Below are 72,089 nucleotides of genomic sequence, written 5' to 3' on the forward strand. Positions count from 1 at the left end.
GGATATAGTTGCTAAGTCAAAGAAAAGAACTCATGTGACGCTAGGTGCAAGACCCTTTCGCTTTCCCTGAGAGGTATAGCCTGAGGGTTGGACTTGCACTTTAACTCAACTGTGCTAACTCCACACATGAAGGATACAGATGCTAAGCCAAGGAAGAGTTACCCAGTCCTAACCTTACCTGCCTAGGAAGTACTCTCAGAGTATAGCGCAACACTTGCAAACAGAGTGGTGGAATATCCACTCCCATTCACCACACATAAATGATACTAGTGCGCCCGCGTGCGTCACTGGGAGCCTTTTATATATTAGGCTCCAACCCAAACACTCACGCGAGACGTCATTCGCAGGCCAATTTGTAGCTGCCACCTCACCAGAGCAGCAAACGTCCGACCACCAATGAGCAGACGCCACATTACGGACATGCTCAGTTGGGTGAACTCTGGACTTAGACTTTCAAGCGTCAGGCTGCAGCTGCATCTCGTTGGTTACCATAGACTTGGCTGGAGAGCCAGCAGCAACCAAATGAATAGCAAAAGCATGAGCAAGATGCTGGGACCGACGTCTGTGCTGAGCAGCACTCGCAGCGGATGGGCCAGAATGGGAGACAACAGGACCAGGCAATGCTTGACTCTATCCTGCGCCGCGGGAGAATTCCAATGCCTGACACGTAGTCAGCTGCTGACCAATGGAGCAAGCTTGTGGAAAGAAAAGTAGTGTTGAGCGATACCGTTCGATACCCAAAAATATCGTATCGGATGCAGCAGCAGGCATTTTCCAGGGGCACCACGAGGAGGAACGGACTCACCCCCATTTATTGCTTAGTCTTCTTCTGCTTATAATTTTGATTTCTTCTATGCTGATTTTTTGTCTTATGCTTAATGTTCTTCTGCTTTCTGTTCTTCTGCTTTTGCTTCTTCTGCTTCTTGTTCTTCTGTCTTTTGTTCTGTATCTTGGTGGTTGTCTTCATGTTCTTTGTCCTCCTTATCTTATTATTTAGGGTCATATTTCTGGTCTTCTTTGGTGTGGTCTTCAGGGTCGTCATCATCAGGGTCATCGTCATGGAGATCAATAAGGATTACCAAAAACAATTTCAAAAAGCTTGATCTTGGAAATGTAGCAGAAGGTACAAGAAGGCTGAGAAACTGGCGAGAACCAGCAGACAGTGCTTGCACCCGGATGGGTAGCAGAAGGAACAAGAGCCAATGGCACTACCGAGGACCAACTGACGGTGCTGGACAACGGTTACTAAGCAGAAGGTACCTGTGCTAAAAAGCACTACCAAGGACCAGCTGACGGTGCTGGACCTCGGATACCGAGATGGAGGCACCTAGGCCAAAGGCTGTGGCGAGAACCAGCAGACAGTGCTGGCACCCGGATGGGTAGCAGAAGGAACAAGAGCCAATGGCACTACCGAGGACCAACTGACGGTGCTGGACCACGGTTACTAAGCAGAAGGTACCTGTGCTAAAAAGCACTACCAAGGACCAGCTGACGGTGCTGGACCTCGGATACCGAGATGGAGGCACCTAGGCCAAAGGCTGTGGCGAGAACCAGCAGGCAGTGCTGGCACCCAGATGGGTAGCAGAAGGAACAAGAGCCAATGGCACTACCGAGGACCAACTGACGGTGCTGGACCACGGTTACTAAGCAGAAGGTACCTGTGCTAAAAAGCACTACCAAGGACCAGCTGATGGTGCAGGACCTCGGATACCGAGATGGAGGCACCTAGGCCAAAGGCTCTGGCGAGAACCAGCAGACAGTGCTGGAACCCGGGTGGGTAGCAGAAGGTACCCAATGAAAGCAAAGTAGCCAGGCCGCAAGCCGGCCGCAGTTACCGAAACCCACAGTCCTACAGGGGGTCCATGTCCCATTGGCACTACGGATCCAGCCTTCAGTGCCAGTTCCCGCAGCCCACATAGGAGTCACCTAATCTGCAGGCACCGTAGAGTCGGCTAACCCGGCCGCAAGACGACAGGACAACGGATTGGTGGCATAGTGACCTTGACACTACCCGGAAACAGCAGGCGTGCTGGAACCAGGCTGCGCAACAGGGAGTCCCCGTGCCAAAGACACTGCCGAGAACCAGCTGACGGTGCTGGAACCCAGATGTGTATCAAAAGCTACAAGAGCCAATGGCACTACCGAGGAACAGCTGACGGTGCTGGACCATGGTTACTAGGCAGGAGGTACCTGTGCTAGAAAGCACTACCAAGGACCAGCTGACGGTGCTGGACCTCGGATACCGAGATGGAGGCACCTAGGCCAAAGGCTCTGGCGAGAACCAGCAGACAGTGCTGGAACCCGGGTGGGTAGCAGAAGGTACCCATTGAAAGCAAAGTAGCCAGGCCGCAAGCCGGCCGCAGTTACCGAAACCCACAGTCCTACAGGGGGTCCATGTCCCATTGGCACTACGGATTCAGCCTTCAGTGCCAGTTCCCGCAGCCCACATAGGAGTCACCTAAACTGCAGGCACCGTAGAGTCGGCTAACCCGGCCGCAAGACGACAGGACAACGGATTGGTGGCATAGTGACCTTGACACTACCCGGAAACAGCAGGCGTGCTGGAACCAGGCTGGGCAACAGGAAGTCCCCGTGCCAAAGACACTGCCGAGAACCAGCTGACGGTGCTGGAATCCAGATGGGTATCAAAAGCTACAAGAGCCAATGGCACTACCGAGGACCAACTGACGGTGCTGGACCACGGTTACTAAGCAGAAGGTACCTGTGCTAAAAAGCACTACCAAGGACCAGCTGACGGTGCTGGACCTCGGATACCGAGATGGAGGCACCTAGGCCAAAGGCTGTGGCGAGAACCAGCAGACAGTGCTGGCACCCGGATGGGTAGCAGAAGGAACAAGAGCCAATGGCACTACCGAGGACCAACTGACGGTGCTGGACCACGGTTACTAAGCAGAAGGTACCTGTGCTAAAAAGCACTACCAAGGACCAGCTGACGGTGCTGGACCTCGGATACCGAGATGGAGGCACCTAGGCCAAAGGCTGTGGCGAGAACCAGCAGGCAGTGCTGGCACCCAGATGGGTAGCAGAAGGAACAAGAGCCAATGGCACTACCGAGGACCAACTGACGGTGCTGGACCACGGTTACTAAGCAGAAGGTACCTGTGCTAAAAAGCACTACCAAGGACCAGCTGACGGTGCTGGACCTCGGATACCGAGATGGAGGCACCTAGGCCAAAGGCTGTGGCGAGAACCAGCAGACAGTGCTGGCACCCGGATGGGTAGCAGAAGGAACAAGAGCCAATGGCACTACCGAGGACCAACTGACGGTGCTGGACCACGGTTACTAAGCAGAAGGTACCTGTGCTAAAAAGCACTACCAAGGACCAGCTGACGGTGCTGGACCTCGGATACCGAGATGGAGGCACCTAGGCCAAAGGCTGTGGCGAGAACCAGCAGGCAGTGCTGGCACCCAGATGGGTAGCAGAAGGAACAAGAGCCAATGGCACTACCGAGGACCAACTGACGGTGCTGGACCACGGTTACTAAGCAGAAGGTACCTGTGCTAAAAAGCACTACCAAGGACCAGCTGACGGTGCTGGACCTCGGATACCGAGATGGAGGCACCTAGGCCAAAGGCTCTGGCGAGAACCAGCAGACAGTGCTGGAACCCGGGTGGGTAGCAGAAGGTACCCAATGAAAGCAAAGTAGCCAGGCCGCAAGCCGGCCGCAGTTACCGAAACCCACAGTCCTACAGGGGGTCCATGTCCCATTGGCACTACGGATCCAGCCTTCAGTGCCAGTTCCCGCAGCCCACATAGGAGTCACCTAAACTGCAGGCACCGTAGAGTCGGCTAACCCGGCCGCAAGACGACAGGACAACGGATTGGTGGCATAGTGACCTTGACACTACCCGGAAACAGCAGGCGTGCTGGAACCAGGCTGCGCAACAGGGAGTCCCCGTGCCAAAGACACTGCCGAGAACCAGCTGACGGTGCTGGAACCCAGATGTGTATCAAAAGCTACAAGAGCCAATGGCACTACCGAGGAACAGCTGACGGTGCTGGACCATGGTTACTAGGCAGGAGGTACCTGTGCTAGAAAGCACTACCAAGGACCAGCTGACGGTGCTGGACCTCGGATACCGAGATGGAGGCACCTAGGCCAAAGGCTCTGGCGAGAACCAGCAGACAGTGCTGGAACCCGGGTGGGTAGCAGAAGGTACCCATTGAAAGCAAAGTAGCCAGGCCGCAAGCCGGCCGCAGTTACCGAAACCCACAGTCCTACAGGGGGTCCATGTCCCATTGGCACTACGGATTCAGCCTTCAGTGCCAGTTCCCGCAGCCCACATAGGAGTCACCTAAACTGCAGGCACCGTAGAGTCGGCTAACCCGGCCGCAAGACGACAGGACAACGGATTGGTGGCATAGTGACCTTGACACTACCCGGAAACAGCAGGCGTGCTGGAACCAGGCTGGGCAACAGGAAGTCCCCGTGCCAAAGACACTGCCGAGAACCAGCTGACGGTGCTGGAATCCAGATGGGTATCAAAAGCTACAAGAGCCAATGGCACTACCGAGGACCAACTGACGGTGCTGGACCACGGTTACTAAGCAGAAGGTACCTGTGCTAAAAAGCACTACCAAGGACCATCTGACGGTGCTGGACCTCGGATACCGAGATGGAGGCACCTAGGCCAAAGGCTCTGGCGAGAACCAGCAGACAGTGCTGGAACCCGGGTGGGTAGCAGAAGGTACCCATTGAAAGCAACGTAGCCAGGCCGCAAGCCGGCCGCAGTTACCGAAACCCACAGTCCTACAGGGGGTCCATGTCCCATTGGCACTACGGATCCAGCCTTCAGTGCCAGTTCCCACAGCCCACATAGGAGTCACCTAAACTGCAGGCACCGTAGAGTCGGCTAACCCGGCCGCAAGACGACAGGACAACGGATTGGTGGCATAGTGACCTTGACACTACCCGGAAACAGCAGGCGTGCTGGAACCAGGCTGGGCAACAGGGAGTCCCCGTGCCAAAGACACTGCCGAGAACCAGCTGACAGTGCTGGAATCCAGATGGGTATCAAAAGCTACAAGAGCCAATGGCACTACCGAGGACCAACTGACGGTGCTGGACCACGGTTACTAAGCAGAAGGTACCTGTGCTAAAAAGCACTACCAAGGACCAGCTGACGGTGCTGGACCTCGGATACCGAGATGGAGGCACCTAGGCCAAAGGCTCTGGCGAGAACCAGCAGACAGTGCTGGAACCCGGGTAGGTAGCAGAAGGTACCCATTGAAAGCAAAGTAGCCAGGCCGCAAGCCGGCCGCAGTAACCGAAACCCACAGTCCTACAGGGGGTCCATGTCCCATTGGCACTACGGATCCAGCCTTCAGTGCCAGTTCCCGCAGCCCACATAGGAGTCACCTAAACTGCAGGCACCGTAGAGTCGGCTAACCCAGCCGCAAGACGACAGGACAATGGATTGGTGGCATAGTGACCTTGACACTACCCGGAAACAGCAGGCGTGCTGGAACCAGGCTGGGCAACAGGGAGTCCCCATGCCAAAGACACTGCCGAGAACCAGCTGACGGTGCTGGAATCCAGATGGGTATCAAAAGCTACAAGAGCCAATGGTACTACCGAGGACCAACTGACAGTGCTGGACCACGGTTACTAAGCAGAAGGTAACTGTGCTAAAAAGCACTACCAAGGACCAGCTGACAGTGCTGGACCTCGGATACCGAGATGGAGGCACCTAGGCCAAAGGCTCTGGTGAGAACCAGCAGACAGTGCTGGAACCCGGGTGGGTAGCAGAAGGTACCCATTGAAAGCAAAGTAGCCAGGCCGCAAGCCGGTCGCAGCTACCGAAACCCACAGTCCTACAGGGGGTCCATGTCCCATTGGCACTATGGATCCAGCCTTCAGTGCCAGTTCCCGCAGCCCACATAGGAGTCACCTAAACTGCAGGCACCGTAGAGTAGGCTAACCCGGCCGCAAGACGACAGGACAACGGATTGGTGGCATAGTGACCTTGACACTACCCGGAAACAGCAGGCGTGCTGGAACCAGGCTGGGCAACAGGGAGTCCCCGTGCCAAAGACACTGCCGAGCACCAACTGGCGTTGTTGGAGCCCAGGGACAATCATGGTGTAGGCCGAGGCCTACTTGGTGGTAGTTTTAGATTGTTTGTAGGCTACAACAGACTGTCAATGTGCTCCAATTAGGCATCTGTCTCCACTCTGTTTCCAGGATTTCACGTGACTACCAACACCGCCAGTTTATGCGTACAGTAGCCGTCTGCCCAATCCACACGTGTTGCTGTGTTACTGGGATTCTGTAATGTCAGCAGATCCCCTGATGTTTGTCTGCCAATGTCTCCTGCTCTGTCCACATTCCCACCACTTGCAGTGGGAAGGTGGACAGCGCAGGAGACAGTGCCGGACACACATTGGGGGATCTGCTGACGTAACAGAACCCCAGTAACACAGGAACACGTGTGGAATGCGTGGACGGCAACTGTGAGCAGGAACTGGCGGTGTTGGAGGTCAGGGGAAATACTAGAGACAGAGTGGAGACAGAGGCCAAATCAGAGAATGATTAAATCTGAAGTAGTTACAATTTGGAGGCAGCAGCAGTTTGCCCTCCACACAGCAGGGGATCAGCTGACGTTACTGAACCCCACTTTCACATGAACGAGTGTGTTTTTCTGTGTGGACAGCACTTCCGAGCACCAACTAGCGTTGTTGGAACCCAGGGACAATCATGGTGCAGGCCGAGGCCTACTAGGAGCCAGGTGTAAAGCTGAGGTATTTTGACTTTGGAGGGAGCAGGACACTTTGCCCTCCACACAGCAGGGGATCAGCTGACGTTACCGAACCCCACTTTCACATGAACGAGTGTGTTTTTCTGTGTGGACAGCACTTCCGAGCAACAACTGACGATGTTGGAGCCCAGGGATAGTCATTTTGTAGGCTGAGGCCTACTTGGAGGCAGTTTAAGATAAGACGTTGTTTGAATTTGGAGGCAGCAGCAGTTTGCCCTCCACACAGCAGGGGATCAGCTGACATTACTGACCCCCACTTTCACATGAACAAGTGTGTTTTTCTGTGTGGACAGCACTTCCGAGCACCAACTAGCGTTGTTGGAGCCCAGGGAGAACCAGGGTGCAGGCCGAGGCCTACTTGGTGGCAGTTTTAGATTGTTTGTAGGCTACAACAGACTGTCAACGTGCTCCAATTAGGCATCTGTCTCCACTCTGTTTCCAGGATTTCACGTGACTACCAACACCACCAGTTTATGCGTACAGTAGCCGTCTGCCCAATTCACACGTGTTCCTGTGTTACTGGGATTCGGTAATGTCAGCAGATCCCCTGATGTGTGTCTGCCACTGTCTCCTGCTCTGTCCACATTCCCACCGCTTGCAGTGGGAAGGTGGACAGCGCAGGAGACAGTGGCGGACACACATTGGGGGATCTGCTGACGTAACAGAACCCCAGTAACACAGGAACACGTGTGGAATGTGTGGACGGCAACTGTGAGCAGGAACTGGCGGTGTTGGAGGTCAGGGGAAATACTAGAGACAGAGTGGAGACAGAGGCCAAATCAGAGAATGTTTAAATCTGAAGTAGCTAAAATTTGGAGGCAGCAGCAGTTTGCCCTCCACACAGCAGGGGATCAGCTGACGTTACCGAACGCCACTTTCACATGAACGAGTGTGTTTTTCTGTGTGGACAGCACTTCCGAGCAACAACTGGCGTTGTCGGAGCCCAGGGAAAATGAGGTAGTAGGCCGAGGCCTACTTGGAGCCAGGTGTAAATCTGAGGTTGTTTGACTGTGGAGGGAGCAGGACACTTTGCCATACACACAGCAGGGGATCAGCTGACGTTACCGAACCCCACTTACACATGAGCAAGTGTTTTGTCTGTGCGGACAGCACTTCTGAGCACCAACTGGCGGTGTCGGAGCCCAGGGTAAATGAGGTAGTAGGCCGAGGCCTACTTGGAGCCAGGTGTAAATCTGAGGTTGTTTGACTGTGGAGGGAGCAGGACACTTTGCCATACACACAGCAGGGGATCAGCTGACGTTAACGAACCCCACTTACACATGAGCAAGTGTTTTGTCTGTGCGGACAGCACTTCTGAGCACCAACTGGCGGTGTCGGAGCCCAGGGTAAATGAGGTAGTAGGCCGAGGCCTACTTGGAGCCAGGTGTAAATCTGAGGTTGTTTGACTGTGGAGGGAGCAGGACACTTTGCCATACACACAGCAGGGGATCAGCTGACGTTAACGAACCCCACTTACACATGAGCGAGTGTTTTGTCTGTGCGGACAGCACTTCTGAGCACCAACTGGCGGTGTCGGAGCCCAGGGAAAATCAGGTAGTAGGCCGAGGCCTACTTGGTGGCAGTTTGCGATTGTTTCTAGACTACTACTAACTGTCAACGTACTCCAATTAGGCCTCTGTCTTCACTCTGTTTCGAGTATTTCCGCTGGCTTCCAACCACGCCAGTTGCTGCTCTGAAATGCCGTCTGCACAACCCACACTTGTTCCTGTGTTACTGGGGTACTGTAACAGCAGCTTCTCCCTAGAGGTGAGTCAGGCAATGTCTCCTGCTCTGTCCACATTTCCACTACAAGTAGTGGGAATGTAGACAAAGCAGGAGACATTGCCGTGCTCAACTCTGGAGATGAGCAGATGTTACAGGACCCAGGTACCACAGGAACAAGTGTGGATTGTGCAGACGGCACTTGAGAGCAGAAACAGGTGTTGTTGTAGGCCGGAGGAAATACTCAAAACAGAGTGGAGACAGAGGGCAAATCAGAGAACATATTAAATCAGAGGTAGTCAGAAGTTGTAGGCAGCAGGAGAGTTTGCCGTACACACAGCAGGGGATCAGCTGACGTTACCGAACCCCACTTACACATGAGCGAGTGTTTTGTCTGTGCGGACAGCACTTCCGAGCACCAACTGGCGTTGTCGGAGCCCAGGGAAAATGAGGTAGTAGGCCGAGGCCTACTTGGAGCCAGGTGTAAATCTGAGGTTGTTTGACTGTGGAGGGAGCAGGACACTTTGCCATACACACAGCAGGGGATCAGCTGACGTTACCGAACCCCACTTTCACATGAACGAGTGTGTTTTTCTGTGTGGACAGCACTTCCGAGCACCAACTGGCGTTGTCGGAGCCCAGGGAAAATGAGGTAGTAGGCCGAGGCCTACTTGGAGCCAGGTGTAAATCTGAGGTTGTTTGACTGTGGAGGGAGCAGGACACTTTGCCATACACACAGCAGGGGATCAGCTGACGTTACCGAACCCCACTTACACATGAGCGAGTGTTTTGTCTGTGTGGACAGCACTTCTGAGCACCAACTGGCGGTGTCGGAGCCCAGGGAAAATCAGGTAGTAGGCCGAGGCCTACTTGGTGGCAGTTTGCGATTGTTTCTAGACTACTACTAACTGTCAACGTACTCCAATTAGGCCTCTGTCTTCACTCTGTTTCGAGTATTTCCTCTGGCTTCCAACCACGCCAGTTGCTGCTCTGAAATGCCGTCTGCACAACCCACACTTGTTCCTGTGTTACTGGGGTTCTGTAACAGCAGCTTCTCCCTAGAGGTGAGTCAGGCAATGTCTCCTGCTCTGTCCACATTTCCACTACAAGTAGTGGGAATGTAGACAAAGCAGGAGACATTGCCGTGCTCAACTCTGGAGATGAGCAGATGTTACAGGACCCAGGTACCACAGGAACAAGTGTGGATTGTGCAGACGGCACTTGAGAGCAGAAACAGGCGTTGTTGTAGGCCGGAGGAAATACTCAAAACAGAGTGGAGACAGATGGCAAATCAGAGAACATATTAAATCAGAGGTAGTCAGAAGTTGTAGGCAGCAGGAGAGTTTGCCGTACACACAGCAGGGGATCAGCTGACGTTACCGAACCCCTCTTACACATGAGCGAGTGTTTTGTCTGTGCGGACAGCACTTCCGAGCACCAACTGGCGTTGTCGGAGCCCAGGGAAAATGAGGTAGTAGGCCGAGGCCTACTTGGAGCCAGGTGTAAATCTGAGGTTGTTTGACTGTGGAGGGAGCAGGACACTTTGCCATACACACAGCAGGGGATCAGCTGACGTTACCGAACCCCACTTACACATGAGCGAGTGTTTTGTCTGTGCGGACAGCACTTCTGAGCACCAACTGGCGGTGTCGGAGCCCAGGGAAAATCAGGTAGTAGGCCGAGGCCTACTTGGTGGCAGTTTGCGATTGTTTCTAGACTACTACTAACTGTCAACGTACTCCAATTAGGCCTCTGTCTTCACTCTGTTTCGAGTATTTCCTCTGGCTTCCAACCACGCCAGTTGCTGCTCTGAAATGCCGTCTGCACAACCCACACTTGTTCCTGTGTTACTGGGGTTCTGTAACAGCAGCTTCTCCCTAGAGGTGAGTCAGGCAATGTCTCCTGCTCTGTCCACATTTCCACTACAAGTAGTGGGAATGTAGACAAAGCAGGAGACATTGCCGTGCTCAACTCTGGAGATGAGCAGATGTTACAGGACACAGGTACCACAGGAACAAGTGTGGATTGTGCAGACGGCACTTGAGAGCAGAAACAGGCGTTGTTGTAGGCCGGAGGAAATACTCAAAACAGAGTGGAGACAGAGGGCAAATCAGAGAACATATTAAATCAGAGGTAGTCAGAAGTTGTAGGCAGCAGGAGAGTTTGCCGTACACACAGCAGGGGATCAGCTGACGTTACCGAACCCCACTTACACATGAGCGAGTGTTTTGTCTGTGCGGACAGCACTTCTGAGCAACAACGGGCGTTGCTCTAGCCCAGGAAATAAAGTTCAGGTCATAGAAACATGAACACAACAGGAGACCTGGATCCTGTTGCCAGCCAATTATTTATTCTGGAAGAGGACTGGCAAATTCAGGTGAGATCCAGGCCTTGTTCATTTTCACAAAAGTAAGCCGGTCAACATTATCGGCGGATAGTCGCGTGCGACGGTCTGTTACCACACCACCTGCAGCACTAAAGACATGTTCCAATAATACACTGGCAGCAGGGCAAGCCAGCACCTCCAATGCATACTGGCTAAGCGCTAGCCATGTATCCAGCTTAGAGACCCAATACTTGAACAGGGAAGAGCCGTCTGGGAGAACACTAACAGGGCACGACAAGTAGTCTGTCACCATCTGACGGAAACGTTGCCTCCTGCTGATTGGAGCCGTCTGTGATGGTGTAGCCGTTTGTGGCGGTCCCACAAAACTTTTCCACATTTGGGCCATACTGGCCTTGCCTTGTCCTGCGGCACTGCCTCTGCTACCTCTTTGTGCAGGGCTTCCTCCACTGCCTCTACCCACATGGCTGCTTTGAAAAGCACTACCAGCAACACTTGTGGGGGGAATGGAGAACATGATGGCCTGCACAAGTGTTTCTTGGTACTCCCGCATTTTTCGCTCCAGGTTCAACTGTGGTATGAGGCTTTGTAAGTTGTCCCGGTAGCGAGGATCTAGGAGGGTGTACACCCAATAATCAGCCGTGTGGAGAATGTTGGCGATGCGGCGGTCATTTAACAAGCACTGCAGCATGAAATCAACCATGTGCTGCAGACTGCCAACTGGACCGGAAATGCTGTCCCCAGCTTGAGGCAGCATCTCTGCCTGCTCAGCATCACCCCACCCTCGCTGTACACACTGACTACTAGAGCCTTGTGTACCTCCCTCCTCTGGAGAGATGTGTTCCTCCTCCTCCATTGACTCCTCGTCATCCTCCTCACTAAGTGTCCCCTGCCTGGGCCTTTGTGTGGAAGCACGTTGCGCAGACTTGCCAGAAGCAGATGGCATTTCTGACTGCTCATCCTCGACCTCTTCAAAAACCTCCTCACTTAGTGCTTGTAAGGTTTTTTGAAGCAGACAGATGAGGGGGACAGTCATGCTGATTAGTGCATCATCTGCACTGGCCATCCGCGTGGAGTCATCGAAGGCACGCAAAACTTGGCAGATGTCCCTCATAGTGGCCCACTCAGTGGTGGTGAAGTGTGTCCGGCGCACAGTGCGACTTGTTTGCGCCTGATGCAGCTGGTACTCCATTACTGCTGCCTGCTGCTCACACAACCGCTCCAACATATGTAACGTTGAATTCCACCTGGTGGGGAGGTCACATATGATGCGATGTTCTGGCAGGCGGAATCGGCGTTGCAGAGATGCAATGCGCGATCTTGCCATGCTGGAACGCCGCAAGTGAGCACACTCTAGGCGAACCTTGTGCAGCAGTGCATCAAGATCCGGATAGTCCCTCAGAAAGCTCTGCACGACCAAATTGAGCACGTGTGCCAGACATGGTATGTGAGTGAGGTTGCCTAGGCCCAGAGCTGCCATTAGATTTCGGCCATTGTCACTCACTACCAAACCTGGCTGGAGATTCGCTGGCACAAACTACACATCGCTCTCCTGCTTGATGGCATTCCAGAGCTCCTGTGCTGTGTGGCTCCGATTCCCCAAAGAAATTAATTTAAGGACGGCCTGTTGACGTTTGGCCACATCTGTGCTCATATCTGGCCTAACAGGCTCACGCAGTACTGATTCCAAGGAACTAGAGTAGGAGGAGAACTCAATATGTACAGACTGCATTCCTGCAATTCCTTGGAGTTGGCAGAATACGTACAGAGCCACTCTCCAGATCTGTACCCGGCTCCACAACATTGACCCAATGGGCAGTGAGGGAAAGGTATCGTCCCTGTCCATGGCTACTGGTCCACGCATCGGTGGTCAGGTGGACCTTGCTACTGACGGCATTTAGTAGCGCATTTTTAATTTTTCCCTCCACATGCTTTTGCAGGGCAGGGACAGTTTGCCTGCTGAAATAAAAGCGGCTGGGCACATTGTATTGTGGAACTGCCAATGACATAAAGTTCCGGAATGTGTCAGTCTCCACCAGCCTGAATGACAGCATCTCAAGGGCCAGTAGTTTGGCAATGCCGGCATTCAGAGCCAGTGCTCGGGGATGGTTTGCAGAGTATGGCTGCTTTTTCTCCCATGCCTGTGCTACCGATTGCTGGTGAGTGGCCTGGGAGGGTGCTGATGACAGCGAACGTGGTTCAGTGGGTGGAATTTCACTGGGTCTCTGGACAACAGTGGCAGTGGTTCTTCCATGGCGTTCCAGTGAGGAAGCCGGACCAGCTGTGTGTGAGCTGGAGGAAGAGGCCCCAACACAAGCTGAAGAGGTGGTAGGTGCTGCTGAAGGTTGGCCTACATCTTCAGTGTGTCTGTGTAACTCCACCTTGTGCTTGGTACGCACATGTTTCCACATATTTGTGGTATTGAGGTTGCTCACATTTTTCCCTCGTTTCACTTTCTGATGACACAGCTTGCATTTGACAAAGCAAATGTCATCTGCAACTGTGTCAAAAAAAGACCACGCACTGCAAGTCCTGGGAGCGCCCGTTTTGTGTTTTGGAAGAGGATTGCTCCTCACGGGTGCCAAAGTGGAGGCTACAGGCAACCAAGTCTGCCCCCGCCCTCTCCCTCCTCTTTTGGCCGTTCGGGGAATCTCTTCCTCAGAGCTGCTCCCACCACCTTCCTGTGGCTGACGCCATGATGGGTCAAGGACCTCATCATCTCCACTCCCCTCTTCAAGCACCGGCTGGTCCTGGGTTGTCTCGCCAGCACCGTACGTACCAGAAATTGGCAACTGAGTCTCATCATCATCTGATGCATACTGAGGTGTGCTGACCATAGGCACTGGCCCACCCGCCTCTTCAGATTCAGAGGGACAAAGCAGTTGCGCATCACTGCATACTCCCTCTTCTTCACGCTCTAGAATGCTGCTTGGCTAGCCACCTCTTTCCAAGCCAACAGATTCTGAGAACAGAAGTAAAGATTGAGATGGCTCCTGTCCAGGGCTCTCAGACTGCCTGGGCAATTTGGCAGGTGGTGAAGAGACAGATGGTTGCTCTTCAGTGCTCTGGCCTTGGGAGGATGCGGAAGTCATTGAAGTGGATGCGTTAGCTGCCATCCATCCGACAACGGCTTCAATTTGTTCGTCACGCAGCAGTGGGGTACGGCGAGGTCCTTCTAAGCTGCGCATGAAGGACTGTTGCCTGGTAAAAGTGGGGGATGCCGGGTCACTGGTGGCCGCAGCAGACACCGAATCCCCACGTCCTCTCCCTGCTGAATCCCCCCGTCCTCTCCCTGCTGAAACTCCACGGCCACGACCACGTGCCTTACTCCCTGCCTTCTTCATCTTGGTAGACTGATAAAGATAGGCAGAAAAGTAAAAAAGGGTGGCTTAGTGTTCTTATTCCTGAACACCTGCTAACCAGTATAAGAAACACTAATTTGGCTAAGAGTGTGTGTACTACACTTTAATATGATCTAATGTGGCCTAGACAACTGTAAAGTGGAGTGTTTGGTGAACTTTATTTCCTTTTTTTTTTTGGGTGGGGGGAAAGGAAAGGAAAGGATGTGACCAGAGTTTGAAAGCTATAGTATCACAAACTTTTTGGAGCGATTACAATGCAGGAAGCTAACCTACAATGCAATTGATGAGGCTCCAAAAAATAGGGTGATACTAGCCTAGCTGGCCCTGAAGGGCACAAGCCAGCAAAAAGGCTCCTCTATCTAATCCTATATAGTGTTTGCAACCAACCAATGACAATGGATGCGGTTGGAAGCACAATAATATAGGAGCAAAAATCTGGCTAAATTAGCTGCAAAAAAAGGACTATGTATGAGGCAGTGACGCACGCTGAGCGGACTACAGCTAGCGGTGGCTGTAGAACACACTGCAACGTGAGCTGCACTCACACACAGAGAGACCTATCAGACAGCCAAGAACAGTGCAGAGAAATGGGCTATAGCACTGAAAGGCTGCTGAAAGGCTCCGCTGTCCACTCCTTTAGTGTTTGCAACCAACGTATATGGATACGTATGGAAGTACACTATACAGGAGAAAAAAAAAGCAGCAATAAAAGAAAAATGTGTATGAGGCAGAGACACACGCTGGCCGGCCTACAAGCAGACGTGCCTGCAGGACACACTACACAGCGTGGGTCTGCACTCACACAGCCCTTGCAGACAGCTGTGAAAACAGCGCTGCTAGGGAAAAGCAAGCTACAGTGGTGGTTTATGTAGCCTGCATAAAGCACAATATTGTTTTTAGAATCGCTATTTCTAACTGTCCCTCACAGTCTTCAACAGCAGCCTGTCCCTAACTGAATTCACAGCAGAGTGACCAGAAATGGCGGCTGCAGCGCTTTTTATAGTGCATCATGACATCATTTCAGCAGCCAATCACAGCCATGCCAGTAGTTAACATGCCTACATGCCTAACAGGATATGCCCACACTTCTGAGGATCCCCATTGGCTGAATCAAATCGAGTGGGCTCCTAGCATTATGGGAACTTCCGATTCCGGTATTCGATATGAAAAAAGTATCGGAACTAAGTATTGGAATTCCGATACAGCTAATATCGGCCGATACCCGATACTTGCGGTATCGGAATGCTCAACACTAAAGAAAAGTCATCATGCAGATTCAATACCAAGAGGAAACGTAAGGGACAAATTCCAAAGCAAGAAAGTGGTCAAATATGCTGAGATCAGAAGCTGAGATAAATTAGGAGATGCAGCATTAGTAAGAACGAGGGTAATAGACCAGGTAAGCTGAACTGATTGACTGGCAGTGAAAGTCAGAGGTTAAGGGGTTTAACTAGCAGAAGGTCTCATCCAGGATGGACTAATCAGAACTAAAAAAATAAACCTTTGGCTTTGGCTGATTTAACTGCACCAAAATTACCAGAAATAAAACAGGGCTGCAACACAGGTGTGGCGTTGTACAGTGACTGAAGTGGAAAAAGAGCGGACAGTGACTGATATAGTTATTACAACTATGTGTTATCCAGAAAATAAGGAACCCGTGAACCTTATACATCTTGATTTAAATACAAATTAATGATTTATACTTTACAATAGGTTGTAAAGTATTTCGTGCACCACTCGTTATGGAAGCAGAACAGTATAAAGAGCTATGAGTTCAATCACCTAGTATCTGCTGCGAAATTGATTTTCACTGTTGCACTCCGAAAGGCTGACGACTGAGCACCATATTCTATGACAGTTAGACAGCCTTCCTGAGCACAGTATGAACACCTATCCGAAAGACAATAGTTTGACAGTGATATATCACTGTAATTACATTCAGGAGCACCACGGAACACGCCAGGCCAAACGTCTGCTGAAGCAAAAACAATTATAGGCATGCATTGCCTTGTTAGTCAACTCCAAATATGTTGCTTGGATTTAGAACTGTTTTAATAATAAACTTATTTTGTGTATATGAGAATCTTAAGCAAATCCCAAATTATCACATAGGTAAAAATATATTATATAGCTTAAGTGTGAACATGGGTCGGAATGATGGGTCTGCTTTATACTTTATGAGATTTAGGCAAAAAAAAGTCTCTGACAAATGCTAGAGAAATATGAATCTACTACTTCAATCAAAAGGCAGGCATGCTGAACAGCTCAGAGCACAAATGTGCAAGTCAACTGTCCGGGAAGTGAAGGACAGCTGACATTTTGATTTTTTTTTTATAGAAAGGGGTCAAACTAAAACATGCCCAGGCCTGGAGCCTTCACCCTTCAATATGCTCCATCACTACTTTACAAACATGTCCATTAATTTAATTTGAAAAACTAATTATTTGGGCAAAGTACAGTATATAATATTCATTTAGCAACAGGATAGTGCCATATCAAGGTAATATATGTTTCTCTTATGTCAGCATATTTTGACTTTAATATTTAGGCAAAGTATTCTGCTGTTATTTAAGGCAACATTTGGTGCAGTTATTTGGGCACTTATTGGCTCTATTATTTGAGCCTGGTCTGGTTCTGTGTTTTCAACACATTTTGGCTAGAGATGAGCGACTTTGCCTTTATTTCGGGTTGAGTCGGGTTTCATGAAACCCGACTTTCTCAAAAGTCGGGTAGAACGAAAACGGCCGACTATCGTGAAAAGTCGAAGGCTGACTGAAACACGAAACCCAATGCAAGTCAATGGGAAACCAAGGTCGGCAGGAAGTGGAGGACAGGAAACACACCTACAGTGCCCATTTTAATGCCAAAAACATCAATTCTTATTACTTAAGCTTGTCAACCTTAATTTACTTTATAAAAATAGTTACGCATTGAAAGCTGGGGGTTATTTGGCTAAAGTTGTGGGGGGTAGGGCTGGCTTCAGATTTTCGTGGGCCATGGGCCAAAGAGTGTCACTGGGCTCTTTTAACATATGCCACAATTCATGATCCTCTGATACGGCAGAGAAATAGTGGTATAGTACAATGAAAAATACTTCACTTCTTACATCTCATGACTGATATCCATTTTAAATTCTCCAATAGCTCCAAAAACGGACAGTATATTACTCCATACAGTATTATGGCCCCTGCATAGTGCACCATACAGAGTAATGAGGCCCATATATTTCTCCATACAGAATCATTGGTCCCATATAATGTTTGAAACAGTATATGATGAGCTCCACATAATGCTACAGTATATGTTGGTCCCCATGGATGAAGCTCCACTGTGTTATGGGCCCAAATAATGCTCCATATATAATGGGCCCCATTTCTAATGCTCCAGTGCATAATGGGCCCTGTAAATGCTGCTCCGGTGTCTGATGTCCACCTTTGGAATGCTCCAGTGTATGGTGGGCCCCATCTATCATTCTCCAGAGTATAGTGCTCCCCAAATATAGCTGTCCCAACATTGAAAACAATTAAACAAGTCTCTTCACTAGGGAATCCCAGTATTAGTCTGGACTAGTGTTGAGCGATACCATCCGATATTGAGAAATATCAGGTCAGATAGGATCGGCCCGATACCCAAAAAAGTATCGGTATCGCCGATTCCGATACCGGAAGTCCCATTCAAGTCAATGGGACAGAAATATCGGAATTAAAAAAACGCTTTCTTTACTTGCACATCCAGTTCGGGAGGGGGGAAGAGTGTGGGCGTTGTGTGGGCGGACACTGTGCGTGTCTGTGCGGGCCTGCCTGGGGTCTGTACGGGCCTCCCGGGGGCTTGTGCCGGCTGCCGGGGTTTTGTACGGGCCTGCCGGGGGCTTGTGCCGGCTGCCGGGGGTCTGTACAGGCCTGCCGGGGGCTTGTGCCGGCTGCCTGGTGTCTGTACGGGCCTTCCGGTGGCTTGTGCCGGCTGCCGGGGGTCTGTATGGGCCTGCCGGGGGCTTGTGCCGGCTGCCGGGGGTCTGTACGGGCCTGCCGAGGGCTTGTGCCTGCTGCCGGGGGTCTGTGCGGGCCTGCTGGGGGTCTTGTGTGTGTGCACTTGTAGTCCCATCGGGCGATGCCTGCTGCAATGACAGTGATTGACACATTAGCCAAGGATGGGACAGTAGTAGTCCCATCATCCGGCTAATGTGTTGATAATAAAAAAAAAAAAATGCATACTACAGACATACATACTACATATATACAACATTCATACATACTACATACATACTACATACTGTATATACAACATTCATACAACATACATACGTCAGGAACACCGCACTGAACTTGCTCACTGAGCCTGTGCGCGTGTCCTGAGTAAAGCGAACAGTGCTCAGAGATACCTGTGGAGCGGGCAGCAGCGGAGTAGATGCGCACTTCAGAGCCGCAGGACCTGAAGCACGTGACTGCTAGGGGCGTGGCCTAAACTCCACAGAGCTAGGAGCTGCAAGATAACTCCTAGCAGGGTAACTGCGAGACAAAGTTACCAGGGGGCATAGACAGGGAGAATAGTCAAGACGTAGCCAATGAGTCACACACAGAGATAGCTGCAAAGGTACAAGAGGGGCGAGCAGAGAGTAGTCAGGTCACAGGCAATAAGTCATACACAGAGATACTAACGCAGTACAAAATCAACAGGCAAACTCACAACGGGAAACAGAACCGGGTCAGAACCATATAAACAAGCTATAGCAACAAACAGGCACACGGGGGTCAGCACACTAGGCCAAAGGCAAAAGTATAACTGGCAGGGATTGAAGCTTCCCAGGGGTCTAAGAAGCTCTCATAGAACCAGAAAGAGGCCACAATCATTAACCCCAGGTGTGCAGGTCAAACCCTGCACTGAGCTCCAGACATTAACCCCTGATGTGCAGCTCAAAAACCTGCACTGGGATCATGACAGTACCCCCCTCTCAACAGGGGGCCTCTGGACCCCCAGGCTTCCCCGGGTACTTGGCATGGAAAGCCCGAACCAGGCGATCTGCATGTACCGAGCGAGCAGGGACCCATGAGCGCTCCTCTGGACCATATCCCTTCCAGTGGACCAGGTACTGTAAAGAGTGGCGCACCCGCCGAGAGTCCACAATATGTCCGACCTCATACTCCAATTGACTCTCCACCAGCACTGGAGGAACAACAGACTCAGAGTTCTCTTTGACAGATCCTGCGTGTTTCAACAGAGATTTATGGAACACAGTGGATATTTTTAAGGAGGCGGGGAGACGCAACCTATATGCCACTGGGTTGACTATCTCCATAATCTCGTACAGACCAATGAACTTTGGTCCCAACTTAGCTGATGGTACCTTTAAGTTGATGCTACGTGTGGAGAGCCAAACCTTCTCTCTCACCTGAAACATGTCTCCCAAGGCTCTCTTTTTGGTACAAAGAGAAGGCTGGTAGTGCAATAAGAGACTGCGCTGCTGTGGTAGAATTCAAGGTATCTTTATTGCCAACGCGTTTCCTGAGCCAGTCCCAGCTCACTTCATCAGGGCATGTTACAGAAGTTCATTGCAGGGGTATATATACACACACAAAAAAAAAAAGGGGGAGGCGCCAAGAATAGTGAGGTGACACGTCAGCATGGATACATATACATGAATCATACAAAACAATAAAACTTTATTACAACCATATTAAAAACGATGTTTAAAATGCCATAAAAAGAGTGTTTGTATAAAAAACGTGATTAAAAAATAAAAAGACACGGGGGGGGATCACGAGGTAAAAGATTAAAAAATGGCTCTCGAGTCCTGGGGTGGATTAAAACTTGCCTCAGAGGATATAACGCATGGTATTAGTCCACTATGCTACATGTGAAACTGGAAAGTAAGGAGAAAATGGTTAAAATCATGTGTAAATAGCTAAAACTAGTCTCAAATATCTTTTTTCTAGGTGGAGAAAAGAGAAGAACAACAAGAAGAAACTCTGGAATAGGTGATATAAAAATGGTTAAAAATTGAGTGTTAAGACATAATAAAAAAAAAATAAAAAAAAAAATTCATGGGTGAAAAAAAAAATGCATACTTTTTTTTTTCTTTTCTTTAAAAAACGAAGATGATGATATAAAGGAATTGAAAGGATAAGATATTAAAACACAGGGTCAAAATAAAATCAATAAAAAACATCATTGATGATATTAAGACCATTGGGCTCAATAGATTTGAGTTTGTAGATCCAAAAAACTTCCTTTCTGCATAGTGATTGAAACCTATTGGGAATGTGGTCTGGTATGTGATCAATGGGATAAATGGTGGCTTTACTGAAATCTCTGGAATGTGTGGTGTCAAAGTGTCGTGAAAGTCCATGTTTTTGGAAGCCTATTTTGATATTGTGACGGTGTGAATTCATGTGACAATGTAGTGCTTGTGTAGTGCGACCTACATACAATCTGGGACAAGGACAGGAAATGACATATATAACATGAGAGGTGGAATTTGAGGGGAAATTTTTCAAGTGTAATGGGGTGGACAAACACAGACGTGCAGTGTGAAATGGTATGACAGCAAGCACAATTAGGACGGTGACAATTATAAATCCCTGGTGATTGTTGTTGTTTAGTACGCATTCGAGATTATACCACGCTGGAGGGTCGGGAAGTGGCCACCAAGGAAGGCTTTGCTTAATTAGAAAAGAGAAATAATATGCTGATATATTTGGCAAGCCAGCTCCACCGAATCTCCTGTTATTGTAGAGAATGTTTGTGGCGACCCTTGCCTTCCTACCTCCCCATATGAAGTTGTTGATTTTGGTTTGTAAATTCGTTAGGAAAGAGGTAGAGATGGGCAAGGGTAGCGACCTGAAAAGATATAGTATTTTGGGGAGAATGTATGCTTTAAAAGTGATGATTTTACCCTACCATGAAAGTTTTTTTTCGCCGTAATTGAGCATATCTTTCAAGATGGTGTCATTTAGAGATTTCATATTAAGTGGGATTAGGGAGGAAATATTGTTTGAAAATTTTAGTCCCAGATATGTGATATGCTCAGATGCCCAGCTCCAGGGGCATAGGCGTTTGATTGTTTCGATCTGAGTATCTTCTAGGTTTAGAGGGAGTATTTTTGATTTTAGCTCGTTTATTTTAAAGTAGGACACTTTGGCAAACTTCAACAACAAGTCTTGTACTTTTTCAATGGATTTGGCCGGGTTTGACATGGTAAGGATTATGTTGTCAGCGAATAAGCTTATTTTGTAGTCTTTAGGTCCCGCTTTTATACCCTGTATGTCAGGGTCTTCTCTGATTAACTGGGCTAGGGGTTCCATGGCTAGGACGAATAATAGAGGGGATAATGGACATCCCTGTCTTGTGCCGTTTGTAATTTGGAAGGGATTTGAGAGGTGATTATTTATCCCCCTTTTCTTTTCAAGGCTCTCTTTTTGTCAGCAAAATATTTGTATCTCCCCTGGGCCAGAGAGATATTACGCCGGACTTCAGCCCAGAGATTTTTTAACCGATGAACGGACCCCACTGCCCCTGGACAACCGGAATCCACCCGAGAAAACTCCCCAAAATGCAGATTAAACCCATAGTTAATCAGGAATGGGGACATGTAGGTGGACTGACTCACTCGGTTGTTTAAAGTGAATTCAGCCAACGGTAACGCATCACACCAATTCTCCTGTCTGGTGGAGGTCAGACACCAGAGAATTTGTTCCAGGGATTGATTGGTGTGTTCTGTCTGACCATTACTCTCCGGGTGATATGCCGACGAGAAGGAGAGTGAAATGCCCAATTTCATACAGAACGCCCTCCAAAATTTGGCCACAAACTGCACACCTCTGTCAGACACAACATTCAGGGGTACCCCATGCAGTCGGACCACATGCAGCACAAACAACCTTGACAATGTTTCCGCTGAGGGTAATGCTGCCAAGGGAATGAAATGGGCCTGTTTAGAAAACCTATCCACCACCACCCAGATCACGGTATTGCCCCTGGAAGGTGGAAGGCCGGTAATAAAATCCATGGAAGGATGAGTCCATGGCGTATCAGGAACCGGTAAAGGAATGAGTTCCCCAGCCGGTCGGTCACACATGCCACAAGCAGAAACAAATTCCTTGACATCGGACCTTAATGAAGGCCACCAAAAACCCCTGGCTACTGCCTCTCTAGTGGCCGTGATACTTGGATGAGCACTCAGCCTAGACTCATGAAACTCCTGCAGAAGTCTAGGCCGCAATGAATCTGGAACAAACAGTTTATCCCCTGGCCTGGTTGCCGGAGCTAGGGCCTGAGCCCTTAGAATTTCTTGTTCCAACTCAGTTGAGACCCCCACCACTACCACCCCTGGGGGAAGAATGGAGGACGGCGGCTCAGGGGGAGACACTGGATCAAAACTTCTGGACAGGGCATCCGCTTTAACATTTTTGGACCTCGGTCGAAAAGTAATGGAGAACTGAAATCGTGAAAAAAAAGTGACCATCGGGCTTGTCTAGGAGTAAGCCTCTTAGCAGATTCCAGGTATTCCAAATTTTTGTGATCCGTGACAACCGTGATAGGGTGAGCAGCCCCTTCCAAACAGTGCCTCCATTCCTCAAACGCCAGCTTGACCGCAAGAAGTTCCCTATTACCTACATCATAGTTTTTCTCAGCTGAAGAGAACTTCTTGGAGAAGATGGCACAGGGTTTGAGATTGGTAAGGGTGGCCAGACCCTGGGACAGCACAGCCCTCACCCCCACTTCAGAAGCATCCACCTCCACAATGAATGGTTTGGATGGGTTAGGCTGTACCAACACCGGGGCAGACATGAAACATTTCTTAATCGCTGAGAAGGATTCCTTAGCGAGTACAGGCCAATTTTTTACATCAGCGCCCTTCTGGGTAAGATCCGTGAGTGGTTTAACCACTTGTGAGAAACCTTTAATGAATCTCCGGTAATAGTTCGCAAATCCTAAGAAGCGCTGGAGATCTCGAGGCTGAACCAGGTCAGCGATCGCCAGCACCTTCTTAGGATCCATACGAAACCCCTCACAGGACACAATCAACCCCAAAAAAGACAGCTCCTGTACAAAAAAGGAACATTTTTCCAATTTAGCGAACAATTGGTTCTCCCTGAGTCTCTGGAGAACTGTCTTAAGATGTTGCAAGTGAGATTGACTGTCCGGGGAATACACCAAAATGTCATCCAAATAAACAATAACAAAACGGCCTATCAGATCAGAAAACACAACATTGATGAAATTTTGGAAAATAGCCGGTGCATTAGTTAACCCAAACGGCATTACAAGGTTCTCAAAGAGTCCTTCTGATGTGAGGAATGCCGTTTTCCACTCGTCCCCTTCCCAAACACTTATCAGATTGTAGGCCCCCCGCAGATCTAACTTGGAGAACCATTGGGCCCCAGCTAACTGGTTACATAAATCTGGGATGAGGGGAAGCAGGTAAGAGTTCCTAACCGTTATCTTGTTCAGTTCCCGAAAGTCAAGGCACGGCCGCAAACCACCATCTTTTTTCTTCACAAACAAGAACCCTGCTGCCACAGAAGGCCTGATATGCCCTTTGCGGAGGCTCTCAGCTATGTACTCCTTCATGGCTTGGCGCTCAGGCCCAGACAAACTGAACAATCGAGCCTTAGTTAACTTGGCTCCGGGTACTAAATCAATGGCACAATCGTAGGGTCTATGTGGTGGCAGCGCCTCAGCCTCACTTTCGGAAAAAACGTTTTTGAAATCCTTCAGGTACTCCGGAATACCTTCCAGACCGACAGACGACACAGACACGGATTTAACAGCATTAACAAGATGTCCTAGGTTACCACATTTATTATTGCATCCCCATTGAGTGATTTCCCCTGTAACCCAATCAATGGTAGGATTATGGCGTTGAAGCCAAGGCATCCCCAGTACCAGTCCTTCAGGCAAGTTATCTAGCACAAGACAACTTAGTTTTTCCACATGAGTGGAACCCACTTTTAGAGAAAAAAGTTCAGACCTGCAACAGATACCATCTTGGGTAAGAGGAGATGAGTCAATTGCCACAAGTTTAACAGGATCGTGAAGCCAGACTGTCCTTATCTTATTAAGAGTCATAACCTTGGTATCAATCAGGTTCACAGCAGAACCGCAGTCAATAAAAGCAGTAGTCTGAACAGGACCATAACCAAGTTCCAGTTCCACTTGCAGCACCATTTTTGCACATGAGGAAAATTGTACCTGAAGGTCTGGGTAGCCTCCTCGACTACTACCCAGACCTAGTCGTTTCCCGCCATCTTGGAGGATGACGGACAGGAGGAGCAGTCCTTCTTCCAGTGTCCGGATTTCCCACAATATAAGCACAACTGCTTTTCCCGGCGGCGTCTTCTTTCTTTTCCCTCACAGGTAACAGTGCTCACCTCCATAGCCACAGGAAGAGTCCGGGTCTCATCTCCACTAAAGAATAATGGTGTTTCCCGTTGCATAATGCCTCTAGCCCGCAGCCTGCGATCCATGCGAACCGCTTGGATCATGGCATCCTCCAGGGAGTCAGGCGGAGGATGAAGTGCCAAAGCATCCTTCAGACGTTCACACAGGCCTCTGTGGAACAGCCCCAGAAGGGCGGCATCAGTCCAGGAAATCTTGGCTGCCCAATGTCTGAATTTAGCACAGAACCAATCGGCCGAGTGCTCCCCCTGACAGACACTCATCACCTTGTCCTCAGCCAACCGCACTCTATCAGGCTCATCATAAATAAGCCCTAAGGCTTCAAAAAACGCATCCACAGACATTCTCTTACGGGCAGAAGAGGAAAGCGAAAATGCCCAGACTTGTGGGGCCCCCCTAAGCAGGGACATCACCACCCCCACCCTCTGTTTCTCATCCCCAGAGGAGGGGGTCTCAAAGAGAAAAAGAGCTAACAGCCCTCCTTAAATGCCCTGAAATCATCCTTGTCACCAGGAAATGTATCTGGCAATTTAACCGGGGATTCGGGTGGGACTAAAATGACATCTCTATTCCCCACCTGCTGGAAGCCTGCGGAAAGTACCCCCTGAACTGAGTCCTCAACCCGCCGTTGGGACTGGGCCAGAGCTTGGCGTTCCAAACTAAGCTTCTGCAGTGACTGAGTCAAGCATTTCACCTGCTCAGATAAAGCACACATTGGGTCCATGCTGCAGAAGTGAGGAGAGAAAAAAAAATTGTGGGCCAGTTATAATGTCAGGAACACCGCACTGAACTTGCTCACTGAGCCAGTGCGCGTGTTCTGAGTAAAGCGAACAGTGCTTAAAGATACCTGTGGAGCGGGCAGCAGCCGAGTAGATGCGTACTTCAGAGCCGCAGGACCTGAAGCACGTGACTGCTAGGGGCGTGGCCTAAACTCCACAGAGCTAGGAGCTGCAAGATAACTCCTAGCAGGGTAACTGCGAGACAAAGTTACCAGGGGGCATAGACAGGGAGAATAGTCAAGACGTAGCCAATGAGTCACACACAGAGATAGCTGCAAAGGTACAAGAGGGGCGAGCAGAGAGTAGTCAGGTCACAGGCAATGAGTCATACACAGAGATACTAACGCAGTACAAAATCAACAGGCAAACTCACAACGGGAAACAGAACCGGGTCAGAACCATATAAACAAGCTATAGCAACAAACAGGCACACGGGGGTCAGCACACTAGGCCAAAGGCAAAAGTATAACTGGCAGGGATTGAAGCTTCCCAGGGGTCTAAGAAGCTCTCCCAGAACCAGAAAGAGGCCACAATCATTAACCCCAGGTGTGCAGGTCAAAACCTGCACTGAGCTCCAGACATTAACCCCTGAAGTGCAGCTCAAAAACCTGCACTGGGATCATGACACATACTACATACATACTTCATATATACTACATTCATGCAACATAAATACATACTACATACATACTTCATATATACTACATTCATACAACATACATACATACATACTACATATATACTACATTCATACAGCATACATACATACATACTACATATATATTACATTCACACAACATACATACTACATATATACTACATTCATACAGCATACTACATACTACATACATACTACATATATACAAAATTCATACAACATACATACACATACTGTATACTACATATATACTACATTCATACAGCATACGTATACATACATACTACATACATACTACATATATACTACATTCATACAACATACATACATACATACATACTACATACATACTACATATATGCAAAATTCATATATACATACTATATACTACATACATACTTCATATATACTACATTCATACAACATACATACATACTACATACATATTACACTCATACAACATACATACATACTACATACATACACATATATACTACATTCATACAACATACATACATACATACTACATATATACAAAATTCATACAACATACATACTACATTCATACAGCATACATACATACATACTACATACTACTTACATACTACATATATACAAAATTCATACAACATACATACATACTACATACATACTACATATATACTACATTCATACAACATACATACATACCACATATATACAACATTCATACAACATACATACATACTACATACATACTACATATATACTACATTCATACAACATACATACATACTACATACTACATACTTACTACATACATACAACATACATACAACATGCTACAGACATACAACATACATACTACATACAATACATTCATACATTCATACAATACATACATATAGACATACAGTACATATAACATAGAGTACATACTCACCATCACTTGTCACTTTGATCCCCAAAGCCAGTGTCATCTGTGGAAAAATATGAAAATAACAAACAACCTATATACTCCCTGATCCGCAGAAATCCACGCGTGTCCCACGCCGATCTCGCATGGAGAACAGCAGCATCAGCTGATGCGACCGCTCTCTATGGGGCTCCAGGAATCCAATGACGGGAGGTAGGTATCCTTCCTCACTGTATTCCTCCGCCACTGTAGAAAAAATAGTCCCTAGTCTCACTTTTGGCATTGATGTGTGAGAAAGTTCCCACGCAGCTTTTGCCATAAAGTGAGACCAGGGACTATTTTTTTACAGTGGCAGAGGAATACAGTGCGGAAGGATACCTACCTCCCGTCATTGGATTCCTGGAGCCCCATAGAAAGCGGTCGCATCAGCTGACGCTGCTGTTCTCCACGGGGGATCGGCATGGGACACGCGTGGATTTCTGTGGATCAGGGAGTATATTGTTTGTTTGTTATCTTCATATTTTTCCACAGATGACACTGGCTTCGGGGATCAAAGTGATAAGTGATGGTGAGTATGTACTCTATGTTATATGTACTGTATGTCTATATGTATGTATTGTATGAATGTAGGAATGTATTGTATGTAGTATGTAGTATGTATGTTGTATGTCTGTAGCATGTTGTATGTATGCATGTATGTAGTATGTATGTAGTATGTATGTATGTAGTATATATGTAGTATGTATGTAGTATGTGTAGTATGTAGTATGCATGTATGTATGTTGTATGAATGTAGTATATAATAATAATAAATTTTATTTTTATAGCGCCGACATATTCCGCAGCACTTTACATTTCAGAGGGGATTTGTACAGACAATAGACATTACAGCATAACAATAATCACATACAGTAGATTATAACAAATACCAAGAGGAGTGAGGGCCCTGCTCGCAAGCTTACAGTCTATGAGGAAAGAGGTAGACACGAAAGGTGGGTGGTAACAGTTGCCCTGATTGTATGGACCAGCCATAATGTTAAGTGTGTAACAGTACAGACACAGAGGGCTAATGGATGCATAAAGCATGTGGGAACATGATGCTGGGAACCTGGTTATGGTAAAACTTTTGGCTCTGCCACACAGGGATAGGTTAGGTTAATGTGTTGAGGCGATAGGCCAGTCTGAATAAATGCGTTTTCAGGACACGCTTAAAATTGTGGGGATTGGGGACTAATCGTATTGACCTGGGAAGTGCATTCCAAAGAATTGGCGCGGCACGTGTAAAGTCTTGGAGACGGGAGTGGGAGGTTCTGACTATTGAGGATACTAACCTCAGGTCATCAGCAGAACGGAGGGCGCGGGTAGGGTGGTATACTGAAACAAGGGAGGAGATGTAGGGTGGTGCTGAGCCATGGAGGGCTTTGTGGGTGAGGGTAATAAGTTTATACTGAACTCTGGAGTGGATGGGTAGCCAGTGTAATGACTCGCACAAGGTAGAGGCATCGGTGTAACGATTGGTGAGGAATATGATCCTGGCTGCAGCATTCAAGACAGATTGGAGAGGGGAGAGTTTTGTAAGAGGGAGACCGATTAGAAGAGAGTTACAATAGTCGAGACGAGAATGAATAAGAGAAACAGTAAGAGTTTTTGCAGAGTCAAAAGTAAGAAAAGGTCGAATTCTAGAAATGTTTTTGAGGTGCAGATGACAAGAGCGAGCCAGTGATCGAATGTGGGGGGCAAAGGAAAGCTCGGAATCAAGTATGACCCCAAGACAGCGGGCATGTTGCTGGGGAGTAATAGTGGAACCACAGACGGAAATGGCAATGTCGGGTGTAGGTACATTAGTAGCGGGAGGAAACACAAGGAGTTCAGTCTTTGACAGGTTCAGTTTCAGATATAGTGAGGACATGATATTAGACACAGCGTTTAGACAATCGCCAGTGTTTTCTAGAAAGGCTGGCGTGATGTCAGGAGAAGAAGCGTATAATTGGGTGTCATCAGCATAGAGATGGTACTGGAAACCAAATCTACTGATTGTTTGACCAATAGGGGCAGTGTACAAGGAGAAGAGGAGGGGGCCTAGAACCGATCCTTGAGGAACCCCAACAGTAAGGGGAAGGTGAGAGGAGGAGGAACCGGCAAAAGAAACAGTAAAGGAGCGGTCGGAGAGATAGGAGGAGAACCAGGAGAGAACGGTGTCCTTGAGGCCAATGGAATGGAGCATAGTGAGGAGGAGCTGATGATCCACAGTGTCGAATGCTGCATACTATATATGTAGTATGTATGTAGTATGTATGTTGTATGAATGTAGTATATATGAAGTATGTATGTACTATGTAGTATGTATGTATGTTGTATGAATGTAGTATATATGAAGTATGTATGTAGTATGTATGTATGTTGTTTGAATGTAGTATATATGTAGTATGTATGTATGTATGTTGTATGAATGTAGTATATATGTATGTAGTAGGTATGTATGTGGCATGAATGTTGTGTATATGTAGTATGTATGTAGTATGTATATCTTTTTTTTTTACATTCAACACATTAGCCGGATGATGGGACTACTACTGTCCCATCATTCGCTAATATGTCAAGCACTGTCATTGTAGCAGGCATAGCCCGATGGGACTTTTAGTCCCATCGGACGATGCCTGCACACAGACACAAAGACCCCTGGCAGCCGGCACAGACCCCCAGCAGGCCCGCACAGACCCCCGGCAGCCGGCACAGACCCCCGGCAGGCCCGTACAGACCCCCGGCAGTCCGCACAGACCCCCGGCAGCCGGCACAGACCCCCGGCAGGCCCGCACAGACCCTCGGCAGCTGGCACAGACCCCCAGCAGGCCGGCACAGACCCCCGGCAGGCCCGTACAGACCCCCAGCAGTCCGCACAGACCACCGGCAGCCGGCACAGACCCCCAGCAGGCCCGCACAGACCCCAAGCAGTCCGCACAGACCCCCGGCAGTCCCGTACAGACCCCCGGCAAGCCCGCACAGACCCCGCCCGCACACACTGACACGCTCTTCCCCCCTCCCGAACAGGATGTGCAAGTACAGAAAGAGTTTTTTTTAATTCCGATATTTCTGTCCCATTGACTTGAATGGGACTTCCGGTATCGGAATCGGCGATACCCGATACTTTTTGGGTACCGGCCGATCCAATCCGATCCGATATTTCTCAATAGCGGATGGTATCGCTCAACACTAGTCATCATCACCACCAACATGACACCTCCCTCTGAGACACTGACCCGGTACCGATTGACCCCACTGCCCTGGCTGGCCACCCACACTCCATGTCAGATTCATCTTGGACTGGGGAATTCACGATTTGACTTGATAACCATAGGCATGGTATGATAGAAAGAGCTACATGCACTAATGTGAAGTGTGGCCTGCTGCATCATTCACTTTTGGTGGGGGTGAAGGACACAAGGAAAGGGGTTCTTCCTTACTAGGAGCCAGCACTTGACGACTCAGTGCTTGCATTTTTTGAAACTTCAGAAGAGGAGGGCATATTTGCTGGAGTCTGTTTCGGCAATGTAAGCCAAAATCAGTTCCTGATGCTCCGGCTTTAAAAGCGGTTAACCTACTCCCAGAAAAGGTAGCCTTCCAGGCGTTCCGGAGCCAGACCATGAAACAGGCTCAACACCTCCTGCCTTAGCTGCTATTGTGCTTTTGCCACTACCAGCAGATGCACCACCACCATCAGCACCAGCTGGCCCCCCACGCCCACGTCTGCGGCCTCTTCCACCAAACTTCAAAATGTTGCAGAAAATGAACCCAAAATAACATCAGATATATGGTACTGTATCAACAGCGTACAGCTCTATACAGTCAAAGGATGATTGTCAATCTCCCTATATATACCATCAGTCACAGAGAGATGCTCACAGGCTCAGTATGGATTAGACAAGAATATAAAAAGTAGAAAAAGTGTACAGTATCATCAGATAGCAGGTATATATAGCATAGTTTAAACATTCTAAATCTCCGTAGATATTTCAGGAGGCAGACACAGACGCTCTCAGGCTCAGTATGGATTACAACACAATATAAAAAGCTGTAAATCGGTAATGGATCTGAAGAGTACAGCTGTACACAGTGTAGGGGTCATTGTTGTCAATCTCAGTATTTATTTCCACAGTCAGAAAATAACTCTCGCTTGGTCAGTTTGGATTAGACCAGAATATAAAAAGCAGGAAATGGGTAATGTTTCACAAGCGTAGAGCTGTATACACTAGTGTTGGGGTAATTTTTAAATGTACATCTAAATTGCAGGAGTAAACCACAGACTGTCACACGCTCAGGATAGATCACACCACAATATAACAAGAAGATCCGCAAGAAATAATCACACATGTGGGACAATGTTCCAGGTGTCAATGATACACTTAGAGTGGTGGTTGGAGGAGGACTTCCTGGCAGAAAGAGTACAGTATCACCAGATACCAGATATATATAGCATAGTTTAAACATTAAAAATGTACGTCTATATATTCAGGAGTAGTGTTGAGCCACCCCGCTAGTGTTCCAGTTCGTTTTGGTTCATCGAACACGAACACCATTGAAAACAATGGCAGGCAAACACATACAAACACATAGAAAACAATTACAAAACACCTTATAAGGTGTCCCAAAGCAGACAAAATGCTCAGAATACAAAAATAACATATGGAAAAGGGCAACTACATATAGAAAAGAGGTGGAGGAGTAAAAGGAGGAGGAGGAGACAAAGACATAGGCATTTCATGCCCTTATGAAGTCAAGAAAGGCTGGAACAAAAATGTAAAATACAAAAAAACAGTAAAAATCGGAGATCATATACCGTCGGACTTCCCACCATAAATTATTAGGCCAACTGCCGATCAGCCGGCGTTATTCCCACGAACCTCAGAACAGCGTTCATGAAGTCAAAGTGTTTGGTTTCCGGGGGCAGTATGGTTGCAAAGTTGAACCTTAAAGGAATGTCCAGAAGGGCACCACCAGGAGTGGAGCCTGCGGCTTAATTCCACCCGGGAAACCTCAACCATTCCAACTACAGATTGCAAGCTTTGTTGATTTTGTGGGTGGTGGTGGATGTCCGTTTTTAGTTGTGCTAGTGATTTGTCAGCTTAATTCCGTTAATGACCGAGACTCCGGCATGCCCCCTCGGTATGCGTCAAGCTTACTAGAGGGACATGTGAGGCTCTGGCACGTGAGATCGATCAATAACAGGTCTGCCATGCCCTTACATGTCCGGGGCTGCATGCGCGCTACACTGAAAGGTCCAGCATGTGTTGCTTACAGGTGCAGATAACTCGCTCAACCCCGATAGTGATGGGGATCTGGGATTCCAATTCTTCCCCGCGAACGAGGATTTCCCATTAAGTGCAGGTCAACCGGAATTCCGGAATTAGGCCTAACCGGCATTCCAGAAAAAATGAAAAAATTAAGTGTCAAAGCCACAGGCGCTGTAGCTAGCTTAACAGCTGGGTTCCTATGCTGAGTAGCACGCAGTTCTTACATAAACAGGCGGCATAGCTTGGTTCACGGGTGGGCAACTCTGCTGAGTAGCAGACAGTGATTACATAAACAGGCGGCATAGCTAGGTTCACAGGTGGGCTCCTCTGCTGAGCAGTAGACACCGGTACTAGTTCCAAAGTATTCACTGGGCTAAATGGAGTTAAAATATGGTTCTTACATGAACAGGCAGCACAGCTTGGATCACGGGTGGGCTCCTCTGATGAGTAGCAGACACAGTTACTAGGCCCAAGTATTAACTGTGCTAAATGCAGTCAAAAACTGGTTCTTTCATAAACAGGCGGCATAGCTAGGTTAACTAGTGGGCTCCTCTGCTGAGTAGCAGACAGTGCTACAAGGCCCAAAAGGATTTTCTGGACAAGATGCGGTAAAAAATAATTAGAAACACACACGGTGTAGCTCCTTGACAGGTGTATTACACCGCTTGCTACCACACACCGCTACTATGCCATGAAACTGTCTATTAACATTGAAAACCATTTTTAGTGTGAAAATGAAGTTACACTTTTGGTGAACGAACCGCTCTCGAACGGAACCTCGAACAGCCGAATTTTAAGCAAAGTGTTCGAGTTCGACGAACGGCTCGAACACTGCCCAAAACAGCTGGAATTTTAACTTGGCAAACAGGTCGACAAGAGGACCGATCATCTCTAATCAGGTGGCAGACTCAGGCGTTCTCAGGCCCAGTATGGATTCGACAAGATTGTAGAAAGTTGAGAAAGGGTACAGTATCACCGGATAACAGGTATATATGTAGCATAGTTTACACATGAAAAACCTACACTCACTGGCCACTTTATTAGGTACACCTGTCCAACTGTGTGTTAAGACTTAATTTCTAATCAGCCAATCACATGGCGGCAACTCAGTGCATTTAGGCATGTAGACATGGTCAAGACAATCTCCTGCAGTTCAAACCGAGCATCAGTATGGGGAAGAAAGGTGATTTGAGTGCCTTTGAACGTGGCATGATTGTTGGTGCCAGAAGGGCTGGTCTGAGAATTTCAGAAACTGCTGATCTACTGGGATTTTCACGCACAACCATCTCTAGGGTTTACAGAGAATGGTCCGAAAAAGAAAAAAAATCCAGTGAGCGGCAGTTCTGTGGCCGGAAATGCCATGTTGATGCCAGAGGTCAGAGGAGAATGGGCAGACTGGTTCGAGCTGATAGAAAGGCAACAGTGACTCAAATTGCCACCCGTTACAACCAAGGTAGGCAGAAGAGCATCTCTGAACGCACAGTGCGTCGAACTTTGAGGCAGATGGGCTACAGCAGCAGAAGACCACACTGGGTACCACTCCTCTCAGCTAAGAACAGGAAACTGAGGCTACAATTTGCACAAGCTCATCGAAATTGGACAGTAGAAGATTGGAAAAACGTTGCCTGGTCTGATGAGTCTCGATTTCTGCTGCGACATTCGGATGGTAGGGTCAGAATTTGGCGTAAACAACATGAAAGCATGGATCCATCCTGCCTTGTATCAACGGTTCAGGCTGGTGGTGGTGGTGTCATGGTGTGGGGAATTTTTTCTGGGCACTCTTTGGGCCCCTTGGTACCAATTGAGCATCGTTGCAACGCCACAGCCTACCTGAGTATTGTTGCTGACCATGTCCATCCCTTTATGACCACAATGTACCCAACATCTGATGGCTACTTTCAGCAGGATAATGCGCCATGTCATAAAGCTCGAATCATCTCAGATTGGTTTCTTGAACATGACAATGAGTTCACTGTACTCAAATGGCCTCCTCAGTCACCAGATCTCAATCCAATAGAGCATCTTTGGGATGTGGTGGAACGGGAGATTCGCATCAGGGATGTGCAGCCGACAAATCTGCGCCAACTGTGTGATGCCATCATGTCAATATGGTCCAAAATCTCTGAGGAATGCTTCCAGCACCTTGTTGAATCTCTGCCACGAAGAATTGAGGCAGTTCTGAAGGCAAAAGGGGGTCCAACCCCTTACTAGCATGGTGTACCTAATAAAGTGGCCAGTGAGTGTATGTCTAAGTATCAGGAGGCAGACTCAGAGGGTCTCAGGCCCAGTATGGATTAGACGTGATTGTAGAAAGTTGAGAAAGGGTACAGTATCACTGGATATCAGGTATATATAGCATAGTTTAAACATTAAAAATCTGCGTGTATATTTCCGGAGTCCGACAAAGACACTCACAGCCTCAGTATGGATTAGACAAGAATCTAAAAAGTAGAAAAAGGGTTATGTATTCGAAGCGTACACCAGTATACACTGTTGGGGTATTTTTCAATCTTCATATATATTTCAGTCTCAGTAAGACAGTCCTGACTCTCCGCAAGAGGAAAGGAGATGGTACAAGTACAGACTTGTCGACTGATTGCAGAAATTTTGGAATTACTAATCACGGTAAAAACTCCCGGGAGAATTCTCAGAGGCAATGCTCACCCTCAATTACTTTGTCTGTGGAGACAGCGAAAACAGTTCTTGTGAAGAAAGGTTTGCTGTATCGCAGTACCGTGGAACCCATCACCATTACTCATCTCCATCAAATTGTGATCACAGGGACAGATGTAGACATTGTCCTCACTGCCTATCATGATCTGTCAGGTAACTTTGGAGTGCAAAAGACACAAACCACAGGCCGTAGGCAATCCTACTGGATTGGCATGAGAGCACACATTTAAAAATGTGGGCAGGAATGTCACAAGTCTGTGAGTCGGAAAACCGTGAAAGCTGATGATAAACCACCACTGCATCTCATTGTGAGTCGACGTCCATAACAAATGGAAGCCATTGATCATCTGAAGATAGAGCCTAGCAGGACAGGGCATAGCTACGTCTTAACCATCATCTATCATTTCACCAAATTTGCATTGGCAGTCCCAGTGAAGTATTTAACAGGCCAGACTACACAGTGGTGGAGCAGAGAGAGGTAAGTATTGCAAATGCTGGTGTCCTGAGCAAGCAGGGGGGGCACACTCGGGGGCGGCGGTACTAGCACAGGGCCCCTCATAGTACGCCTGTCTATCTGAAGGCGGGTGTGCACTCCCACCATCAGAGACACTTGATTCTACTATGAGGGACCTTGTATCAGTGCCATTGCCAAAGAGTGTGCCCACCCACCTGTCCAGGGCAATGGCACTCGCACGGGTGCGTGCACCAGGTGGTGACCCCGGCCCTGTGGGGGGAGGCAGCCCAGTTAGGGAGGTGGAAAAAATGGCATATGTTGATTTTGGACATTCAGCATCTGCAAAAGGAGAAATTGGAGAAGTCCGCGGAAGAGGAGGACAAAAGAAAGCCATTTTTCTGGCAAACTACATGTCAGCAGGGGAGGGTGGGGCAAAATCCTTTGAAACCCATGCATGGTTCATTTTAATGAAGGTTAGATCATGAACATTTTGGGTCGACAGACGGGTCCTTTTTTCTGTCAGGATTGATCCAGTAGCACTGAAGACTTGTTCAGATAACACACTAGCAGCAGGGCAAGCGAGCCCCTGTAAGGCATATTGTGCCAATTCAGGCCAGGTGTCAAGTTTACTGGCCCAATAGTCAAAGGGGAATGACAGGTGAGGGAGAACATCTGTATGGGAGGAGAAGTAGTTTCTTACAATAGATGACAACTGCTGTCTCCTGTCACTTTCGATCGATGCAGTATTACCAGTCGTGTGAGCGGTAATTGAAAAATCAGTCCACAACATGGTCATGAAACCCCTGTGTCCAAAGCCACTTCGGCTGTGTGCACCACGAACACCTCTTCCATGTTGCCCCCTATGGCGCGTTGGAAAAACATCATCGCCGCTGTGTGCTGGGAATGCCTCAAACAAACGGTTTACCAGAGTTGCTTCTTTGTTAGCCAATATTAGCTCTAGGTTCTCCTGTGGCATGATGTTTTGGAATTTGCCTTTATAGCGTGGATCAAAGATGCTGGCCAACCAGTAGTCATCATCGCTCATCATTTTGACAATGCGGGGGTCCCTTTTTAGGATCTGCAAGGCATAATCAGACATGTGGGCCAATGTTCCAGGTGTCAATAATGCACTGCGAGTGCTGGGTGGAGGAACACTTTCTGGCAAATCAACATCCCTCCAGTCACGCACAAACCCTGTACCTGACTTTGCCATGCCAACATTTTTTCTTGCCCCCTGAGAAGCATCCTCCTCCCCAAAATAATCATCCCCATCATCATCCTCCTCCTCCTCTTCCTCTTCTTCGTCCACCTCGTCTACGAGACTTCCCTGAGCAGACAATGGCTGACTGTCATCAAGGCTTCCCTCCTCCTCTTCCTCCTTGGCTGCAAACTCCTGCTCCTTAATGTGCCTTAAAGTTTGCATGAGCAGATGCATAAGTGGGATGCTCATGCTTATGATGGTGTCGTCTGCGCTTACCAGCCGTGTGCATTCCTCAAAACACTGAAGGACTTTACAGAGGTCTTTCAGCTTTGACCACTGCACACCAGACATCTCCATGTCTGACTGCAAACTGCCTGCCCGTGTATCCTCCCACAAATGAATTACAGCCTACCTCTGTTCGCACAGCCTCTGAACCATGTGCAGTGTGGAGTTCCATCTTGTTGCAACGTTGATAATTAGCCGGTGCTTGGGAAGGTGGAGCAATCGCTGCAACTTCTGCATACGACTGGAGTGTACGGGCGACCGGCGGATGTGCGAGCACAGTCTTCGCACCTTATGGAGCAGGGGTGTTAACTCCGGATAATTATTGAGGAAGCACTGCGCCACCAGGTTCAAGGTGTGAGCCAGGCAAGGTATGTGTCTGAGGTTTGAAAGGTCTATCACAAAATTCCGGCCATTATCACTAACTACCTTGCCTGCCTCAAGATGTAGACTGCCCAGCCATGACTCAGTTTGTCGCTGCAAGTAGTCGGCCAGTACCTCCGCGGTGTGTCTGTTGTCGCCCAAACACATCATCTTCAACACAGCCTGCTGACGCTTACCACTAGCTGTTCGATAGTGGGACACCTCGTGTGCAACAGTGGCAGCTGCGGATGGAGTGCTCGTGCGACTGCGCTCTGTGGAAGAGCTTTCGCTTCTGGAGGAGGAGGAGGAGGAGGGACGAACGCCTACAGCCAACTGTTTCCTATACCGTTGGATAGGCAGCACTGTCCCACCGCCGCAGTCCCCTGTGGACCCTGCATCCACCACATTAACCCAGTGCGCAGTGATGGACACGTAACGGCCCTGGCCATGCCTACTGGACCATGCATCTGTTGTGAGGTGCACCTTTCCACTCACTGATTGCTTGAGTGCATGGACAATGCGGTCTTTCACATGCACATGGAGTCCTGGGATGGCTTTTCGCGAAAAGAAGTGCTGACTGGGTAGGTCATAGCGTGGTACTGCATAGGCCATGGGCTTGCAGAAAGCTTAGCTTTTAACCAACCGGTAGGGCATCAACTCTAACGAGATTAGTTTGGCAATGTGGGTGTTCAAAGCCAGTGTACGCGGATGAGAGGATGAGTACTTTCTTGTCCTACTCAGAGTCTCTGGTAGGGTGAGCTGGACTTGAGAGCTGCATATGGTGGAACTAGCGGTGGACATGGCAGACTGAGAGAGGGTTAGTGATGGTGATGGTGTTGGTGGTGTTGCTGATGGCCTAGATTCAGTCTTTCGTAGCAATAATATTTTGATTCCATGACTGCTTTGCCCTTGCGACGACATCTGGACATTTGCTGCTGGTGGTGTGCTAACCGGTGGGCTTACAGTGGGAGAAGCGATGTAGCGTTGCTGACTACCTTCATTCGGAGCAGGTGCACATGTGGTACGTGAGGTTTGGTAGTCCGTCCTCGCTTGCAAGTGCATGGTGGTTAAATGTCTAAGCATGCAACTGGTATTCAAATTTCTCAGATTTTTCCCTCAGCTAAAGGTCTTTGCGCACTTCTTACAGATAACTTTTGCCTGATCATTAGGATTTTGTTCAAAAACGTGCCACACTGCACTCTTCCTACTATGGAAGACATTTTGAGATCTTGCACGCTGTGCTAATTTGACCGTCTGGCCAAGCTGTCCTGCAATTCTTTTGGTTTTTGCAACACGTTTTTGGACTGCTACGGTCCTGCCAGATAACAGCTGTTGAGATGTCGTTGCCTGCTGCGGATCCTCCTCCTCTTCTGAGCTAATGGCAGCGGCACCCTCTTCCCCCAATGGATGCCAATCTGGATCAACAACTGGGTCATCCATCACCTCCTCTTCAATTTCATGGGCACCTTCCTCTGTGTCACCAAGTAAGGTGGTATAGTATGCGGGAAGGGGCACCTGAGTTTCATCAGGATCTGCCTCAGTACACTGCGAGGACATTGTAGTGCTCTGAGTGAATGTACCAGCAGAAAAATCTAGCAGTAGCTGTGCATCAGTGCATTTCATGTCAGATTCATCTTGGACTGGGGAATTCACGATTTGACTTGCTAACCCAGGCATGGTATGTGAAAAGAGCTCCATGGAGTAATCGGTAGTGTGGCCTGCCACATCCTTCACTTTTGGTAGGGGTGAAGGACACAAGGAAAGGTGTTGTTCCTGACCAGGAGCCTCCACTGATGACTCAGTGCTTTTATTTTTTGAAACTTCAGAAGAGGAGGCGAGAGAGCTGGAGGCTGTGTCAGCAGTGTATGCCAAAACTTGTTCCTGAAGCTCCTGCTTTAAAAGTGGTTTACCTACTCCCAGAAAAGAGAGCCTTTGAGGCCTTGTGGAGCCAGACGATGACGCAGGCTCAACACCTCCTGCCTTAGGTGCTATTGTGTTTTTGTCACTACCAACAGATGCAACACCACCACCATCGGGACCAGCTGGCAACCCCCGCGCACTTCCATGGCGTCTTCCACCATACTTCCTCATTTTTTTGAAAATGTACCCAAAATACCACCAGCTATATGGTCCTGTAAAACAAGGTAGAAGGTGTGTCTACTAGTGGTGAGAATTTGAGGACGCTGAACTATTGTCTCAGGCCCAGTAGAGATTACACCTCAATGTAACAGGCTGAACTTGGATGGTGTATGACAAGGTGGAGGGTGTTTATAGTATTGGTGAGAATTTGAATCTCACTATAGATTTGAGGACGCAGAACTATTGTCTCAGGCATAGGAGAGATTACACCTCAATGTAACAGGCTGGAATTGGATGGTCTATGACAAGGTGGAGGGTGTCTATAGGATTGGTGAGAATTTGAATCTCACTATAGATTTGAGGACACAGAACTATTGTCTCAGGCAAAGGAGAGATTACACGTCAATGTAACAGGCTAAAATTGGATGGTGTATGGCAAGGTGGAGGGTGTCTATAGGATTTGTGAGAATTTGGATCTCACTATAGATTTGAGGATGCTGAACTATTGTCTCAGGCACAGGAGAGATTACAACTCAATGTAACAGGCTGAAATTGTATGGTTTAATATAACTGATACAATGGGTAATAGAAAAATTCCATATTCCCCTAAGGGGATGGGCAACTCCAAACATAATCAAAATTTACACATTTAAAGAGCATCCAGCCCTGCATGAGCCATAACACAGAAAATGATTTTAAAAATATTATTATGTCTATGCTTTGAGTGGTTCCGGGGAATTTTTGTTTGTTTTCCAACACCAACCACTGCATCTGTTATTACTATGACTATTGTGTTTTTATGTGATGATGAATAAAAGGAATACTTTTAAAATCATTTTCTGTGTTATGGCTCATGTAGGCCTGGATGCTCTTTAAATGTGTAAATTTTGAAATTGGATGGTGTATGACAAAGTGGAGGGTGTCTATAGGATTGGTGAGAATTTGGATCATACTAGAGATTTTAGCAAGCTGACAATGATGCTCTCAGTCCAAGTATGGACGCAGGCAGCCTAATAAGCAGGACTGCTGCACACAAAAGGGTGGGAAAATGAATGCTAGGTAACTGTGCAGAAAAGAGGAAGAAAAGTATTTTTGCTTTTAAAAAAGCAGTTTGCACAGCAGTGTGCAAACAGCAATGCAGCTATCAGGGAGCCTTATAAGGCAGCCTAATAACCAACAGAGCTGATGCACAAAAATAGAGCCTCCCCTGTCTCTGCACACTATACTGTTGTGTTGTAAGTGGAAATCGCTACCAGCAAAAGCAGTTTTTTGGTTCTTCTTCCCTGCTTAAACGCTCTCCCTACAGAATCAGCAGCAGCAACCTCTCCCTATGCTAAGATCGGCATAAGTAGGATGACGGTCGGTGTGCACGCCATTTTATAGCCCCTGTGACGCCACACAAAGCCAGTCAATCACTTGCACGCCCTTCTCAAAGATGGTGGTGACCGATGCTCATGTCATCGCGTTGCCCACATTGTGCGTCCTCCATCATTGGCTGAAAAAGGGTGCTGGAAGCATCTTTTGAAATACGACTTTGGAGCGCTGGTCGCCGACCTCGTGGCCGACCTCACGCTATGGTCGGGTTTCGTTTGATGAAACCCGACTTCAGCGAAAGTCGCCTACTTTTGAATATGACCGACCCGTTTCGCTCAACTCTAATTTTGGCTCTATTATTTGAGCTTGGTCTGGTTCTGTGTTTTTGGCACATTTTAGCTCTATTATTTGAGCCTGTTGTGTATCTGTGTTTTTGGCACATTTTGGCTCTATTATTTGAGCCTAGTGTGGATCTGAGTTTTTGGCACATTTTGGCTCTGTTATATGAACCTGGTCTGGATCTGTATTTTCGGCACATTTTGGCTCTGTTATTTGATCGTGGTTTGGTTCTGTGTTTTTGGCACATTTTGGCTTTATTATTTGAGCCTGATCTGGTTCTGTGTTTCTGTCACATTTTGTTTTAGTTATTTGAGCCTGGTCAGGTTCTGTGTTTCTGGCACATCTTGATTCTGTTATTTTAGCCTGGTCTGGGGTTCTGTGTTTCTGGCACATCTTGATTCTGTTATTTGAGCCTGGTCTGGTTCTGTTTTTCTGGCACATCTTGATTCTGTTATTTGAGCCTGGTCTGGTTCTGTTTTTCTGGCACATCTTGATTCTGTTATTTGAGCCTGGTCTGGCTCTGTGTTTCTGGCACATCTTGGCTCTGCTGTTTGAACATACAGTGGCTTACAAAGGTATTTACGTTTTGTGTCTCACAACCTGGAAATTCACTGTGTTTTTGAGGTTTGCATCAGTACATGTAAAGAACATGTCTACAAATATGATAATTTGGTTTTCTTATTATTTTGAAACAAAGAACAAATAAGACAAAATAACTGAAAACTTCAGTGTGCATAACTATTCACTCCCCTAATGTCTGCTCCAGCTCCTTCACGTTAGATGGTTTTCTCTGGTGAACAGCAATATTCATATGTCTGACCACTGATTCACAAGTGGCTTAAGGTCTGGGCTGTGACTCGGCCACTCCAAAACATTTACATTCCCCTTGAACCACTCGAGTGTTGCTTTAGCAGTATGCTTTGGGTCATTGTCTTGTTGGAAATTGATCCTCTGTCCCAGTCTCAAATCACTGACAGACTGAAACAGCACAGTATGGTGATGTTAATTGGGTACATTTTGGCTCCATTATTTGGATATAGGATGGTGTGGTGCTTTAGGTCATTTTATCTTTATTATTTGAGCAGAATTTAGTGCTGTTATTTGTTACTTGGTTAATTTTGTCTATATTATTTGGGCATGATATTGATCTGTATTTTAGGCACATTTTGGTTCTTTTATTGGGATATATTATGGTGCTGTATTTTGGGCACATTTTGACTCTATTATTTAGACAGTTTTTGGCCCTCTGTTCTGAGTACATTTTATCTCTATTATTTGGATATAGTGCAGCTCTGTAATTTCAGCACGTTTTGGCTCCATTATTTGTGCATAGCATATTGCTATGTTTTGGGCATATTTATACTTTGGTTCTATTATTTGGGCATAATATGATGCAGTTCCCAAGGCAAAATGTAGTGCTCTTATTTTGGCAAATTTTGGATTTTGGCTGTATTTTTCAGGATACTATAGTGTTGTTATTTGTGCACATTTTGGCTATGCTTTTGGGCATAGCTTGGTGCTGTTATGTAGATGCAGAATGGTCCTATAATTTTTGACCTCACTATTGTAATATTTAATCTATTAATGTATTTGTAGTTTCCAGCTACATTGCAAATTGAATATGATAATGCAACACTGTCGAAAAATAATATTCATTGTGGTGTACGATCAGTTGGATCTAGGACCAATCTGAAAGATCAAAGTTATTATCCAACATGCTAAAAAAGTTTAATAGCTATCACACAGTTGTGTTGCAAAAAGTAAAAACCTGAAATATTTTTTTCTGTAGTGTCACATTATGCATCCATTATTTCAAATACAAAATGCCACAACATTAAAGAATCTCCCCCATGTCACTGAGCGGCACCGCAAAGAAAATACTGAAATTAGTCATGATGCCGGGATCACCAGCGTTTCTACTAAGAATACCCCAATACTCACTGGTAGAGTTGAGCGACTTTTGGTTTTTTAGGGTCGCGTTTCGTTTCGTGAAACCCGACTTTTCCAAAAGTCGGGTCGAGCAAGATCGTCCGATTATAGGGAAAAGTCGGGGTCGTCCCGAAACATGAAACCCAATGTAAGTCAATGGGGAATAAAAGTCGGCAGTGAGAGGAGGACAGGAAACACACCAACAGTGCCCATTTGAATGCCAAAAGCATCAATTCTTCTTACTTAAGCTTGTCAACCTTAACTTCATAATACAAGTAACGCACTGAAAAATGGGGGTTATTTGGCTACAGTTGTGGGGGGGGGGCTGGCTCCAGGTTTTCATGTGCCCTGGGCGAAAGAGCGCCCCTTTAACACATACCACAACTCATCATGCTCCGATACGGCAGAGAAATAGCGGTATAGTACAATGAAAAATACTTCACTTTTTACAGCTCATGACAAGGCCCATCTATTTCTCCATACAGAATCATTGGTCCCATATAATGTTTGAAACAATATATGATGAGCTCCACATAATGCTACAGTATATGTTGGTCCCCATGGATGAAGCTCCACTGTCTTATGGGCCCAAATAATGCTCCAAACATAATGGGCCCCATTTCTAATGCTCTAGTGTATAATGGGCCCTGTAAATGCTGCTCCAGTGTCTGATGTTCACCTTTGGAATGTTCCAGGGTATGGTGGGCCCCATCTATCATTCTCCAGAGTATAGTGCTCCCCAAAAATTGCTGTCCCAACATTGAAAACAATGAAATAAGTCTCCTCGCTAGGGAATCCCTGTACTAGTCTGGACTCCTCGTCGTTCCCATCTTCCATCTCACTGCACAGTATTTCAACCTTGCAAGTGCTGTGATCCTGAGCAAGCAGGGGGGCCCACTCGTTGGCGACGACACTGGCACAGGGCCCCTGATAGTACGGTGGTGTGTCTGATGGCGGGTGGGCCGAACCTGCACTTTCATCTGCAGCTTCCTCTTTGTCACCGTGTAAGATGGAACTGTATATGGGAAGGGTAACCTGAGTTTCATCAGGGTCAGATTCAGGCCGTGTAGCGTGCGAGGGGAATGTAGTGGTCTGGGTCAATGTACCAGCAGATTCATCGAGCAGTGGCTGGGCATCAGTGCACTTGTGTCGCCCCCAGGAGTACGGTCGCCACAGTGGCATTACCTTCCTCCTAGGGAGTGTGATTTCATGCTTGGGAGCAACGAAGGATCTCTCTAGCAGGTTAACTGATTGGGCGGCGTTATTCCCATGAGTCATGACCCTCCAAACAGCGTTCATGAAGGCAAAGTGTTTGTTTTACATGGGCAGTATGGTTGCAAAGCTGAACCTTAAAGGAATGTCCAGAAGGGCACCACCAGGAGTGGAGCCTACGGTTTAATTCGACTCCACCTAGGAAACCTCAACCATACAAGCTACAGAACAGATGCACACATTGCAAGCTTAATTCCGTTGACGAACGAGACTCCGTCATGCCCCGCGGTCCGAGTCCGGCTTACTAGAGGGACACGTGAGGCTCTGGCACATGAGATTGGCCAATAACTGGTGTGTCATGCCCTTACATGTCCGTGGCTGCATGTGCGCTACACTGAAAAGGCCAGCGTTTGTCGTTTACAGGTGCAGATAACCCGCTGAACAACGTTAGTGATGGGGATCTGTGATTACAATTATTACCCGCGAATGATGATTTCCCAGTAAGTGCAGGTCAACCGCAGTTCCGGAATTAGGCCTAACCGTCATTCCTGAAAAAATGAAAAACTTACGTGTGCAAACCACAGGTGCTGAAGCTTGCTTAACAGCTCGCCAGCCGTTCTCAGGCCCAGTATGGATTGCACGTGATTGCACAAAGGTGAGAAAGGGTTCCGTATCCCCAGATAACATGTATGGACAGCGTACACATTCAAAATATATGTCTATACATCAGGAGGCAGGCTCAGATGGTGTTAGGCCCAGTATGGATTGCACGTGATTGCACAAAGGTGAGAAAGGGTACCGTATCCCCAGATAACATGTATGGATAGCGTACACATTCAAAATATATCTCTATACATCAGGAGGCAGGCTCAGACGGTGTTAGGCCCAGTATGGATTTGACGGCCCAGACTACACAGCGGAGGAGCAGGGAGAGGTAAAGATTGCAAATGCTGGGGCCCTGCCCAAGCAAGGGGGGCCCACTCGTGGGCGTCGGTACTGGCACTGGGCCCCTCATAGTACGGCGGTGTGTCTGACGGTGGGTGTGCACCACCACCGTCAGAGACACTTGATTGCACTATGAGGGACCCTGTGCCAGTGCCCGCGCCCAAGAGTCGGCCTACCCACCTGTCCAGGGCAACGGCACTCGCACGGTGTCGTGCGGTAGGTGGTGACCCCGGCCATGGGGGGGAGGCAGCACAGTTAGGGAGTTTTAGAAAGTGGCACATGTTGATGTTGGACATTCAGCGGATGCAAAAGGTGAAATAGGTCAAGTCCCAGGAAGAGGTGGACCAAAGCAAGCCATTTTTCTGTCACCCTATGTGTCATCAGGGGAAGGTGGGACAAAATCCTTGGAAACCCATGCGTGGTTCATTTTAATGAAGGTTAGATCATCCACATTTTGGGTTGACAGACGGGTCCTTTTTTCTGTCAGGATTGATCCAGCTGCACTGAAGACTCTTTCCGATAGCACACTTGCAGCTGGGCAAGCGAGCTCCTGTAAGGCATATTGTGCCAATTCAGGCCAGGTGTCCAGTTTAGCGGCCCAATAGTCAAAAGGGAATGACCTGTGTGGGAGACCATCGATATGGGAGGAAAAGTAGTTTGTAACCATAGTTGACAACTGCTGTATCCTGTCACTTTCCATCGATGCAGTATTACCAGTTGTGTGAGCGATACTTGAAAAATCAGTCCACAACATTGTCATGAAACCCCTGTCTCCAACGCCACGAACACCTCTGCCAAGCTGACCCCGGCCCGTACGGCTCGTGTGAGAACCATCACCGCTGCTGTGTGCTGGGAATGCCTCAAGCAACCGATTTACCAGAGTTGCTTGTTTATTAGCCAATATTAGGTCAAGGTTCTCCTGTGGCATGATGTTTTGTAATTTGCCTTTATAGCGTGGATCCAGGATGCTGGCCAACCAGTAGTCGTCATCGTTCATCATTTTGGCAATGCGGGGGTCCCTTTTTAGGATCCGCAAGCCATAATCTGACATGTGGGCCAATGTTCCCGGTGTCAATGATGCACTGCGAGTGCTGGTTGGAGGAGCACTTTCTGGCAAATCCACATCCCTCCAGTCACGCACAAACCCTGTACCAGACCTTGCCATGCCAACATTTTCACTTGCCCCACGAGATGCATCCTCCTCCCCTAAGTAATCATCCCCATCATCCTCCTCCTCCTCCTCTTCTTCCTCCACCTCGTCCAGGAGAGGTCCCTGAGCAGACAATGGCTGAATGTCATCAAGGATTCCCTCCTCCTCTTCCTCCTCATCAACATTGGCTGCAGAAGCCTGCTCCTTAAGGTGCGTCAAAGTTTGCATGAGCAGACGCATAAGTGGGATGCTCATGCTTAGGATGGCGTCGTCTGCACTTACCAGCCGTGTGCATTCCTCAAAACACTGAAGGACTTTACAGAGGTCTTTCAGCTTCGACCACTGCACACCGGTCAACTCCATGTCTGCTCTCAAAGTGCCTGGCCGTGTATCCTCCCACAAATGCATTATGGCCTGCCTCTGCTCGCACAGCCGCTCCACCATGTGCAGGGTGGAGTTCCACCTTATTGCAATGTCGATAATGAGGCGGTGGTTGGGAAGGTGGAGCAATCGCTGCAGCTTCTGCATACGAACAGAGTGTACAGGCGACCGGCGGACGTGCGAGCACAGTCTTCGCACCTTCTGGAGCAGGGCTGTTAACTCCGGATAATTTTTGAGGAAGCACTGCACCACCAGGTTCAAGGTGTGAGCCAAGCAAGGTATGTGGCTGAGTTTTGAAAGGGCTATGGCTGCCACAAAATTACACCCGTTATCACTAACTACCTTGCCTGCCTCAAGATGTACACTGCCCAGCCATGACTCAGTTTGTCGCTGAAAGTACTCGGCCAGCACCTCGGCGGTGTGTCTGTCGCCCAAACACATCATCTGCAAAACAGCCTGCTGACGCTTTCCACTAGCTGCTCGATAGGGGGACACATCGTGTGCAACAGTGGCAGCTGCAGATGGAGTGCTCGTACGACTGCGCTCTGTGGACGAGCTTTCGCTTCTGGAGGAGGAGGAGGAGGAGGGTCGAACGCCTACAGCCATCTGTTTCCTATACCGTGGGCTAGGCAGCACTGTCCCACCACCGCTGTCCCCTGTGGACCCTGCATCCACATCCACCACATTAACCCAGTGCGCAGTGATGGACACGTAACGGCCCTGGCCATGCCGACTGGACCATGCATCAGTTGTGAGGTGCACCTTTCCGCTCACTGACTGCTTGAGTGCATGGACAATGCGGTCTTTCACATGATGGTGGAGGGCTGGGATGGCTTTGCGAGAGAAGAAGTGGCGACTGGGTAGGTCATAGCGTGGTACTGCATAGGCCATGAGTTCGCGGAAAGCTGCGCTTTCCACCAACCGAAAGGGCATCATCTCAAACGAGATTAGTTTGGCAATGTGGGCGTTCAAACCCAGTGTACGCGGATGAGAGACTGAGTACTTTCTGAATACTGGCCTAGAATCAGTCTTTCGTTGATATAACAGTGGGATTCCCTGACTGCTGTGGCCTTGCAACGACACCTCAACATTTGCTGCTGTGCTAACCGGTGGGCTAACAATGGGGGAAACAATGTAGCGTTGCTGACTACCTTCGTTGTGATCAGTTGCACATGAGGTTTGGTGTTGTGTCCACGCTTGCAAGTGCATGGTGGTTAAATGTCTAAGCATGCAACTGGTATTCAAATTTTTCAGATTTTTCCCTCGGCTAAAGGTTTTTGCGCACTTCTTACAGATAACCTTGGCCTGATCATGAGGATTTTGCTCAAAAAAGTGCCACACTGCACTCTTCCTACTTTGGCAGACATTTTGCGGCCTAGCACGCTGTGATCTTTTGACCCTCTGGACAAGCTGTCCAGCAACTCTTTTGATTTTTGGAACCTGTCTTTGGAGTGCTCCAGGCCTGCCAGATAACAGTTGTTGCGATGTCGATGTCTGCTGTGGATGCTCCTCATCTGAGCTATTGTAAGCAGCACCCTCTTCCCCCAATGGATGCCAATCTGGGTCAACAACTGGGTCATCCATCACCTCCTCTTCAATGTCATGTGCACCTTCCTCTGTGTCACCGTGTATGGTGGTATAGTGTGCGGGAAGGGGCACCTGAGTCTCATCAGGGTCAGAATCTGGCTCTGTACACTGCGAGGACAATGTAGTGCTCTGAGTGAATGTACCAGCAGAATCATCCATCAGCGGCTGTGCATCAGTGCACTCCATGTCAGATTCATCTTGGCCTGGGTAATTCACCATTTCACTTGATAATCCAGGCATGGTATGTGAAAACAGCTCCATGGAGTAATCAGTAGTATGGCCTGCATCATCCTTCAATCTTGGTTGGGGTGAAGGACACAAGGAAAGGTGTGGTTCATGAACATGAGCCTCCAATGATGACTCAGTGCTTTTACTTTTTACAACTGAAGAAGAGGAGGCGATAGAGCTGGAGGCTGAGTCAGCAATGTAAGACAAAACTTTTTCCTGATGCTCTGGCTTTAAAAGCGGTTTGCCAAATCCTAGAAAACTAAGCCTTCGAAGCCTTATGGAGCCAGACGATGACGCAGGCTCAACACCTCCTGCATTCGGTCCTATTTTGCTCTTGCCACTACCATCAGATCCACCACCAACACCATCATTACCAGCTGCCAACCCCCGCCCAATTCCACGGCCTCTTCCACCAGCCTTCCTCATTTTTGGTAAAAATGTAGACAAAATCCAACAAACTATATAGTAATGTAAAACAAGGTACAAGGTGTCTATAGGACAGGGGAGATTTTGAATTTCTGCTCACACTAGTGGACACTGGACACTTTTGGATTGTGTGAGGCGCAATGAATATCTGAGCGCTATGTGACAGGCTCGATGGCACAGCTGTGACAAAAGTGACGAGAGGATAAGTGAGATTTTAAATTTCAGCAGACACTTGTGGACACTGGACACTTTTGGATTGTGTGAGGCCCAATGAATATCTGAGCGCTATGTCACAGGCTCGATGGCACAGCTGTGACCAAAGTGACTAGAGGATAAGTGAGATTTTGAATTTCAGCAGACACTTGTGGACATGGGACACTTTTGGATTGTGTGAGGCCCAATGAATATCTGAGCGCTATGTCACAGGCTCGATGGCACAGCTGTGACCAAAGTGACTAGAGGATAAGTGAGATTTTGAATTTCAGCAGACACTTGTGGACACTGGATACTTTTGGATTGTGTGAGGCCCACTGATATCTGAGCGCTATGTCACAGGCTCGATGGCACAGCTGTGACAAAAGTGACGAGAGGATAAGTGAGATTTTGAATTTCAGCAGACACTTGTGGACACTGGACACTTTTGGATTGTGTGAGGCCCAATGAATATCTGAGCGCTATGTGACAGGCTCGATGGCACAGCTGTGACCAAAGTGACTAGAGGATAAGTGAGATTTTGAATTTCAGCAGACACTTGTGGACACTGGACACTTTTGGATTGTGTGAGGCCCAATGAATATCTGAGCGCTATGTCACAGGCTCGATGGCACAGCTGTGACCAAAGTGACTAGAGGATAAGTGAGATTTTGAATTTCAGCAGACACTTGTGGACACTGGACACTTTTGGATTGTGTGAGGCCCAATGAATATCTGAGCGCTATGTCACAGGCTCGATGGCACAGCTGTGACCAAAGTGACTAGAGGATAAGTGAGATTTTGAATTTCAGCAGACACTTGTGGACAATGGAAACTTTTGGATTGTGTGAGGCCCAATGAATATCTGAGCGCTATGTGACAGGCTCGATGGCACAGCTGTGACCAAAGTGACTAGAGGATAAGTGAGATTTTGAATTTCTGCAGACACTTGTGGACACTGGACACTTTTGGATTGTGTGAGGCCCAATGAATATCTGAGCGCTATGTCACAGGCTCGATGGCACAGTTGTGACCAAAGTGACTAGAGGATAAGTGAGAATTTGAATTTCAGCAGACACTTGTGGACACTGGACACTTTTGGATTGTGTGAGGCCCAATGAATATCTGAGCGCTATGTGACAGGCTCGATGGCACAGCTGTGACCAAAGTGACTAGAGGATAAGTGAGATTTTGGATTTCAGCAGACACTTGTGGACACTGGACACTTTTGGATTGTGTGAGGGCCCAATGAATATCTGAGCGCTATGTCACAGGCTCGATGGCACAGCTGTGACCAAAGTGACTAGAGGATAAGTGAGATTTTGAATTTCAGCAGACACTTGTGGACACTGGACACTTTTGGATTGTGTGAGGCCCAATGAATATCTGAGCGCTATGTGACAGGCTCGATGGCACAGCTGTGACCAAAGTGACTAGAGGATAAGTGAGATTTTGAATTTCAGCAGACACTTGTGGACACTGGACACTTTTGGATTGTGTGAGGCCCACTGATATCTGAGCGCTATGTCACAGGCTCGATGGCACAGCTGTGACAAAAGTGACGAGAGGATAAGTGAGATTTTGAATTTCAGCAGACACTTGTGGACACTGGACACTTTTGGATTGTGTGAGGCCCACTGATATCTGAGCGCTATGTCACAGGCTCGATGGCACAGCTGTGACAAAAGTGACGAGAGGATAAGTGAGATTTTGAATTTCAGCAGACACTTGTGGACACTGGACACTTTTGGATTGTGTGAGGCCCAATGAATATCTGAGCGCTATGTCACAGGCTCGATGGCACAGCTGTGACCAAAGTGACTAGAGGATAAGTGAGATTTTGAATTTCAGCAAACACTTGTGGACACTGGACACTTTTGGATTGTGTGAGGCCCAATGAATATCTGAGCGCTATGTCACAGGCTCGATGACACAGCTGTGACCAAAGTGACTAGAGGATAAGTGAGATTTTGAATTTCAGCAGACACTTGTGGACACTGGACACTTTTGGATTGTGTGAGGCCCAATGAATATCTGAGCGCTATGTGACAGGCTCAATGGCACAGCTGTGACCAAAGTGACTAGAGGATAAGTGAGATTTTGAATTTCAGCAGACACTTGTGGACACTGGACACTTTTGGATTGTGTGAGGCCCAATGAATATCTGAGCGCTATGTGACAGGCTCGATGACACAGCTGTGACCAAAGTGACTAGAGGATAAGTGAGATTTTAAATTTCACCAGACACTTGTGGACACTGGACACTTTTGGATTGTGTGAGGCCCACTGATATCTGAGCGCTATGTCACAGGCTCAATGGCACAGCTATGACAAAAGTGACGAGAGGATAAGGGAGATTTTGAATTTCTGCAGACACTTGTGGACACTGGACACTTTTGGATTGTGTGAGGCCCACTGATATCTGAGCGCTATGTCACAGGCTCGTTGGCACAGCTGTGACAAAAGTGACGAGAGGATAAGGGAGATTTTGAATTTCTGCAGACACTTGTGGACACTGGACACTTGTGGATTGTGTGAGGCCCACTGATATCTGAGCGCTATGTCACAGGCTCGATGGCACAGCTGTGACAAAAGTGACGAGAGGATAAGGGAGATTTTGAATTTCTGCAGACACTTGTGGACACTGGACACTTTTGGATTGTGTGAGGCCCACTGAATATCTGAGTGCTATGTCACAGGCTCGATGGCACAGCTGTGACAAAAGTGACTAGAGGATAAGTGAGATTTTGAATTTCTGCAGACACTTGTGGATACTGGACACTTTTGGATTGTGGGAGGCCCACTGATATCTGAGCGCTATGTCACAGGCTCGATGGCACAGCTGTGACAAAAGTGACGAGAGGATAAGGGAGATTTTGAATTTCTGCAGACACTTGTGGACACTGGACACTTTTGGATTGTGTGAGGCCCACTGATATCTGAGCGCTATGTCACAGGCTCGATGGCACAGCTGTGACAAAAGTGACTAGAGGATAAGGGAGATTGTGAATTTCTGCAGACACTTGTGGACACTGGACACTTTTGGATTGTGTGAGGCCCACTGATATCTGAGCGCTATGTCACAGGCTCGATGGCACAGCTGTGACAAAAGTGACTAGAGGATAAGGGAGATTGGATTGCTTTTAAAAAAGCAGTTTGCAGAGCAGTGGGTAAACAGCAATGCCAGCCTGTCAGGAAGCCTTAAAAGGCAGCCCAACAACCAACACCACTGATACACCACAATATAGCCTCCCCTTGCACTGCACACACAGTGACTGGTGTGTTGTGCAGGCCAAATCGCTAGCAGCAGAAGCAGTTTTTTTGTCTTCTTCCCTGCCTAACGCTCTCCCTACAGAATCAGCAGCAACCTCTCCCTACACTGAGATCGGCAGAAGTAAGATGGCGGTCGGCGTGCACGCCCTTTTATACCCCCTGTGATGCCCACCAAAGCAAGCCAATCACTTGCATGCCCTTCTGAAAGATGGTGGTGACCCGTGCCTATGTCATCACGTTGCCCACAGTGTCCGTGGATCCTGATTGGCTGAAAAAGAGCGCAAAACAAACTTTTGAAACGCGACTTTGGCTCGTAAGTCACCGACCTCGTGGCCGACCTCATCCTAGGGTCGGGTTTCGTTTCATGAAACCCGACTTTGCCAAAAGTCGGTGACTTTTGAAATTTTTCGACCCGTTTCGCTCATCCCTACTCACTGGTAATTAAACTAAGTCAGTCATGTAGAACGAAGCAAAATTAGGATGTTGTGGCCGTAATAAAGACTATAAAATGCTGCTCTATTACAGACTTGTGATATCGGCCGAAGAATGGAACTCAGTGGAATCTAAATGACAATCTTGGTGGAACAAGAACCTCTAGATACATTGACATTGAGTTGAGAAGATGGGGGGGGTCAAAAATTTCATATTAAAACACTTCAAATGCTACTATAGACTTAGGGAAAAAATTCATATAAAGTTTTTGGAGTAAGATATGTACACCGTTGAACAGATTTGATGCATTTCTGGTGTTTGCAGCACCAAAAAGTAAAATTTGCGTCAGCTGTAAAAAGGCATAAATTTTCATTTAAAATTTTTGTCAATTTTCTCATACAAATTAAAGAAAAAAAAAAAACAATTGGGCTACACCCTGCAAAGCCCTATGTACTTTTCTAAAAAAAAAAAAGCAATAGTAATAATAATTGACACTGCATAGAAGAAAAATTGCAAATGATTTCTTAAAAATGTGGTGCATAATGATTGTTAACTTTTCCTCAAACAAAATTAGGATGTAAGAACTAAAGACTTGGGCTTCAATTCATCAAGGCTGGAAGAAGATAAATTTGGCTTCTTGATCCAGCATATGAAATGCACTGGAGTACCTTTATGGGGTAAGTTATCATAAACATGTCCCCAATGGGCTAAGTTCAACCCCCTTTTCATTCAAAGATTGCAGAACTGGCTGGAAATGTTGTAAAAATAACATTTTGCAACATTTTAAGCACTTTTATACCAAAAAGGACTTACAACATAACGATCATTGAAACTGGGGAATTCACGATTTGACTTGATAACCCAGGCATGGTATGTGAAAAGAGCTCCAATGTGAAAAGAGCTCCATGGAGTAATCTGTAGTGTGGCCTGCCGCATCCTTCACTTTTGGTAGGGGTGAAGGACACAAGGAAAGGTGTTGTTCCTGACCAGGAGCCTCCACTGATGACACAGTGCTTTTATTTTTTGAAACTTCAGAAGAGGAGGTGAGAGAGCTGGAGGCTGGCAGCAATGTAAGCCAAAACTTGTTCCTGAAGTTTCGGCTTTAAAAGTGGTTTACCTACTTCCAGAAAAGGTAGCCTTCGAGGCCTTGTGGAGCCAGATGATGACGCAGGCTCAACACCTCTTACCTTAGGTGCTATTGTGCTTTTGCCACTACCAACAAATGCACCACCAACACCAGCACCATCAGGACCTGCTGGCAACCCCCGCTCACTTCCACAGCCTCTTCCACCATACTTCCTCATTTTTGTGGAAATGTAACCAAAATACCACCAGCTATATGGTACTGAAAAACAAGGTAGAAGGTCTATATAGTATTGGTGAGAATTTGAATCTCACTAGAGATTTGAGGATGCTGAACTATTGTCTCAGGCCCAATAGAGATTACACCTCAATGTAACAGGCTGAAATTGGATGGTGTATGACAAGGTGGAGGGTGTATATAGTATTGGTGAGAATTTGAATCTCACTAGAGATTTGAGGACGCTGAACTATTGTCTCAGGCCCAGTAGAGATTATACCTCAATGTAAGGCTAGTTTCACACTTGCTTTTTTTTGCAGCGCGTTTTTCCCACAAAAAAACGCATTAAAAAACGCATACAAATGCATACAAACGCTGCGTTTTTTTCAAGCATTTTTATGCGCATGCAGGAAAAAAACGCAGCGTTTTTGCGCGTTTGTATGCGTTTTTTGTGCGTTTGCGTTTTTTTACAGATTTTGGAAAAACCCCACAAAAATGAAAAAACAACCATTCAACAACACACAAGACCAATGGGACTTCATTGTGGGTGTGGTATGTTAATATATAGACCCTGTCTACAGTATTCTTCACATTTGCTTGATTCTTCTCGTGACCATGGATCTGCGCTGGAAGAGTTTTCACTTCAACTTGGATTTGGACATCGCGATGGCTCAGGCGTATGCAGTTGCTTGCCATGAACAAAGGAAGAGAGAGAGGCAGCGAAGACGGCGGCGTATGTGGATACATCCGATTGTTGAACTCCGGGAGAGCCGTGGGGCATACCACACCCTCTACAGCGAGCTACAGGCAAACCCGGAGAAATTTACAGATTATATCAGGATGTCCCACGAAAGTTTCATGGATTTGCTTGCTCGTGTCCAACAATCCATCCGGAGACAGGACACACAGCTCCGTCGTGCGATTCCTCCTGAGGAACGGCTACTGGTGACATTACGGTATGTTTTAAAAACCAAGGGGTGCGGTCTGATGTTTTTTTTTTAAATTTAGTATTCAAAACCTTGGGTAATTAGTTTTCGTGAATGTACTAATATTTTATTTTATAGTTTTTTAAAATAATATACATAAATATTAATTTTACTTCTTTGTCTGTTCACAGATTCCTGGCGACTGGAGAAACCCTATCTTCACTACACTTCCAGTACCATATTGGAATCTCTACCTTGTCTGGAATTGTTGCTGACACCTGCCGGGCTCTCTGGAATGTTCTTTGCCCAGAATTTATGCCCCTGCCCACCGCTGAAAAGTGGATGGAAATTGCTGACAAATTCTGGACAGTATGCAATTTTCCCAACTGTTTGGGAGCTGTTGATGGTAAACACATACGGATCATCAAACCCCAAAGAACGGGATCTGAGTACTATAATTACAAAAAGTACTTTTCAATAGTACTCATTGCGATTGCGGATGCCGGATGTATGTTTGTAGCAGTGGACATTGGAGCATTTGGCCGTGGTAATGACTCACAGGGTTTTAAAAACTCAGACATGGGCCGGAGGTTGTATGGCAACCAATTTAATTTCCCTATGCCACGGCCTCTTCCTCACACCGAAGCTCCGCCACTGCCCTTTGTAATGGTTGGCGATGAGGCTTTTCAAATGTGCGGAAACTTACTGAAACCCTACTCCAGCCGGGACTTGGACCACACCAAAAAAATATTTAATTACAGGCTGACCAGGGCCAGAAGAACTGTCGAGTGTGCTTTTGGGATTCTTGTTTCCAGATGGCGAATTCTGGGCACGGCCATTAATCTTAAACTTGAAACAGTCGATGAGGTGGTGAAGGCCTGTGTGGTTCTACATAACTTTGTGATGGCTAAAGAGCACCCGACCTTTGAACTGGACGATGATGCTCCTAACCCATTGCCTGAATTCACTCAGCACACTCTCAGGTCATCCGTTGAAGTTGGCCAAATGAGGGACCAATTTGCGGCCTACTTTATTTCTGATGTAGGACGGGTGCACTGGCAAGATGAAATGGTGTAATGTTTTTGTTTGTTTATGGTAATAAAAAACCTTATTTGATACCATTACTGAGTGCACTATATTTTTTAAACTCCAATTAAATAAAAAACTTCCCATGTATAACTGAATTTTTTGATGTTCACACACCTGGGCAGGTAAATACACATATGAGTTAAAATGCAGCATTGCTAGTCTGCGTGAAATATATTGGAACAAGCAAAGCTGCAGGCCATGAATCAGGAAACCATTTTTTTTCAAGAGAAAATTGTGCAACTAGTTGAAAACAAAGTATGTGATTTTCTCAAAACACAACCCTCAAAACCCAACCCCAATGAAAGTCCATGGGGAATACAAGTCAGCATTGAGTGGATGAATGTAATCTGCTCCATTCCAACTTAAAAGTTATTACACTAGGCCTTGGAATGACTATACTAGGCCGTGGTATTTCAAATATGAGTATAGTAGGCCTTGGGCCTACTAGTATAGTAATATGTGAAATACCACGGCCTAGTATAGTCATAACAAGGCCTACTCGATTTTTGCCAACTAGGATCTTGTTTCACGAAAAACAAACGGGTGAAACTTGACAAGTTTCAACAGTTTGTTTTTCATGAAACCAGATTCTAGTTGGTAAAACTAGAGTTATTACACTAGGCCTTGGAATGACTATACTAGGCCGTGGTATTTGAAATATGAGTATAGTAGGCCTTGGGCCTACTAGTATAGTCATATGTGAAATACCACGGCCTAGTATAGTCATAACAAGGCCTACTCGATTTTTGCCAACTAGGATCTTGTTTCACGAAAAACAAACGGGTGAAACTTGACAAGTTTCAACAGTTTGTTTTTCATGAAACCAGATTCTAGTTGGTAAAAATAGAGTTATTACACTAGGCCTTGTAATGACTACACTAGGCCGTGGTATTTCAAATATGAGTATAGTAGGCCTTGGGGCTTGTAGTATAGTAATATGTGAAATACCACGGCCTAGTATAGTCATACCAAGGCCTACTCGAATTTTACCAACTAGGATCTTGTTTCACGAAAAACAAACTGGTGAAACTTGACAAGTTTCAACCTTTTTTTTTTCATGAAACCAGATTCTAGTTGGTGAAACTAGAGTTATTACACTAGGCCTTGTAATGACTATACTAGGCCGTGGTATTTCAAATATGAGTATAGTAGGCCTTGGGGCTAGTAGTATAGTAATATGTGAAATACCACGGCCTAGTATAGTCATACCAAGGCCTACTGTAATAACTCGATTTTTAACAACTAGCATCTTGTTTCACAAAAAACAAACTGGTGAAACTAGAAAGAAACTTATTTTTAAGACAAGTTTCAACAGTTTGTTTTTCATGAAACCAGATCCAAGTTGGTAAAACTCGAGTTATTACACTAGGCCTTGGTATGACTATACTAGTCAGTGTTATTTCACATATGACTATACTAGGCCTTGGGTTGGTTTTTAACATGTATTTACCCATCAGTGTGTGTGAGCGGCGCAAACAACATTAATGAAACTTAGTAATGGTGAACCACAAATGTAAATTTATTTTTTATCACAAAAATAAACCAAAAAATTATTTTTTCCGGCGTTTGGGGGCAGATGGTTTCAATTTGGGGGTGTGCAGGGAATATGCAACACTTGCAGTTGAAGACGGTGTTTGAGGGGAAGGGGCAACAAAACTTGTGGGGGAAGGTAGTCCAGTTAAGGGAATTAAACTAGGAACACTTGGAGGAGAGGAAATCTGTTCAGGTACATTAGTTGTAATGGCATGTCGCCGTAGGCTTGTGTGCCTGGACCGACTTTGGCCCAATGCCCGCCTTGATAGATTTCGCCTTGAACTAGGGGCAATTATTGAATGTAGGTCCCCCGTCTGCTGGTATGGCTGCTGCTGCTGAGGTGGCGGCTGCTGCTGCTGAGGTGGCGGCTGCTGCTGAGGTGGCGGCTGCTGCTGAGGTGGCTGCTGCTGCTGAGGTGGTTGCTGCTGCTGCTGAGGTGGTTGCTGCTGCTGCTGAGGTGGTTGCTGCTGCTGCTGAGGTGGCTGCTGCTGCTGCTGAGGTGGCTGCTGCTGCTGCTGAGGTGGCTGCTGCTGAGGTGGCTGCTGCTGCTGAGGTGGCTGCTGCTGCTGCTGCTCTTCGTTGTCAGTGCTCGTCCTTGTAGGAGGACTGGTGGCGGCAGTGATGGTCCAGGTTTGCAGAGTGGTGGTGGCAGGGCTACTACATGTTGTTGTAGCGGCAGGGCTGTTCCATGTTTGCCTAGTGGTGGCTGAGCTCCATGCATGCATGGGAGTGGCGGTGGTGCTCCAGACAGGAGCAGCACTTGCCATGGTGGTGTCGGTGAAGTGACCAGCTGCACTCAGACTTGTGGTGGTGTAACGGTGGGTGTCCTGGCTTTGAATAGAGGTGTCCGTGCAGTGGTATGCAGCACAAGTCGGTAGTGAGGTGAAGCGAGTCAATGGTGGCACAGGTGGAAAGGACACCACTGACTGCTGACCGTACCGATTATGCTGCATAGCCTGCAAGAAAGCATTGTTGCAGGCCTGCAGCACATTCAGCTGTTGATCAGGACTAAGGTGTTCCGCCATGCCCTTTTCAATCTTACTAAAAAAATGGTGTGCTGGTCTGTTGAGGTCGGCCTCCAGACGGTCAAGGCGCTGTTCTACAGAATTGAAGCGGTGTTCAAAGTGGTTAAAACCACGTTCCATGAGTGCAAAACCGCTTTCAACTCTGTCGGACAGTGACTTGAGGCTGGAATTAAATGTCTCGCTCAAATGCATAAACTCGGGCAAGACATTCCTGTCCAAGGCCCTCTGCCGCTGGCGGGTAGTGCCCGCATAACCAGTGGCAGAGACCTGGGACAGGGGAACACCTGATGGCCCAGCTTCCTGGTCACCAGCTGTGTGTGTGGTTGACCTGCAAGGTGCTTCCTGGCTGTCGGATGGCTGGGACGGGTCAGAGGACGTCCGAGGAAGGACCGCTCCAGGGCCAGGTTGCAGGGTGCTGCTCCAGGTGCTGTGGAAGAAAGGAAAATCATTACTACCATGCCTTTACAAGAAGCATCAGCTGTGGATTAGAAAAACACAGATTAATAAAAATAAAAACCCAAAATTTATAATACTTACGATCCGTGGCAAGGACCGGTCTTAGGAACTGCAACGCGTGATAGTGACGGTATCTAGTTCTGGTCCTTGACGCAGATCCACTGCGAACCTGGCCCTCAGCACGAACATCACTGTTGAAGCGGTCCTTGATCGAACGCCAACGTGTTCGGACTTTGTCCACTGTTGATAAAAAAAATACAGTGTCGTCAAGGACAACAGTCACTGCGGCACAATGTAGCAATACAATACTCAAAGCAGTCACTGTAGACCCCGATGACACTGTTGGGTTTCCTGCTAGAATACACCTAGCACGAAACCCAACAGTGCCGTCAAGGACAACAGTCACTGCGGCACAATGTAGCAATACAATACTCAAAGCAGTCACTGTAGACCCCGATGACACTGTTGGGTTTCCTGCTAGAATACACCTAGCACGAAACCCAACAGTGCCGTCAAGGACAACAGTCACTGCGGCACAATGTAGCAATACAATACTCAAAGCAGTCACTGTAGACCCCGATGACACTGTTGGGTTTCCTGCTAGAATACACCTAGCACGAAACCCAACAGTGCCGTCAAGGACAACAGTCACTGCGGCACAATGTAGCAATACAATACTCAAAGCAGTCACTGTAGACCCCGATGACACTGTTGGGTTTCCTGCTAGAATACACCTAGCACGAAACCCAACAGTGCCGTCAAGGACAACAGTCACTGCGGCACAATGTAGCAATACAATACTCAAAGCAGTCACTGTAGACCCCGATGACACTGTTGGGTTTCCTGCTAGAATACACCTAGCACGAAACCCAACAGTGCCGTCAAGGACAACAGTCACTGCGGCACAATGTAGCAATACAATACTCAAAGCAGTCACTGTAGACCCCGATGACACTGTTGGGTTTCCTGCTAGAATATGCCTAGCACGAAACCCAACAGTGCCGTCAAGGACAACAGTCACTGCGGCACAATACAGAGCAGGGAAATACTCACTAAACGCCTTTTTGGAGGATGCTGTGGCGCTGTCCCAGCCATCCATCAACGCTGCGGCCACCTCATTCCATAGCCACCGGGTCACCACAATGTCCTTGTGCAGCCGGTCACGGCTGTCCCACAACGGCGAACGCTCCTGGACCAGGCTGATGAGCTGCTCATTATCCAGGTAGACGTCTTCATCCCGTTGTGGAACCTAGACAAAACACATTCATTAGAATAATCCAATTTAAACTGAATAAAAAGTTACAAAAAAAAAACATAAAAAAGAGTAAAAATAGAAGATAAAAAATAAAGAACATTACAAATCATTTGATACTTACATTCCGTATCACCACCGGGACTTGGCTTCGCTGCTCCTGCTCTTCGCCCTCACTAGTCCCGTCCGCAGAAGATGATGATGACGATGTCTTAAAAAAGTTGAAAAAAACGTAAGAGATTTGGAGAAGCAGCAGATATACTTACCAGATGCACGAAAATAATCACCTCACGGTCTGCTTGCGCCAATTCCTGCCGCGATGGGGAATACTCGGATTCTGAAGACATACTGCATGTAAAAATAATAAAAATCATTAGTACATACATAATTTAAAAGGACAGGCATATAATGTAATATACTCACATTCTTCGCTGATATAATGGGTTCTTGGTTGACTGTCTGCTCTTCAATCTGTCAGTGTAGTAGTGGCAGAGTTTTGGCAGGCACCTCCTTTATATAGACTTTTTTTTTTTACTTTAGAAGATTATAACTAGGACAAGTGGACACCACCAAAAAAACGCAGCGCTAAAAAAACGCTTACATGCGCATGCCAGTGCGCACGTATGCGCATCCATAGGCTATAATGGCCATTTTTAGCGCAAAACGTGCGCATACGTGCGCATGCGCTTTTTTCCAGGGCCAAAAAATGCAACATGCTGCGTCTGGAAAATACCAACGCACACCCCAAAAAAACGCAGCGCATGAAAATCGCATACGTGCGCTTACCAGCGCGCAGGTATGCGCACCCATGTTAAATATAGGGGAAAAAACGCATGCGCAGGTATGCGTTTTTTTCCAGCGCAAAAAAACGCAAATGTGAAACCAGCCTAACAGGCTGAAATTGGATGGGGTATGACAAGGTGGAGGGTGTATGGACACAGGCAGCCTAACAAGCAGGACTGCTGCACACAAAAGGGTGGAAAAATGAACGCTTGGTAACTGTGCAGAAAAGAGGAAGAAAAGTATTTTTGCTTTTAAAAAAGCAGTTTGCACAGCAGTGTGAAAACAGCAATGCAGCTATCAGGGAGCCTTATAAGGCAGCCTAATAACCAACAGAGCTGATGCACAAAAATATATCCTCCCCTGTCACTGCACACAAAGTGTTGTGTTGTAAGTGGAAATCGTTAACAGCAGAAGCAGTTTTTATTTCTTCTTCTTCCCTGCCTAATGCTCTCCCTTATTCTGAATCAGCAGCAGCAACTTCTCCCTATGCTAAGATCGGCATAAGTAAGATGGTGGTCGGTATTCACGCCCTTTTATAGCCCCTGTGACACCACACAAAGCCAATCACTTGCAAGTCCTTCTCAAAGATGGTAGTGACCAATGCCTATGTCATCGCGTTGCCCACAGTGTGCGTCCTCCATCATTGGCTGAAAAAGGGCGCTGGAAGCATCATTTGAAACGTGACTTTGGCATTCGGGTCGCTGACCTCGTGGCCGACCTCATGCTATGGTCTAGCTTCGTTTCATGAAACCCGACTTCAGCGAAAGTCGCCGACTTATAAATTTGGCCGACCCGTTTCGCTCAACTCTACTGTAGAGTTTTCAGTAAAAAAAAACCTGTAAAAGCAGAACAGTAGCTTGGGTAAGGGGCAAATATAAACTACACATCTTGGATGTTGTGTGCCATGAAAATACCAATAAATCACTTGACTTTGGTCATTTACTAGAATCATAGAATCCTAGAATGTTAGAGTTGGAAGTGACCTCCAGGGTCATCTAGTCCAACATCTTGCTCAATGCAGGATTCACTAAACCATCTCAGACAGATGTCTGTCCAGCCTCTGTTTGAAGACTTCCATTGAAAGAGAACTCACCACCACTTTTGGCAGCCTGTTCCACTCATTGATCACCCTCACCATCCTGGTAGTTCTTCTCTAAACTTGCTCCACTTTTTCAATGTCTTTTCTGAAATGTAGTGCCCAGAACATGGCTTTGTTCCAGGCTATGGTCATCACAATTAGACTATGCAATCTTAACAATATATTGTTTCCTTTGTAACCAAGATTGATTTTAAATAACACGGGACCCTGGGCAACTAATAAAGTATTGATTTCAAAGCTACAACTTTAACTACATTTGTGGAAAGGTAAGGGTGAGCGCCTCTGTAAATGAGAAAACTCCCAGGAACAAAACTAACAGGGTTTGTTTTTCCACTCCCTCTTTCAGAATACTTATAGGGATTTTTATCTTCCACCCTCTTTATGAATTTTGCAACCAAAGCAATTGCCCGGTCTGTCACCCACTCAACGGCAATGTACCCAAGAGTTTTGTTAATTGTTTACATTGTGCACATTGCAGGAACTCTTGTTTTTACTGATTCCAACACAATAAGTAATTCTACAAATTAAAAATAATGTCACGGCCAGGTTCTTGTCATCATGGATCCTGAACATGTTATATCTTCTTGGAGAATCACACCACACCGTTGGACCGGCATTTACTGAGAAAAGCTAAAATGTCCTCCAGAAAGGTTGTTCTCTAATAATAATAATATATTGGACGGGATACACTCTACATCTGGATAGCATTACATGCATGTGTATAAAATACATTAGTCAGAATGTGCTTTTTATATTATGCGAATGTGCCAAACACATGTAAGCTATACTGTAAGCCATGACTGTTAGATATAAGTGGCCAAAATAAGGTGACTATTTTCATTCTTCACTCTAAATCCATGCTTGACATGAAAGATCAAATTTGTACATCACCAGTCTTGGCTGAAGGGGGCGCAAGTGGTTTTGATTGTCTTGACACTTAGAGCTGCATTAATGGCGGAAATCTATAAAAGAAAGCTTCTTATCATAAAGATACATTCAATGATTGGGTGTTTTTAAGGGGGGTTTCCAAGTATGAAACTTATTCAAAGGTTGTTTTTTTTGGTTACTCAAGATGTTCCCAACCTTCCACTTCTTGAATATGGCTAATGACTCAAACTTCCAAATAAACTCAAATTCTACACATTATCACAACATGCTAAACAATTCTTCAACAGACGACAACTCTCATCAAAACAACTTGGTGGCCACATATGTGTAATGTGGTGTGGGGTGGTATCTGTGGGCAAGTTACCAAGGTACCAAGTGCCCCAGCACGGCAAACAAAAATATGGGACCTGGCTGGGTGTGTGAACTTCAGCGGTGGTGGCGATAAGCCCTTGCAGACTATATGTTGCTGTTGTATTCAGCCAACCAGGACCAGATGTTACCGAGCTCAAAGAGGGAGGTCATAGTTCATAAATAAATGTATTTTTACTGAACAATGACTTTTAAGGAACTATGTACAGCAAGTAGTAGGTATTCATCTTCAGGAGCATTTCTTTAGTGACATGGAACATTATCGCCCTCTTTCCCTTCTCTCACTTTCTACTTTATCTAACTCTTCTGCCTCAACACATCCTATCACACTCTATTCAGGGACTCTACTTTTCCCCAATACTGGCACTACAGTCCAGCAAGCAGGAGTCCTACTCTTCCCTCCGTGGTTCTGCATCCTTTTCCCCTTTCCATATTACTGACACTTCTGGATTACTGCATGTGGCATTTCCTCTTCATCTCGCTCATCCTTCCTTCTCCATCCCGTTATTCGACTGGCAGGCAATGCCATACCATCCCACTATGTTTCCTGCCCAGGGCCCCGATAATTCATACTTTTTTTCTTATCCTTTAGACCGATTCTGGACACTACTTCCTTCTTGTTGCCACTTCGCTCATAGGCACTTACTGTCTGCCTCTGTCGTCTACCTTCCCCTCTATGCAGTTCTGCTACTCAACCAGACCTGAGGTTTGCTACTACTGCAGGCTTGTCCCTATCTGACATTCTGCCAGGAAACTCTCTGCTGTCCCTTCACTACAGCATATCCCCCTCTGGGATAGCCCCAACTCTACCTGTCACTGTCAATTACCTGTGCTTGGGCAGAACACAACTTCCTGAATAACATACAAATTACTAAATATACAACACGTCATAGCACAATACAGCAATACACATGTCTTCAAGAGGGAACGCGGGCAACACCTCTACTTCCTTACATATAGGTGCATAAAACATAAGCTTGTTATTACAGAGTATTGCAAAATTGTATTTTTGTTCAAAGGTAAAATTTTACTATCAAATTCAAGCAAATTTGCCAAGTTTTAGTTTAATCAGATCTGCTCATCTCTAGTTTCACCCTGACATTGTTTTCCTAATGGTTGTGTAAGCAGGTACGTGAATGCAGTAACGCAGGGATTGCAGAACATTGCTGTATAACAATGTTGAATATAAACACATGGGCCATGCACACAGTGAACAAGTCTGTAGGACAGTGTTCAGACCACCAAAAGACTAAAACACAGTATAACAAATGTATAAAAATACTCTGTAAAAAAAGTAACAGTTAACAGCAAGTGTTAGTAAAAAGATGATAAAACAGGGTATTTGGTTGATATGTTTTTTGCAAAAAATGTATAATCAGCCGCTCTACCAAATGTCAAGGTACACCCATATCAGAGCAGTCCCTAACTGATGTATTTAAAAACCTGACCATGTGTATAGTACCTATATGAGCAAGATTCAGAAAGGTAATGTCCGATGTGGACACGCTGTGGAAGATGGCTTATATGTGCATGGCCCACAAGGAAGGGGTGGAGACCTCCCTAATCTTGCAAAAACAAGATTTCTTAATTCATTTCCAAATAAACTGGTCTTGTTCATAACGAGTGGGAGGCATGCCAGCTGTTTTCTGCTCCGATCGTTCGCATATCTTGTTCCGATGATTCCGTCGTCTCTGTGGTTTCAGACCTATACACTTCCCTGGGACTGGCAGACAGTGAATTTTCCAAGTCTGAGAATGAGGCGAGTGTCTCTTCCTCATCACAGTCGAGAATCGTTAGGGTGAGCGTTTTGGTGATGTCCGGCACTTTCTCTCCTTCCTCGGGACCCTGTGACAAGCAAGGACGCTACATGCTGCAGTGACTGTTTGGGTAGGTTCTCCTTCTTCTTGTTCGGGTTGAACTTCATACACTGGCCTGTCAGACCCATCTCGGGGTTTCACTCGATACAGGGTTTTCTCCCATCCATGCTCCAACTTGCCCCGTAGCTGCTTGTCTTGGATCAAGACTTGATCGCCTGCTTTTAGAGCTGCCCTTGAATAGGCATCGCTTCAAGGTGTTGGAGTTCTCGGAGTCTGTAGAGTCTGTAGCCAATGTCGATGTTCTCGGACCCAGGAAAACACCGCCGTCCGTGGGTAGTCTTCTTCCGGATCCGACTCCAGCTCTGTAATTTCCCGTCCTTTTCGCCCGAACAGCAGGGTATACAGAGTGTATCCCGTTGTACTGTGCACTCGATTATTGTACACCCAGACCAATTCATCCACGTACTCAGGCCACCGTATTTTCTGACCTTCCTCCAGTGTTCGAACATCTGAATTAATGTCCGATTGAAGTGTTCACAGGCTCCATTCCCGTGAGGATGATAGGGTGTTATCCTTGACTTCTCAATCCGGTACAAAAAATGTAACTCTTCCATCACTTGGCCTTGGAAGCAAGCGCCTTGGTCAGAATGATCCTATTGGGGCAACCGTACACCCAGATGAAGTCTCAGGAAATAGCCAGGGCTGCTGACTCAGCAGTCTGATCCCGAGGAACTTCTCTGGGAGAACCACTTGCCAGGTGATCCCCAACTCCGGCACCAACTGCACTCTTCTATACAGCAAGCCATCCTCCAACTGGAGCCTCTCCCACTGTCTCAGAATCTGAAGAGCCCTCGGGGACAGAGCATCTCTCTTGCGCCAACTGGGAAGTTGTTTCAGAGCCACCCACTGTTTCAACTGGGCAAGTTCCTTATCTGCTTGCTGGAGTTGCATCTAGTCATCCCGAGGTCATCCCAGCACTTGTTCTCCAGACGCCTCTCTGATCTGTCCCTGCATTGCCACCAATGAACTAGCAAGGTCCCGAAAACAAGGAATTTTTTTGTTCCTCCAATTCTTCATCTCAGTCATGTTTAGGCCGCTTATGGGTCACTCTTGAAAGAGCATTTGTATTCTCAACTCCCGTCCAATAAGCGATCTTGTACCGATACTTCGCCATGCGGGCCATCCATTGTGGTTCCAAGGCCCACAATTTTACATTTTCCAGGTGGGCTAGGGGATTATTATCGGTGTGCACTAGGACTTCGGACCCCGACAAGTATTCTGTGAACTTTTCGGTCATTGCCAACACCAACGCCAACAATTTCAATTTGAAGGAGCTTTAATTGTCTGGGTTTCGTTTCGAGTCGTGAAAAGACCAGCTCGCATAGGTAATCACTCATTCCTTCCTGCATTTGCGAAAAAACGACCCCAGGCCATGTAAGCTTCCATTGGGGAGAAGGATGAAGGGCTGCGAGAAATTCACATACAGTTGTGGCCAAAAGTATTGACACCCCTGCAATTCTGTCAGATAATACTCAGTTTCTTCCTGAAAATGATTGCAAACACAAATTCTTTGGTATTATTATCTTCATTTAATTTGTCTTAAATGAAAAAACACAAAAGAGAATGAAGCAAAAAGCAAAACATTGATCATTTCACACAAAACTCCAAAAATGGGCAAGACAAAAGTATTTGCACCCTCAGCCTAATACTTGGTTGCCCAACCTTTAGCCAAAATAACTGTGACCAACCGCTTCCGGTAACCATCAATGAGTTTCTTACAATATAGGATATGGGTTGAACTAGATGGACTTAAAGTCTCCCTTCAACCTTAATAACTATGTTACTATGTTACAATGCTCTGCTGGAATTTTCTACCATTTTTCTTTGGCAAACTGCTCCAGGTCCCTGATATTTGAAGGGTGCCTTCTCCAAACTGCCATTTTTAGATCTCTCCACAGGTGTTCTATGGGATTCAGGTCTGGACTCATTGCTGGCCACCTTAGAAGTCTCCAGTGCTTTCTCTCAAACCATTTTCTAGTGCTTTTTGAAGTGTGTTTTGGGTCACTGTCCTGCTGGAAGACCCATGACCTCTGAGGGAGACCCAGCTTTCTCACACTGGGCCCTACATTATGCTGCAAAATTTGTTGGTAGTCTTCTGACTTCATAATGCCATGCACACAGTCAAGCAGTCCAGTGCCAGAGGCAGCAAAGCAACCCCAAAACATCAGGGAACCTCTGCCATGCTTGACTGTAGGGACCGTGTTCTTTTCTTTGAATGCCTCTTTTTTTCTCCTGTAAACTCTATGTTGATGCCTTTGCCCAAAAAGCTCTACTTTTGTCTCATCTGACCAGATAACATTCTGCCAAAACGTTTTAGGCTTTTTCAGGTAAGTTTTGGCAAACTCCAGCCTGGCTTTTTTATGGCTCGGGGTAAGAAGTGGGGTCTTCCTGGGTCTCCTACCATACAGTCCCTTTTGACTCAGATGCCGATGGATAGTATGGGTAGACACTGTTGTACCCTCGGACTGCAGGGCAGCTTGAACTTGCTTGGATGTTAGTAGAGGTTCTTTATCCAACAGCTGCACAATCTTGCATTGAAATCTCTTGTCAATTTTTCTTTTCCATCCACATCTAGGGAGGTTAACCACAGTGCCATGGGCTTTAAACTTCTTGATGACACTGCGCACGGTAGACACAGGAACATTCAGGTCTTTTGAGATAGACTTGTAGCCTTGAGATTGCTCATACTTCCTCACAATTTGGTTTCTCAAGTCCTCAGACAGTTCTTTGGTCATCTTTCTTTTCTCCATGCTCAATGTGGTACACACAAGGACACAGGACAGAGGTTGAGTCAACTTTAATCCATGTCAACTGGCTGCAATGGGTGATTTAGTTTTTGCCAACACCTGTTAGATGCCACAGGTAAGTTACAGGTGCTGTTAATTACACAAATTAGAGAAGCAGCACATGATTTTTCGAACAGTGCCAATACTTTTGTCCACCCTCTTTTTTATGTTTGGTGTGGAATTATATCCAATTTGGCTTTAGGACAATTTGTGTTTTTTCATTTAAGACAAATTAAATGAAGATAATAATACCAAAGAATTTGTGTTTGCAATCATTTTCAGGAAGAAACTGAGTATTATCTGACAGAATTGCAGGGGTGTCAATACTTTTGGCCACAACTGTAGGCAAGTATTAGGGCCTCAGTCAAGGTCATCTTCAAGGCTCTCTAGGCTTCTTCCTGGCTACTTCCCTATTAGATAGTCCGATTCTGTGAGCCAAATGCCACTCCCTTTAGTAGTTCCAGCAGCGGATTAGTGATATGGGTGAAGTTCTGGGACTGTTGAGAAAAGCATTAAGTTCAAATACTTAATTAACCTCAAGTGTGTTATTTCACCTTACATGATCTTTTCAGATCAAAGTGTGACACTAAAGATGGCTGCCATTTCCTGCTTGCCTCATACTATGTGCTCATGGTACTGGAATTTCCTGTTTGGCCAAACACCATGTGCTCCATGGATCCACCCACGATGACACCCACTGTGATGACCTCATGGACCAACCCAGCCTGATGTCCTCATGGATCTGCCTGGACTAGCTCATTGCCCAAACCACTAACCAATGGAATACATCCGAACACTCCCATTTTAGAGGTAACTGAGCCCCCTTACAAGAGACATATAAACCTATGTTTGAATCAATGAAGCTCTCTTTTTTCTCTTGCTCTTACTCTTGCTCTCTTGAAGCTATGCCATAGATTGATCAAACAGAGATTACATCCGACTTTGTCTGGAGTAATTCTTTTAGTGTGCACTGATCAATACCCAGTGAACCAGGAGCAGGCAACTAGTGAACATTACTTATTATTCAACCTAACATTTTTGGCTGCCCAACGAGGGGTCAGCAGAGGATGACGCCCTAACCCCTGAGAACCGGCAAATGGAATGGCCGGATGCGCTGGATGCCCTGAACCAGGAGGCTGATCACCTCCTTATCAGAACACGGTAAGTATGCTGATTTTATAATCTATAATCTTTACCTGTGTCCTTTGGGACAGAAGGGTCTCTCTGCTGCTGGTCATTTAATGCAAGAACCATCACATTAGTTGCCTGCTGCCTGTTTTGTGTTGTGCTGAAGTGAGATGACTGCTAAATAAGAGAGCAAGTGGGTTTTTCAGCAGTGTCTGAGGAAAAAAAAAAAAGGATATTGTCTGTAGTATCTCAGGTTTGAGTCATCTCCCCCGTCTTATTGTTTGGTGTCATGTAAAACAGAGTAAAATGCCTATGAAGTTGTGTGGAATGCCAGAAGGGGTGAGATTATGCATACTAATTTATCTTTAGAATCTCAGGTTTGTGGTCTTATTGTTTGTTTGGTGTCCTGTAAAACAATCTAAAAAGCCTATGAAGTTGTGTGGAATGTCAGAAGGGGGGAGGTTACAGCCCCTGGAGTGGAAGATTGTCTTGAAAGGAAAGGTAACCTAGAAGATAATGGATTGTTGTCTACTACTAGTGCATGGCAAAGAGTCTCTGAAAGTCTGTATAGAGACAATTGGGTAGAAGAGGAAAGGAATAAAAAAGGACAGAGTTTTGAGCTATATGTATTACAAAAAAGTATCCTGTGAGCGTCCACCGCCGTATAATGGTGGCACAGGGCCATGTGCCAATATTGATGGCAGCCATTTTATTGGTGAGCCATGTGTTTTTTTCTTCCAGCAGCCATTTTGGTGAATAGCAAATGTGTTTCTTCATATGGTGGCCATTTTGGGAATGGCAAATGTGTTTCTTCTTATGGTGGCCATTTTAGGAATGGCAAATGTGTTTCTTCTTATGGTGGCCATTTTGGAAATGGCAAATGTGATTCTTTTTATGGCGGCCATTTTGGGAATGGCAAATGTGTTTCTTCTTATGGCGGCCATTTTGGGAATGGCAAATGTGTTTCTTCTTATGGCAGCCATTTTGGGAAATGCAAATGTGTTTCTTCTTATGGCGGCCATTTTGGGAATGGCAAATGTGTTTCTTCTTATGGTGGCCATTTTGGGAATGGCAAATGTGTTTCCTGTTATGGTGGCCATTTTGGGAATGGCAAATGTGTGTCTTGCCATTTTTGGAAAGGCAAGTGTGTGTCTTATGGTGACCATCTTGGTGAAGGCAAGTGTGTGTCTTCTGGCAGCTATCTTGGAACATCGCCCCAGATCATATAACAGTACATGGTTGCTGCCTGTGATACGATTTTCAGTTCTGGATTGGAGAAAGTAGGTCTAGAGTGACAGACTCGACCTATAGGTGTGATGGTCAGCGTGTGACTGGACACACCGCCTCCAGCAGGGCGAATTTCTATCACACACATGACCCTGGATACACCGCCTCCAGTAAGGCGAATTTAAATTATAAGGGGAAACACCAGGGAAACCGATACAATGGAGACCCCTCATTAAGGGGAGGGTACTGTCATGATCCATGCTGGATCATGTCAGATAAATTCACTAGTACCCTTTTTTTTCCTTAAGCTGTGTGCTTAAAGATAGTGTGAGACTTTAGGAGGTACTCCTGGAGTGGACCCGCTGGACCGTGGCAACAAACCTCCCACGGGCGAGCTGACCAGGCGGACCACCCCCTATACAGAGAGTGTTAGGGACAGACCCGCGGGGAACTATCACCATGGCAGCTGGTACCCAGGGAAGGACACAGGAGTCACAACGGAAGGCCAGAGAGGATGGTGGAGAACCACCCAAGGTCAGGAACACGGATGGCGGACAGGACTGGAAACACGGACAAGACGGCAGGGTCCAGGCACAGACTGGAGGACACAGCTAGGAGACCAGAACAGGACAGGATGGAGCCATGGACTACCAGGATCTAGGAGAGAGGAAAGCGGAGAGAGTGCATAAGGTACAGGCAAGGGAGCGGAGGCTGCAGGCAGGGACACGCTCAGCGGGACGTGGGGCCAGAATCACTTAATAGGCACAAATGATAATCAGGCACCGCCAGGAGGGAGAGGTGGCCTGATATAGGGAATGAGCCAGGGACTTCCGGGTCATGACCCCCCCAGAGCAGAGTGAGGAGAGCGCGCGCCCTCAGGGAGGACGGAGGACATGAGCACTCCTGAACACAGTGTGAGCGCACACCCGTCGAGGAGCAGGAAGCCAGGCAGGAGCGCGTGCCAGTCAGAGAGCAGGAGACAGAGAAGGAGCGCGCGATGGGTAAGTGTGCCAGAGAGGGGGGGGCAGCGGTGAGACCCGGGGCGGCCACAGTAGCGGCATGGGAGCCAGCGGGGACAGCGGCAGTGACCGGGACGACCGCGGCAGCGTCGTGGGAGCCAGCAGGGGCCACTGCGGCATGACAGTACCCCCCTCCCTACGCGCCCCCCTCCGCAGACTGGATATTCTCCCGAGGCTCCTAGGATCTCTCCTCGGGACCAAAGCCTTTCCAATCAACCAGGAAAAAGGTCCTCCCTCTTTGCTTCTTCATGGCCAAAATGTCTTTAACCTCAAACACATCATCAGCGGAGACAGGTGGAGGTGAATGGGTAGTAGAGGAATTAGGGATGTGGAGCAAGGCGGGAAGCCGCAGTTTATAGGAGACATCGTTGATGCGAGCCAAGACCTCAAAGGGTCCAATGTACCGGGGTCCCAGTTTATGCAAAGGGATCTTTAGGCGAATGAACTTGGAAGATAACCAAACCTTATAACCCGGATAATATAATGGGAAATCCAAGCGCCTCTTGTCTGCATGTCTTTTCACCCTGTCACGTGCTAACTCGAGAGTGGTCTTGGTCTCCTGCCAGATCCTGGAGAAATCCCCGGCAAGAAGATTAGCCGCCGGTACACCCGAGAAGTCGCCTTGCTACACTTGTAAGGAGAGCTTTA

The sequence above is a fragment of the Dendrobates tinctorius genome, unplaced genomic scaffold (genome assembly GCF_039654945.1).
Source record: "Dendrobates tinctorius isolate UK_male_01 unplaced genomic scaffold, ASM3965494v1 ptg000086l, whole genome shotgun sequence".
Classification (NCBI taxonomy): domain Eukaryota; kingdom Metazoa; phylum Chordata; class Amphibia; order Anura; family Dendrobatidae; genus Dendrobates; species Dendrobates tinctorius.